Source organism: Lepeophtheirus salmonis, chromosome Z (genome assembly GCF_016086655.4).
Source record: "Lepeophtheirus salmonis chromosome Z, UVic_Lsal_1.4, whole genome shotgun sequence".
Classification (NCBI taxonomy): Eukaryota; Metazoa; Arthropoda; class Copepoda; order Siphonostomatoida; family Caligidae; genus Lepeophtheirus; species Lepeophtheirus salmonis.
Window position 1 is genome coordinate 23,739,067 of NC_092584.1, and position 72,089 is coordinate 23,811,155.

Genomic DNA, 72,089 nt, shown 5'->3' on the forward strand with positions numbered 1-72,089 from the left:
TTATAAAAACTGAAAATCCTTTATAACGATGAATGCAAAAATGAAGACATGAAATGCAGTTCGTTTGTCCTTAAAAATCAATCCTAATACTTTTATAGCACTCGTTCTTTCATTTGATTCCCTTCATAATAAAACTGCATGGTTATTACGCACATATTTATGAGTAATATAACTGTGGGCATTGTGATACAGGCATTTTAGTAATTTGTATGAAACAAGACAAACAATACACCTTTAGTATATTGATCCTCATCGCAAGTACAGCAAAGCACAGGGCTACATCAAAAGTTTCGGATGGATTTTGATCTAACTTGCTACGTAGAATATATGGTCACAGTAAGAGGTCATTAAATTTCGAGATGTCAATGTCAAGGCAGCACAAAACGTAAGAGCATGATCGACCATAGCTTTGGAACATATTCAGGTAGAGAGATCAAATTTTTCTCTTTATTAAAGATGAATAAATATGCTTCATGTAACAAAAAAATAATTGAGGAAAAATTACACTAGGTTGAGCTTTGCGCACTAACGATTCCCCATTCTAGTGTAGACATTAATTAATATTTAATTTTATCCTAAGTGTTGTGTCATTCCTTATGAAAACGAAGTCTCCAGTCCCGTCCAGTTCCCTCTGGGTCCGTTCCAGTTCAGTCCTACATATCAGTTCTAAAACTTAAGAAGTTTGGTCCTTGATGACGTCACTCATAGTACTTTTCTTTTTTGGATTAGTTCTTGTACTGATGGTCTGAAGGACCGTTAGTCTTGAGGACCATTTCCAAGGATTGATAATACTGATTTTAATACTGGGATGGAGTGGAACGAATGAATAAGGACTGATACAAGACTAGTCATGGTGGGAGTTTGATTAAAAAGAATCTGTTATTTTCTAAATCCAAATTCGATTTTCTTTCCTTTTTTTTTTTTACTATGGTTTGCAACGTTTGAGTTCTTGGTTTTTTATTTTGATAGATGACATGATTAAACTTTTTGTTGCTGGGCTCCGCAATTCTAAAAAAATAAAACAAATGGGAGAAAAAATCAGTTCCGAGGTTAATTAGAATATTAATCTAATCGAAGAAAGTTACGATGATTAATCGATTAATCTTGATTCGTCTCTTTTTTAATAAGTTAGTTCCTTTCAGAAGGGCTCAATAACCCATATAAAGAAATATTAAACACTTTTTGAAATCTTCTCTCAAAAAGACAATTGGACCTCTTATTAATTATTATTAAAAGAAGAGCGGGCACAAGTTAGAGCCCAAACCTCCGGTCAAAATCATTTTTCAGGTCGATAATGCATTTTTTTTTTTTTTTTTTTTTTTTTTTTTTTGGACCTTGACTTTTACCTCTAAAATTTTATACTTAAAAAAGAATGCTCGTAAACATTAATTTTTCTTTATCTGCCCTTCCACTGCTTCAAACCCCCATCGTCGTTACTCTTTCGTCAATAACCCCAAACTTTCTGATGAACATCTTCACTACCTCTTCCAGACCTCTAGGCATTGCGCCATATATTAAGTACCTTTGAGATTATTACATTTTTCTTAAATCTGATATTTTTGGCTCAAAACCGTACGCATTTGTTGTATTCCATACTTTAGTTATGTATTTGCAATAGTAGAAGAGATGTCTTGAGTTTTCCTCTCCTTTTTACAAAAGAAGCCCACCCCGTCTTTTCTCCGGCATTTTTCTCGATTTGTACATGAATAGGAAGACGTCGCCATTCGGTATCAGAACGACTTCTCACTCGACAGTTATTTCAACCCGAAATTAAAAAAAAGTCATAACATTATAGAACCTATATGATAATTAAGAACTTGAAAGAACTCAAATAAAATCTGAAGGAATCCATGAAAATAGTCAAAGGCTTTGGAGTATATGGAATTTTCCCCACCTTTAGTTGCCGTTGGTTTGATCTCACCAAAGTTGATCATAACCCTATAAGCTTGTTTACCTTGTTTTGTTTGATGTTCTCTAAGTTTATGGTCTGGATACAAGCATGTCCATTGTATTTAACATCCCATCTCTATATATTTTACACTAATAATGAGTCAAATTCTACTATTAATCCTTACATAAAATTAAAGAATAGTCACAAGGTAGACTTTTTTAGTGACCTTGTTATAAGAAACCTTATAAAATAGTATCAATATTATTTGGAACGATCTTTTCACTTGCTTATATATAGTAACAATGTCAAGGTCTACGGCCTTTATTTAACAATATAGAGTAGAAATAACATTCTTTTCAATTCGGCCGCCGTCAGCCACCATCATGCGCTTGATCCTGTACCTAAAGGTCGTACATGCGTTTCTAGCGTGAGCAGTATCTCGCTTATTCGCCTCAGCAAGATGCAGGCCTTCACGGAGGGTTTGTACTTGCAACTTCTCCCTAGAGGAATACGTTCAAGTGGTTTATGTTATGGGAACTGAGATGACAGGTTTCGGCGTCTAAGAAAGATGGGAGTCAATCCTTAACCACTTCAGAGTGGTGAACCGCCAGCGAGTCCTGTTGAAAAAAATAGAGGCCCGACCGGACTTTGTTCATCACAGTTGGTACTAATGAGATTTACATTTAGTGACATAAAATAATTTGGAATACACCTACTAATAATCAATTCACAGACAAATACTTCTAAACAAAGACAATCATTCGTCAGAAATTTTCCCAACAATTAGAGAATGCAAAAAAATGGCAAAAATTCAAAATATACACTCACAAGGCATGGATAAAAAGTGGGTTTATTTATTTATAATTATATAAGAACATTGGGCTTTAGATTATAATAATCACCACACTGTTATATTTTTTTTCACTATCCGCGAAAAAATTTCACATCTATGCAGTTAATTGCATGAAGTAGTTTTTATTTTGCATTTTCACAGTTAGGCATAAATATGAAAACGTGTAAAGAAAAACGATTGCATATGTGGCCCTTCAACATAAAAACAAGCTGGAATTATTATTCTCAAAATTGATTGTGGATTTTATTAGACAAATGAGTGTCAATTTCTATCCACAAATAATTCGTATTAACCCATGGGAGGCGTCGTTAATTGGCGTTAAAGTAGTCAACATTGATTGTCATAATAAAGAATAAGAAGTTGAGAGATTTTATTTGAATTAAATGAAACGAAGAAACCAATTCTTGAGTAGCTTAACTAATCCTACAAATTTGAATGCAAGGTATTAATTGATTCAAATGTCTGTGAAATACTAGACTGCTTATACTGGGTGGAAACTGGAAATTGACATAGTCTAATTGTTCAAAATTCACGGCATTATAAGTGACTGCCTTCAAAAGTTTTGAATATTAATTGATTCTAGAAAATATTAACTGCTTAAAAGTATACTTTTTTACTTTCAGTAAAGAAAAAAATGTCATCAGAAGATGAAACAAGGGTTAAGGCTTCAACATTAATTCGTGTTGGTTCACACTCCAACTGAAATTTAAAAAGTTGCAAAGAGTTGTTTAATAGGGACGGTATAATAACAACGGGACTTCAAAAGCACAAAGGATGATTGATTAGTGGCAACGGTGTCAAGTCACCTATAAAAGTTCATGATAGAAAAGTACAAACCGTCATGTACGTTGCAAAAACAAATAAAAAGACAATACCTCAAGGCATGGAGGCGGTGATGCGTTGAAATAAATATCAACGATGAATAGTTTTTATGAAAACGGAATGCGGAAACGTTAAATTTCTCATTTTAACAGAATTTTTTTTATCTACAAATATTTGTTTTTAAAAAGTATTTTGATTGGTTTTACTGTACATATGCAAAACTTGATGGAAGTCATTCCTAATAATAATGAAGAGATATATTCTTACAAATAGCATGAAAGAGACCCATCTCCAACGTTTCAAAGGACTTTTAAATTACATTAAAAATACACAAACCGAAAGTCTGATAAATAATGTTGAACCAGTTTATAACCTTAAAGACCGTTTTATAAGTTTTAAGGAGATATATGATATTGAGAGAATCATTTCTAAAGTTTTTATCTATCTCCGTTTTAAAATAAACACCCTATATTTTTTATTAGCGGACATACAAACATACAATTAAAATAGTGTAGTATAGTAGATTGTATTAACAAAGTACTTTATCTACAAAAGGAACCCTTATTTTGTTCACTCGTCTCTTGTTACTCGTAGAATATAAATTTTGTACACGCAAATGCAGAGTTCTTATTGGCATAGCGTCCAGCAAGACTAATAGCCGCCATGTGACCTCCAGGAAGCTGCGATGTGGATTGGTAGGCCAATTTGGCACCAAGAGAAAGATTGCGCGTGATTGCCTGGAGGTAGTTAGTGACAAGAACACCCGTGCCGTTACTAAGATCCGGATTTCCGAGAGTGAAGTATACAGTGTAGTTATCCCTCGTATAGTCCCCTGTAAATTGAGCAAAAACCCATTTAGATTTTTGAATCTGAGCCCTGAAGTTTTTGGAGAAGGCGTGAAGTATATTGGCATTCAGATCTCCTTTGGGATCCATGTAGCTTATAAAAAATATTAACTTTGGAAGTTAAAGAAAAATTTTAGTTATCTGATAGATTAATAATCTATACAAAATATTAGGTTGTACACCTTTCAAAATCAAAAAGTCCTTTTAGTTTTATGGTTGAATATTCTAAAAGGGGGCTACTTCCATTTTTGTACTTCTGCAAAAAACAGGCAGATCAATAAGTAGAGATGGGATTTCTGTAACAGGTTGATCCATATGGTACACCTAATTTAAGACCTTTGTTAATATGAGCTCCCTGTTATATGACTTTGCGGGGAAAAATGAATTACTTCTATAAAGGGGGAGGGGGGCTTTTTACATTAATTTAGCATCAGTGTAGAGAAACGATTATAGTTATATTTAAGCTGAAATATATTTATTTTATTCTGCATTTTTAAATCAATTTACATTCAAGAACGGGGAGAATTCTTCTTTTTTAGAACAACGATTTTTCTATTAACGAATCAACAAAAAAGAACACACAATATGTATTATCCCGATCATTATATATTCGGTCAACCCTAGTCTTAGGACTGGTCATATATGTACTTAGTACTCTCAGTACTTGTGACCAATCCTTAAGTGTCGTTGCTTATTTTGTAACCTAAAAATGATGAGGGTTTATTCTGCCAAATAAAATATATTAGATATTTATTAAGAGCGTTGCAACTTTGGCCGTTTTTTTCTCAAACTTTTTTGAATTTTTGATTAGGGGCTGTGCGAAAAAGTTGCGAAAAATAAATTTTGCATCAAATAATTTTGATAGACATTTTTAATCTAAAAAAGTGTTTTGAAAGTTGTTTTTTTGTACAAAATTTTCCTATGGAACGAAAAACAAGAACAAAATCCGGAAAATGTGATGATCCGCGTATAGTGCGCATCATTTTTTTTTTTTACATTTTTAGAAAGGAAAGATGAAAATTTGCTCATTTTATTCTCTCTATTTCTCAATGGGGTATTTTTAGAAAAATACTTTATTAATATTTTTATAGTTTTTAATAATGTTTATCATAATATAAAAATGCTAAATTAATTGTTAATGTTTTATTTTATTCTATATTGAGTAAATAAAAAACTTTTGTCTCCTGTCAAACTTTAAACAAGATGTGCTAACTAAGAATGACTTTGTAGGACAATGAAATTTTGCAAACTAGTTGTAATCAAAATTCGAAAAAAGTTGAAATAAATTGGACATATCTTGCAAAAATATTCTTGTTTTCATTATAATGCAAAATAATACGAGTATATATTTTACTTAGTTATGCAATTTATTCCATTAATTAACAGAAGAAATACACTCTATGACGTCAGGAGGGATCAATAGTACCTTGTCACAGGACTGACAAGTGGCACTGTAATAGACTGACACCCCACACATGGACTAATCACACTCTACACCCAATAACTCCTATAGTTTTTCATTTTCTAATCTCTAAACTCTATTCTTTCTCTACAAAAATCCCATCCCTACACATTTAAACATCAACCATTTTAATTTTCTGGGGTAAAGAACTTTTCTACCTCGTGTGAATCTGAATAAAAACAATACAAGATCGATTTGAAAACGTTCTCTTCTGGACTGACATATTTATTATCGAAACATGAGGTAACACTATTAATCGGCTCCAACCTGTCTCTTGAATACGTCAAATAGATCTATGTACTCATATATATTTACATACCTTCTATGTATATTACATATGTACATACTTGTACAAACATTGCCAAATAAGGTTTACAAAAGTCTATTACAACATATTGAATGGTTTTTTATAAAGTGTTTTATCATTGTTGAAGATATTATGATGGTCGTTTAAAAGGTCTATGGATCTCATGGCTGGTATCGAGGTTATGTTTAGATTGTATTATCTCTTGAAAGAACACACACCAACTTTCAGGCAGATCGATCTATTTCTTTTTGTTTGGTATTCGTTTGAATCGAGGAAGTAGAGGGGTTTTCAAAAAATGGACGAAAAAGAGTGTTGTGTGTTGATTAAACATACATTTTTTTTAAGTAAAAACGTCTCAAGAGTGTTGTGTGTTGATTAAACATACATTTTTTTAAAGTAAAAACGTCTCAGGAGACTAAAAGGAAACTTGATACACATTACGGGGATTATGTGGTCATATGGGCACATGTGACACTGAATGTTCTGGTCAATAATCCAGAAATAATTGATAAAATTCATGATATGGTGATGGATGACCGAAAACTGAAAGTGTGTGAGACTGTCAATTTGCTATAGAGTTAGAATCATATTTCCAACTATTTTGCAACCACAACTGCTGAGGTGTGAGTTTGTACATTGTCGTGATGGAAAATGACTTTTTTCAATAGAAAATTTTTCTTTCTGTAGCTTGTATATATCTTGTAAAAATGAAACAAAATTAATATTATAAAAAACAGCCAAGAATGGTGCAATTAGTTGCATTTGAATGCTTTTCTCTAGACTAATGTTTAGGCCAGATAGATCCTGAAAATCCTGAAACTGTGAAAGAAATTATGCGTGCTATATGTTGACCATCAAAAAAAAATGATCCGCCCTATACGTAGTTCATCAAATTTTCCATAATTGTTTCTCTTTTTTTTGTTCCATAGGAATATTTTAGAATAAAAAGTTTTAAAAAAAGTTTTTTTTAGTTACAAAAATGTCTATCAAAATTATTTTATGCAAAATAACTCAACATGTCTTTTTTTGTGTCTATATTTACTAAGTAAAGTGGTTTTTTTTTCTTTTTTCATAATTTGATTGAGATGTGCGATCTAAAGATGACTTTGTAGGATAATGCAAATATATATAAGTAATTTTTATAACATAGGACAACTTTTCCGAACTAGCTTACTAATTCGAAAAAAGTTAAAAATCAAACCGATCTACTTCACTTTGTGAGTATATACAACTATTTTGACATGTAATATGGACCAACATAATTTTACACCTCTACTCCACAGATATGGAATTAGACGAGAATTTATTGTATTTGAAAATGCTCTCTATCATTGTTAGAGCGTACTTAAATATATACCTTGCAAGATTGCAATAATTTGTATTTATATATAAAAGTGCATTTGAGATCCGGTGTATTTAAATGATCCAATTTTCCCTTATTTTTGAATGACGGTATGTAGTAGCTGGTGCATACATTCTATTCATTATCAAAAAGTTAGTAGAAATCAATAACTTCACTAAGAAGTAAAAGTTAATTCTTTCTTATAGGCACAAAATCCCTCTGACAACAGACAAGTTATCTATAGAATAATGTACAACTTACTTATTTTGCAAACCACTATTAAACTCTTTTATTGAAGGTGCAGAATAGCCAAACAGTTTATCAAGCTTCTTTTTAGTCTTATGAGACGTTGTTCTTTCATAAAGTAATATTTAATCAACACACGAAATTATTTTTCGTTCATTTTTTGAAAATCCCTCTCCTTCCTAGAATCAATCGAATACCAAACGGAAAGAAATTAACCAACCTGGCTGAAAGTTGGTGTGTGTACTTGCAAAAGATACTACAAACTAAACATAACCCTGATACTTGCCAGTAGTGACATCTCTCGGACTTTGTATGGACTTTTCAAACTCTTAGAACAGTTGTAACAAAAATCATAGCATTAAGTCAATAAAATATACGCGTTATTTTGTTGTTCATTCAATTTTCTTTTTAATAAGACTTCTTATACTTGTGTGGTATAATTTTCCGCCCAACAACAAACCCATCTTGATGAATACAGAGTAAGAGACGATAATTAATTAATTAACACTCAACCATTTCAAATAGGTATTGACAATAACAAAACATTCTATCTTTTAAACTGGAGTGACATAAATAGAAATCATATATAATTAGCTTGAATCATAATTAAATATTCGTATGATTTGATTCGACAAAGTGTCTGTTTGGCAAAAAGAGTTTCAACAAAGTATCCTAGAACCGTTTGTCATCATTGCAATTTGTTTTAACCAATTGATAGTGCCCTAACTAGGGAGATTCATCAAGAACTCCTCTTGAAAAATGGATCGTTCATTTAATTATTACTGTGTTTGATAGTTATGAGCCTTCTGATGAACGTTTAGTTTTTAATATTCTTTGAATTAGTTAGATTGAGTAGTACAGATTAAGTATAAGTAAACATTATAGTAATTATATATAAAACCTTTTTTTAAGAATCTTCGACACCCAAGTAAGTTTGAACAAATCGTTACGGCCGAAAACGTTCTTACTCTCCATAACTTAAAACGCAACCCAATTTTTGATACAGGTAAATTCTTCTTCCCTTTACAAAGAATCCCTGTATATCATTTCCCACTAACTCTTTGGTCCCTAAAATTAGTCAATAGAATTTCTCTTTTCAAAGAGGCTAAGGAAATACTCGTTCATTTTATATCTCTTCTCAACTTTGATCAATCCTGGGAAAAGAAAATTGTACACTCTTTGAGGAATAATGATGGGAGGAAATTTACGGCTCAATTCTTGATAACGACAAAGCTGTTAAAGATTTCAAGGCCTTGCAAAGACTCTGGACGATTTTTAATGTATAATAGTATACATTCTTTTGGTGACTGCCCAGGTTTTTTCAATAATTAAGCAGTTTGTTGTGCTTAATCAAATATATTTATTAAGAACTATCAAGAAGAGGCAATTAAAGGATATATTTATTATGTTTCATGTTTCCTCTCAAAGAACTGAAATTTCTCAAGGACAAAAAGCAATAAACGCGTCTCTTCGTAATTATAAGTCATTTATAGTATAGAACATTAGTGTATACCGGGTTGTTAATCTTAATGATATAAGATCTATAATTATAGCAAGGCATGCTACATTCTCTTTGAAGATACCAACCTCCGATGGGACTACGTGTAATTGTGCATCAGATTTAATAAAATACTTCCCATAGATTTCTGTAAAATATGAAAATACTCTTCTGTTAATTATTCGACAATATGAAAAGTACATTAGTGGATGATGTTCTCCTTCAGAGGATGTTCTATGCTATTATGTATTTTTTTATGTTTTTATGTTGTATTATTGAAGTTTTGATTGGGTTTTTTTTTTGTTTTTGTTTTTCAATGAGCATTTTACTTAATTTTTGTTATGAATAATGAGGTTATATTTATGAATATTAATATTAAGCTATAATGTTAAATTATATTTTTTTATATGAACGCAGATATTCTTGAAATAAAAACTTTAATCACGAGGGGGAAACCCCCATTACATTATATATAAATATACGGGGTTGATCCTATGTCGTGGTACAGCCAATTTAAATTTTAATAAATCGGAAATTTATTCGTCGATTGTCTTCAAACTCGGTGAAAGATAGGTTTTGTGACTCAAAATTCCATATGATAAGTTTCGACTCAATTCAAAACAAAACAAAGGAGAACGAGTCAAAACATAGAAAAACAAAGGAGGGAAATTTTAAAGCTGCTCTGCTACGGGATGTCCCCCATGGCCATATCCTAGGAGTTCGGCTGCAATTGTGAAGTCTTGGAAGTTATGGCCCGCACAAGTGAAATCTGCCCTGTCATTGAAGGAAGGAGCAGCTCAATGCAGATGCTTACATCGAACTTTTGGATAAGGAGGTGCTACCTTGGGATTGTGAAAAGTTCAGGGAGAATTTTGTTTTTACTCAAGACGGACCTCCGCGGCATCTCACAACAAAGACCCAAGCCTGCCTGAGAGACAACTTTCCGGACTTTTTGGACCTCAACATGTAGCCGCTCTTCTCTCCAACCACGAGCCCTTGGACTAATCTATCTAGAGGTGTCTAAAAGTTATTTTATTTCAAAAATCCGGAGCTGTTCACTTAAATTAAATTTTTTGGAAAAAAAATTCTAAATGATAAATTGGTAAGAAAAAAAGCTCAAAATTAAAAGTTCTATTCACACAAAAAATTAAATTTTTTGGAAAAAATTTCATAAAATAAATTTTAAATATTATATTTTGGGAAAAAAATATATATACAGTTGTTTATAAAAAATTAAACTTTCAGGAAAAAATTTCATAAATTAAATTTGAAATATTATATTTTTGGAAAAAAAATTAATAAATCCATAATTAATTACAAAAATTCAATCTTTTATATACAAATTTCAGAAATTTAATTCCAAATATTCAACAGAAAATTACATTTAAAAAAAAAAATCGGAAAAATCAAATTTAAAATATATATATATTAAATTTACTTGTAAAATGTAAACATTTCTTATTTCGGAGGTGGGAGGCTACAGCCCCCTAGGTCATTCCTTGCGGACTCCCCTGATGACTTGTATGTATATATATGAACTAAAGAATAAATTGAAATTTTCTCTTTTTCTTTATTTTTAATAAAGATTGCTTTTATCTTAATTCATGTATATTCAATGTTAATATATTAAAAGTCAGGAATAAATCAAAATAATATGTACTTATACCTCCAAACAATTACCAATAGTTTCTCTTGATTTCGACAGGAAACTTTGTATATATGTTGATCATAATTCTATAGTCCTTTAGGCCATAAAAATTTCCAGATGTTTTGGTATTGTATTTGTATTCTTTCAAAGACCCACGGTTATTTGACCCATTAAAACCTTACTGTAAATATTAACGTACTCCCTCAGCAACTGCCTTTATTAAGAACGATTGTGCATACATGCATGGTTTTGAAGATTACGTAATATCACTGAAGAGAAAAAAAGAGAGACTACATGTATTGCAATTTAATCATTCTCTTCTCTTTCGTCAAGTAATTGATTTTTTTATATTAAATGTAACAAAGATATTAAAAACATTATATGCAGTGTAACCAACTATCTATAGGTTTGCACTCATTTAAAGCAGTTTTCTTAGTGCATATGGTGATACGTAGTGGTTAAAAAAAATTAAACCTAGATCGTGTCAATAAAAGAAATAGAAAATTAACGTAGTAAACCTGACAATTTGAAGAATGTTTCGCAAAAAAGCAGTGATGACGTTTCATTACATTAGTTGGAAGAAACTATGAGATTAAGAACATAATTAGACTTATGAACTTAACGTAAAATTTACCAATGTTTCAACGGAGCGCATTTTTTTAACGCTAAACGTGCAACTGAATCACTAATATATGTATAATTCTCAACAAATTACTCCTCAGATGCCCGATTATCTCATGTATAGTAATTTAACATATATGGAGCAAAAAATAATTTGAAATTTTGAGTCTTTGATAAATGATTTGAAGTTATTCGAATGGAGTTATTAAAATTTGAATCGTTAAAATATTCTTCGACTACACAATTTTGAAAGCAAGACTATATCTGGTCTCTTGAAACTGTTATATCAGCAAAGTAGTTGAACGTTTTACTGGAATGAAGGCATTGAAATGGTGTTCAAAATTTAATTTGCTATAGTTTGGCTCAAATGTGTATTATAAATCGAAATATGTGAAATTGGCTCATGTTAAAATCTTTATAATCTATCAATCTGACCACTAGAAACATGATTCCTAATAAAAGAATTAAAGCTTATACTCTAGTTCACTTTATAAAACCCTAAAGACTAAGATTTGTTTAGATAGTTCCCAAATTTGTTTCAAATAGTCATACTATTCCTAAATTAAAAACTTATTATCAACCCTATAAATTTATTTTACTAAGTTTTTATCAGAGACTCAGCGTGTAACCCCAATTATTTTTATATGAATTGAATGCTGAATGGAACTAAAAAAACGGTTGAACGCTAAAAAAAAATTGAACAGAACGCTGAACTATACGCCAAAAAAGTGTCTTGCTTACAAACCTGGAAATAAGTACTAATCCCACTCCTTATCGAGCAAGCAGAAAAGCATAAAATTACTTGTATATAGACACTCAATTCTACTATGAGTCCAAAATGTAGTTCCATTTATAATTTCAGGACACATCTTCATTATTAATCTTTGTATTTTATGTGCACACTCACAGGTAGTTTATGTTCTTTGTCATTTTGACATCACTCCCAAAAAAAGAACAAGTCCGGTAGTAAGTATATTTAGGTAACTTTAATAGATGACATATCTGCTGATCCTTAACAAACTAGAGTGATTCTTGCTTGCATATATGTTTGAATCTTCAAATCGGGAGAAATAATTATCTTGCAGATGCAGGATACTTTTTTTAATGTATCCTCACGATGAATTTTGACAATATTTAGATCCCTAGAAGAAAAAAAAAGAGAGAGAAGAAGAAGAAAAAGATATAAACAAGGACATTGGCAAGAATTACTCCGATGTCGATCCCCAATTCTACTCTGAGTCCAACAAGGATTCTAATTATAACTCTACAATAAACCCTCAGGCTTAAGTTCCATCTTTTACACCAACGTTTTGAGTATAACTGAATCGATTTAGGTAAGGATGCTCACCGCTCAGGAATGAAATAATCATGACAACTGCTAAGTAAAAGAAAATTCCTTCTTAATACTACCAATTACAAATTAACAGGGCAGCTAAAAAGTACACCGGATTTACATCATTGGTTATTGTTGTTAGATGCGATTGTTGGGAAATGCTACTTTTGAGTTAGAATCAGTACGTAATTACTTAATTAGGAGACGTGCAATAATGATCAAAAACATATTTTCATCTATAAAATATACACTCCCGGTTTATAAAACACAAAAAAAGTAAGCAAAATGACGTTATAAATACGAATTTTATGTTACATGGTTATGACGTCAATTCGCTTCTTTATTCTAATAACAACCCGTAGCAATAATGATTTAAACCTCTTATGCATGAGAGTAATGCTAATATACTGTCAGTCTGTAGAAATAACGACCAAATTGTGTATGTTTTAGAGTGAGATCAGGGGGAAACACAGGGGCTGTAGCCCCCACCCCCAAATTAAGAATTTTTTAAATTTATTATTATTTTTTTTTTCGATAAATTTAATATGAGAAATCTCAAGTCCGCTCTAGCAAAGATAAATGCCATGAAAAACAAAAAACCCGGTTCAGGTTGCATCTATAAAAAGTCTTATCCTCTTTTAGGTCATATTTTTTTCAACTCTAGTGATATGAAACTCGGGATTGAATTGAGAGTTGTTTTTTTTTTGTATTTTTTTCAAATATATATTATATATTTCTACATGAAATTTAAGGATATATCTGACAAAAGAGGATTTGTTGTCTTAATTACAGCTAAATATGTAAATATATATTACAAGTTAAGTTATCACATGGAAATCTCTAGTAACATATGTGCGCTTACTCTAGTTATAAATTTTTTTTTTCTTAAATTAAATTATAATGACATAGAAAATGAGAGAAATTATATGTATGTATGTATGTATTATTTTGAGAAGTAAATTGATCTAATAAGTCCATCCCTAAGATTATCATTGGAGCTTCCAACTCCAAAGGTAAAGAAACATCCTTCTGAAAGGACTCTTCGTGTACAAACTCCCATGGGATACCATCCAACCTTATTCAAAACAATTCCAATCCGATATGTTCTATTTGCTTTGATAACAACGGGTTTGTTAAAGTTTATACGAGTCATGGAATGATATGAAACTTTGGCCGTGTAATGAGTATAGGAAAGTCGACTCCCTTCCGAGTCAAGGATATGAGCATAGAGAAGTTCGTTGTAATCTGGTTTATCCGAAGAGGAATCATCTAATACGACATCCTGAACTTGGCTGGGCACCTCTAGACCCCTTATACAGATGGACCGATCAACACTAAAGTTGACAGAACAATCTAGTATGGAGGAGTTAAGGCAGTTGGGTTCTTGCATCATGTTCCGATTGCAAATAAATATATCTGTCATGTCAAATGAAGTACTTAGTATATCACAAGGAGACTTCCGAGACGAGGTTTCCGAGTTCATGTGATCTATAAAAAATAATTTTTTTTAAAAAGAGGGAAAACCATTGAATAAATAAGTAAATATATCCATTTTTTTTATAAATAAATATGATGTACCTGGCATTTTCCAAGAGCCAAATGAACTTATATTCATGAGAATAGCAAAACTTTCTTGCTCTGTTAATAGTCCAGTCTTAGCAGGTCCATCTGCAAACTCAGAAGCTGTGAATATCAAGTAACGGATGTGAAAAAGCGCCTCTCCTAAACAGCGCCGCTGCATATTGACAATGTTATCCCCTTCAGGGCATCGACGTTCCACTTCCTTTATTGACCATCGGATCATGGCATTAAAGAGCTCAATTTCAGAGGCACAAATTGTTGACTGTGAAAGGATGAGACAAAGTGTGGAATGCTCTATGTCTTCAAAGGTTTCTTCACATAAAACTTCTTTGGTTTGATTTATAATGATCTGAAAATGAAGCAAGAGACTGAATATTTAAACCTTAATATAGAGCATTTTTACTGACGACATATATATTGCATTATAATTTAAGGAGACGCCATCTTTGGGGCGTATCCGTGTTGTGTCAGTTCTTATTTAGTTCCGTCCAATTCATTCCTAAAACTTATACAGCTCGGGTCTTGATTAAATCAGTCTACTTTATTTCTTTTATTTTATCAGTTCTAGTACTGACAGTCCGAAGGACTTGTTCCAAGGGATGATAAAACCGGTCCTAAGACAGCATTGAACCAATTAAATAAGGACTAACACAACAATAGGGCTCATAGGGGATTTTTTTACATCAAAAAATAAACAAATTTGCAATAAATTTTGATTTTATAAATTTTTATCTAGGATATGCAAATAAGATATAATAACGATGTAATAAGTTATTTTAAATACATTTGAGGGTTATATATACAACAAGGGTAGGCAATAAAAAGATCAATTTGTGATTGGCATAAATACTTTTATTCGTTGCTTACATTTTGACAACTAATAGATTATTAGTTTCCTTCATATTCATGAAAAAGGGTTTTGACTCTTATAAAACTTGGTTGTGTAAGCCACTAAAATGGTCAACATCAACAATGCGAACGTCTCAGGAAAACGCTTCATTCAACAAACATAGGAGGGGAATTTTAATAAATCACTTCTATTAGAATCTATAGTATACACTACTAAATATATATATATATATGTTCTTTTCATGTGTAATATGAATTCCACATCTTATTACATACATATTATCAGCCCTCCAGGATCCTCTTGGAGGAGTCCATAAATAACTAATTTGAAACCAGAGAGTCAAGAAATTAGAAAATATTCTTTTTTTCTAACTACTTTACTATAATTATATGCAGATAGTGAGTGTGGATGTATCTCTTATGTACTATGTACCTAAAATAATAGGTATGCTTGTCTATAACTATTGTCTGTGAGAAATAAATAAAAATAAAACTTCAAAAAATGCAGGAGTGTATTTTGAACAAACTAACAATGAGTCTTTGTGAGATTTTCATCTATTTTTTCCCCTAACGAGTCCTTTGATGATAATCATTATCATTTTGTGCATGTTAAAAAAAGAAAAAAAATGAACATGGTAACCCTGATAATTTGAAGAACTTTTCGGAGGAGAGCAGCTTATCTCTTTTATTCACTCTGAACTCTCAAAAGGTAAATGAAACGTTTGAAAAAACTTATGGTAGATAGTCTACCTTAATTTTCTTATTGTTAACTGTTAATATTTATTCTGAGAATAGTTTTTTAATTACTTTAAATGTTGGATTGAATTGTTCATCTTACCAATGACTGGACTATGAAGCTACTTAATTGATGTAAATGAATATAAGAGTCCAAATCCTATGTAATACTTTATTTGAGTTCATAATACGTAGAATCAGATTCTTTATATCATCCATTAAATCAAAACAACACTACATCTTTATCTATTTAAAAAAGGTATCCGTGAAGGTGGAAATAATCAAGAACATAGGTAGTAATAACTCCGATGTCGATCAAAAAGGACTTACAATTATGTACAGTGATAGGGGTAACACTGAAAATTTGAATACTCTTTGAGAGGAGAACAATTTAGCTGTCATGACGTATCATTAAATCCGCTCCGGTAGGAAGGAAAAAAACACAAGTCCCACTCCGTATTAAAGAAAATCATAGGCCATAATTACTCGTTTTCGATTCTCAATTCTACTCTGAGTCCAACATGGACTTACAATTATCACTCCGCAACAAATCCTCAGACTTACTTACTCTATGTCATTTATGAGACCACAAACTCGTGATTACACTTATTTATAAAATGTTATTGTACGTAGTAGAAAATGAAATCAACTCCTCAGGAAAAAAAAAAAATATTGATAACGGAGTAGGAAAAGAAAAAAAAAACACGTTTCATGTTGCCAAAATTAAAAAAAGGGACTAACTAAAAAAAAGCTTACGATTAGGGTCATTGTAGCTATCTATCATCTTTATCTATATAAAATACATCATAAACCTAACTCCTGTGAGGCCTGTTTGTTTTATTCGTGCAATCTACAATATATTTTAATCTTCTAATTTTAAAGACTCAAAGTAGGGTCTTGTTTAAAGGTACACTTGCCTCAGGCCTTGCCTGTACTAACAACGGCCCGTAGCCCTTTTATGAGCATTATCCTACTTAGTATTAAACAAATTTATGTGGAAAAACAATGATAAAAACTTTAAAAATGGAGAGAGATCCAGACTTTCGACATAAAATAAATGTTGTGGGGAATTTTGAGATACGTATGTACGACTATGTTTCATTCTGATCAGAGCAGATTCCTGGGCTCTGGAGGACAAGTATTTTTTTCACTATTCTAATAAGTTTATTTGACTAATTAGTTCCCTGTGTCTCAAAGTTTTTTTATAAGCTATGGTTTGTCGATTCGAAAATGTACACAAAAAATTATGAATTCAAAAAAACTATTGTATAAATGGAGAGTACGTATATTAAATTCAAATTAGGTCAATGAAGGAACAAGATGATTATTTAGTTGAAGAAGGAACATGGCAACTTAGTAATGACAATAAATAAATACAAAGGCCAAAGATTTGAAAAAATTCCTTTATATTTACTAAAATCAGTATTTTCACAAGGGTCAATTATATGTTGCATTTTCAAGAGTGTCAAAAGAGGGTGCAGATTTGATTATATTTACATCAAATGGACAAATAACTACAAAAAATGTTGTACACAAAGAGGTTTCACAATATAAATTTACGTATTTGATATTTATAGTAGATCCTTTTAGTTTAGAATTTTAATCCAAACAAAATATGACAAAAACATATATAAATAAATCCTGTTAAATTTTTATTAGCTATCTTTTAGGATTAATTTAGAAATATGATCAATGTTGCTTTTATATCATAATTTAAAACCTAATATTAAATTATAGGCCTTGTATTCAAATTTATATGATATGTTGAGAATCTCCAGAATGTACACACCTTTTTAGAAACTTTGTTTGATTCATGGGACTATATTTGGTCAAAATATTATGCCCTTTCCAATCAAATCTATAACAATTTATCATTACATCATTATGATGCTGTATTTTTACTACATTCAGTGCAATTCGCGGTACCTCCAAAGAAGTAATCAAAATAATTGGTTAATAGAAATGGATGAAAATTAATTCATCAAAAAATACAAATATTAATAGGCCTATTTGGAGAAAATCATTGATGCTGTGGTTTGTGCTTATAGGTGAGATATTACTCTACTTTAATGACAAGTTGTAAGAATTAATCAACATAAGTTAACCATCGAAATGGACAAAATTTGTCGAAGAATACAAATGTAATTCAGACTCAATTTTTTGAAAAAATCATAAAGCATTTAACCTTCCAAAGATATTACTGTTCCCCACTCTTTTTCCCGAAACTAATGTTATGATAATATTTTAAAAGTACATGAACTCAATGACAAGTAATTTTATTCAACAAGTCATTGTAAAGTGCATTTGTATTGTAGCAAAAATCATGCATTTTTCACCTTCGTGTCATTAATTATCATTTACGAAATGATGGCATGACCAATCGGTAGTTATACTTTTAATTAATCAATATTCATTTAAAGTTACATGCAATAAGGGTGATCATTGTGATTAGTGCTGTTTCGGTTCAATCGGTCCAATTCAGTTTAGTCTACTCTTAGGATCGGTGGTCCTATCACTCTTTAGGACTCTCGGTCCTTGGAACCGATCCTTAAATGTCGATGGTTTATTAAGCCAAATAAAATATGTCAAAAATGTAAACAAAACATGTTTTATAATTGATTTTATTATATAACAAAATAATTAAAAAAAAAAAAGGAAAAACACCTTAAACGACGTTATGAACAATCTATATTTGCTTCTTTAAGGATCGACAAGCTGGATTGAACAGAAACGTTTTGTTCAACGCATAAGTCAGGTAAGTGAAAAATTGGTCAAAACATTGAGAACGAAAAAATCGGTCTAGAATTTAAAAATTATCAAATTTCGGTCTACGGAATGTGATCTTAGTTTGGAGCGAAATATGGACTAATCAGTCAAAAAAGGTTAACTAGGGTTGGGCTAAGTATCTTAGACAGATTGTTGACAATTATGATTTTTAGTAGACTGAACTAATTCGGTCCCTGAAATAAGCTCCGTCTGGATCGATCTAAAAAAAATCAATCGGTTTAGGTCTCATTTAAAAAATCGGTCAATACATATTCTATAGATGAATGGTTCATGACGTCTCGTGTGTTTCAAAACGATTAAATTTCCGTATACGGTCTAAGATTGTGGCCTGGACCAAATTATTCTTCTAGAAAAAATCTGGACGAGTCTCAAATACATTGCATAAGTATTATTTCGAAGAACACTCGCAGTAATACGTTACATACACTTTAGAATGGTCACATACATATATTCAATAGATTAACTTATTGAGGTAGTTAGTAGATGGGCTCGAAAACAAATAAAAATCTGATTATGTAATGATTGAATAACAAATTATAACAATCGAGTTTGAGTAATTGAATATTGAGTAGAGTTCGAGAATTGCCATCAGGCAAAGAAAAAATATGTACCCATTGAACTGATAAATGAAACCAAATAAATTTAGGTTCCCTCCGTATTAAAGAGTTATTAACATTTCAGTAAATTCAGCACCAAATATATTTCTTCTATTTGATAGAGTATCCATACCCGAATTTATTAATTCATTCTCAAAAACATTTGACTTAAGTTTTAGACCCCAACACGATTACTTTGTAAGAAATAAAAGTAGTCAGACTTACTTGTAAGCTTTTTTCCATGAGTATCGGCTCCTCGAAAAGCTTTCCAAATTCATAAGCTCGACAGGCATTACGAGGATATAAATCCTGCCATAGATATTTTTTACATTCTTCAACTAGTGAGGGCAACATGTATTTTTTGGCTGCGTAGCACAATTCACATGCTAGCTCAAAGGAATCTAATTTGATTTCGTCTGTATACACGTATCTATTGAATAAAAAAGTAAGAATAATTAGTAGTCCTTAAAAATGATGATAATTAAGCCACAAAGGAGAAAGGACTCACAAATTGAAATAAATCATGAACACTAAGTACTGTTAGAGTATAATTTGTTGAAGGTTGTTATTTCTAAGAATTCAAATTGCATTGCATTACATAGGTACAGTAAAAGAAAAGAAAAAAAAGGTAGACAACGAAAGAAAACGGTTCTTTTCCCACTCTTTCTTTTGTTCCCTACTTGAAGAGAAGAAGACTTACTCTAAAAGGGTTTGAAAAGCCTCGGGTTGTACATCCAGGATTTTGATACAGGTATCTCTTTCAGCTAATCCTCCATAGAACATTGCCTCAAAGACAGGAGAGGCCATAGCTAATAAGAGTTTGTGGCCATTGTAAATCTGTAAAAGAATTGTATTTAGATTTTTTAGGTTTCGAGATTGAATATTGTAGATATGGAAGACTTACTTTGGAATCTGGAGGAATCCCAACAAGGAAACGGCAGTCGGACCATGTTCCTGTATCAAGAATGTATTTTCCTTTTTGACTAAGTTTGGTTTTAACTGACTGCCAACTCAGTGGGAGAAATCGAGGATTTTTCCCGTTTTCGATGTAGAGCACTTTTGTAGAAGTTGAAGAGGGCATACTATATTTAATGACCAAATAAACACATTGGCCGTCTCATGTTTCCACTATATGTGGTCATAATTATTAACTGTAATATTATTGGATGAAGAATATATCCGGGATTATTTTCTTCTTCTTGCGAGGGAACACAAGGATACAATCAGTATTAGGACTATATGTACTGAATCACACATTCATCAAAACATGAGGATATTCCTTCACTAACATTTCAAATTTCAAAAGACACTGATCGGTGCAATCGAGTCTCCTCTGATTTACTTTTTACCTGGGAAAACCGACTAAGTTTTCATTTTAATCTCTCATTACTCTGTTTTTTTTTTTATGCTTCGTCTTCCTTTTCTTGTCGCGCATTGGACTTACTTTTTTTAGGGATTGCGTGAGAGAAGATCTCTTCTTTGTGGAAACGACGTACTCCGTGGCTAACTCTCTCACAAATTGCAAGTCTTTCTTTCTTTCTTTTTTCTTTGTTAAGAGAGTTCGCATACCCGGCAAAATCATCAAGAGCGTGTGTTTTTTTCTATTCTTAAACGTTCTCTTCTTGCACATTTGTGTTGTGTACAAGTTGCGATTTTGTACAAGTTGTAACTCGTATACGCAAATTGTACAAGTTAGAACATAAAGATTAAAAAGTATGATGTATTTGCCGAACTTGGGATAAGCATCATTCCATGGATCCTTCATTAATGATGTAATGTTTGCCTAGTTTAATACAAATGACAAAAAACGTCTGTGGCATATTATAAAATTCGAATGCCCACAGCCATAATAAGCATGTAGTTTTAATAGTCCAAAATGAAATGATGATATCAATTAATATAGCATTATAATTGACGTAGCCAACCTTGTTAATGTCGGCCATTTTGGGGTGGGGGGATTGACAACAAAGTTTTATAGTAATAAAATCCCTTCATTTATATTAAGGAAACTAGTAAACTAGATTGGTTGTCAAAATGGGACAAATAAATATATTGACTGAAACCTTTTTTTGTCTTTGTTTTTGCTTAGTTTATTGATAAGTATAACTGAACCTAAAATGTATTAGAACACGTAATTACATCGTTCTAAAATGATATTTTTAAAATTGCCAACATAATCCATAATTTTTCATAAAAAAAAGAAGAAAAAAATCGAAAAATCAACAGCTTTTTACAAAAAATTAAGTAATTTAAAATAATTATTGTGAATTATTCACAAAAAATACATCAAAAATCTGCAGCTATACAAAAAAATTAAATTTTTTGAAAGAAAAAATTCAAATCTTAAATTTTCGAGTAAAAAGCAAAAATTCCGTAATTTGATACAGCCCTTCCAGTCCAGCTCCTACAGTCGCCCTTGAACCAAAATAATGAAAAAAACAAAAAATAGAATGGCCTCAAAACCTGTATATAAAATTGTAGGATTTTGATCAACATAAATTTGGTACTTTTGCCCTAATTCTGGTCACACACAAACAAAGAGAGGTTTAAAGACAACCTCTGTTCAACTTTGTTGGCAGATTTAATCAAATATTTTTATACTTTTCTTGCAAATCGAAATATGGATTTTTCGAACATATTAATCTAATTTAATTCAAATATGAATTTTTATCATTTGCATCAAGTAATATTCAATGGAAATCTTAATCTTTCTTAAAGCCATTTGTTGATGTTTCATCAAGATTTTTTGCATACGTGTACTTTTTATGTAGTACAAATATCAACTTGGAGCCCCAAGATGGCGTTTTTTTTAATTATGATACAATTTAGGAACTTAGTAAGAGCCTTCTAGGGTTCTTACATAGAATGACCAATGTTGTAATTACATATTGTTAATTAAAATCAAGAAATAACAACTTGTACAACTTGCTTATACATGTTGCAACCTGTACGTAACAAATATATAATGACAAGTACGCAGTAGTGTACTCCGTACATTCTATGTGTCTATCCACGCAGTTTTGTTTTCCTCTGGGCTTAACCTAAATGCAACGCACTCTTCGCTTTGTTCTCCTTCCCTCTCTTTTTTTTTTATTATTTGACAGTTCTCTGCGTCAGTTGACTTCAAGTTTCTATTGAAGTAGGAAGGGCCCTGCAGCGTGAAGCTACTACGTTTTTCTTTTTATTCAGACTATTTATTGATTCATTTATTAATGAGGAGTAGTGTCGTCGTCTTATTCAATATAATCCACGATGAAAAGCAGTTTCTCTTCTCATCGTAGCCTCCTTTTTTTCATTTGACTGTTCTTTCAAGTGGCCCCCCTTGTTTGTCCAGCATATTTTTTTCCCGTCAGATCTACGTAGAAACTAAAGCTACGACGTAATAAAATAACGATACGGATTTATCTTTATTATACTTCACGTATCTTAATGTCAATATACACGATAATTTATTGGTTTGTTTGTAGAGGTTAAACAGTGGATTAAAAGATAACACTTCATGAATGTTTCTAGATTTAGTCTAAACAGATTTAATAATGAGAATCCCTAATCATTACTAACGACTAGAGTGTATTCACTTCCACAAAAGATTCTTTTATCATGTGCGTTAAGCATTATATTTTTAGTTAACGGTAGTATGTGAGATCACTACAGGGGCGTCGACAAGGGGGAGGGCTGTAGCTTCCTCCACCAAATTAAGAAATTTTTTATTCTTACAAGAAAATTAAATATTTGATTTTTTTTTACAAAAAAATTAATATTTGAATTTTTTTTACAAAAAATTTAATTCCTGTTAATGACAATAGATTTTTGAAATTTTTCTTAAAAAATTTAAAAAATTTAATTTTTGAAATTTTAACTGGATTTTTGAAAAAATAATTAATATTTAAAATTAATATTAATATTAACAATTTTGAAACAAAATTTAACTATCTGTAAATAGTTATGGATTTTTGAAATTTTTCTACGAAAAATTTAATTTTTTTTTTTTTTTTTTCAAAATATTTAATGCTTGAAATTTATCTTTTGAAATTTGTTTTAAAAAAATTTTATAATTACTTCTAGAAATTTTTTACAAAAAATTTCATTTTTTGTGAACAGCTCTTGATTTTTGAAATCTTTTGAGAAAAGCAATGGATTATTGAAATTTTTCCAGATTATTTTTTATTTTTCAATTTTTTTAAAAAAAATTCCAAAATCAAAGCCCCTCCCATCCCTCCAAAAAAAAAAATATAAGTATATATATGACCTTAAACTAAGTTTTGAGACTCGTTAATTTTTTCTAGACCAATATTTAGTTACACGCTGTAGACCAAATTTTATCGTTTTGAAATCGAGCTCCGATTTTCTACCCACTCCGGATGTATGAGGTGTAAAAATATGCTTTTCCGGTGACCAGTCCTTGCAATTTTTACTAAAAATGTTCATGGTTTATTAAGCCAAATATGGGACGTTAGACCTTTCACGATTCGGTACGATACATTAAATTGAAAATTCTAGTAATGGTGACGTCATAGACTAAGAGTGATTGCGTGTTTTCTCAAAATTAGCCTTTCTTGCCCAATTGTCGGTACAATACATCAGGTTAAAAATTCTAGGAAGTCCGATTACATAATTCTCTAATCTTGCATTTCTATTAACTTTGAGCTTGTCTTCATTTTCCGTGAATAAAAAAACCGATTAGCAGTCTAAATTTTGGTTAGCTATCAACTCTTCTCTTTTTTTCCTCTTGATACAGATGCACTTCAGTTACTAAGTTTCCTAATGCTAACTTGAAAACATTGAGAGATATATCTAAATTATTCATCCAACATACATCTGGGGTTTTTGTCAACATTGATATATTGTATCCTTTGTAAGTTATAATCACTTTTTTTATTTCTTATGGATAATGTTTTAAGTCTCGTGACTCCAATTCATAGGTATCATATAAGTATCTCTGGGCATTATAGATTGATGACGCTAAATATAGGCTCTATTTTGTAAAAAAAAATAATAACCAATGTAATTGTTTCGATTTATTTGTATACGTATGTAATATTTAAAGCAAATAATAATTTAAAAAATTGTAATATGTAATTATATATATACGTACCGCAGAGAGTGTATAAATGTACCTAACTCTAAGATTGATACCAAATCGAATCACGATACAACCTTGTACAGTACCAGGGCTATGAGATATTTAGTAAGATCATTGCACAATGCACATATCTTGCTAAAAATATCCCTGTTTTCTATCTAATGCAATATTAAACGAACATATTATGTATCTATTTTTTTCTACCTATATAATTTACTATCAAAGGTTTAGCCAGCGTTGCTCAGTGCTCAGGCACAAGAGGGAACAGGAAATCACATGACAATGATAAAAAAGAAATCATACTATAAACTTTACATAACATATCAACATATATGAATCAAAATAATTGTCTAGATAAGAAGTAGTATATCTTTAATTTGTCAAAAAATTGTCAAATCAAAATTCACAAAGAAAATTGTAACTCAATTTGGTACACTAATTTTGTAAGTAAAAAAAAAAAATAGTCACTGGCATTTACTGGAATTGTAAAGAGAAACACAAATCTACTAAGATTTCTTTCGTACATGCGAGAACAAAATAGTTATGGAGAATAATGTCGTCGAAAAAATAATCCTCGAAAGTTTTGCAAATATACACAATAGAGTGTCATAAAATGGTTCAAAAATTGAAAATACTATATTGTACAGTTAGAGTGTAAAATTTCATATCCAAAATGCATCATTTAGTGGAACTTCTTGTTAAAAATTGAAAGTTGACATTTAATGAAAAAATGATCAAAAAATCAAAAAATTGTTAAGAACAGGACAGATATTTTAGTTTCAAATTTTTTTATGTGTCATATTTATGTATAAAAAATAGTTTTACTGTATTTGCTATAGAATAAGCTCTCTTATATGATCCCCCCCTCCCCAAATCGGTACCCCGCCTTAGCCTGACCATATTCAAAAGATACATCCAATATTTCGGCCTCCTAGGCTCAATGATGAGGTCAACTTATAAAGGAGACACACACAAACTCTATTTTATATATAAAAGTATATAGATTCTATTATATGACACAATAATCTAAAAAAATGAAAAATACCTTCAATGACGTCACGATTTTACTTTCTGAAGGGACGGGAAAGTGGGTCTGAAACGAACCGTGGCCCTTGCTGAAAAATATTATTCAGAAAATGACAGGTACTTCAGTTAAAAAAAAAAAATAGGTGACTTTCTTTAGGGACGCGAAAGTGGGCCTGAATAGAGCCGTGGCACTCGGTGGAAAATATTATTCAGAAAGTGACAGGTATTTCAGTTTAAAAAAATAGATTATGTGTCATATTTATGTTCAAACAAATAAGTACCGACAAAAAATTAACCTTCTGTGAATTTTTTCTACACTGATTTTGACTAATATTCAGATCGTAGACCAAAATTTAATCGTTTTCAATTTTTCTATGTCAATCTATGGAGATATTTTCTCCCTTAACCTGATTTATGAATTGTACAAATATGACATATTTCTTTTTCTTTTTTGTTGGGGGGATGAGGCCACGCCCTCTGTCTCAACTCTACTGGGTCTAATAACCCTTTGGGTGTTCCGGGGGATTATTATAAAGTACCTTTTGACCCCTACTACACCTTCAAAGATACTTTTAGGTTTTTGGTAATTTTCTTCCTGATAGGCACCATAATTTATTTGTACCTCTAACTTTTAGCAGACTACAAACTAATAAAAATCATAACGGTCTCAGACGAGTCTAGGTTTTTCAAACCGAAACCCAGCACTAGTATTTACCTAAGTTGTATTAATATAAAATATATAACATTGTCTTCACCTGATAAGGATCTTATAGACGTGATTAACTTTGTAACTAGAAGGATATTAAATCTTTTAGTATGTTTAGGTGAAGTTTTAAATAAATTCTTGAGGACTTAGTTTGATGGATTGAAACAGCGTAGGATTCATTTCCCATGTCTTCAAAATTGCGCAAAACTTGTTTCTTTTCAAGAAAATGTATATAATTGAATCACTTGTGTATGCAATGGAGAGTTATAATTTTGAAATACATATTATCTATTCAGTTGCATTTATTTGAAGGATACGTTATAACACTTGATAAGAGACAATATAATACATACATACTATATACATAGATAGCAAAACCGCTTCTAGACATCATTTAATTGAATTAGACTATCTGTTATGAAGACATTTTGAACTTAGGTTCCATTCCAAAGTTTATGAGCAAGGGATTTTAACTAACTCTCATACTAAAGAACAACAAAGATAAACTGAATATAGGAAATTATAGACTCATAACGTCGCTTCCTTCATTTATGTTGAAAACCGTCAGAAAATGTACTCAAAAACTAAAAAAAAAAAAAAAATTGCAACCCAATCATGGACTTAAAAAAAAAGCATTACAATGAGTAACCAACACTGCAGCTCAAGTTTATGGACAAGAGGGCTTAGATCAAAGCAAAATTAAAATCCTGTTTGCTTTTTGCTATGAATGAAACAATTATATACATTTATATTTTCTTGATAGGTAATCAAAAAAAAAGAAGAAGAAAAAGAAAAAAAAAGGAAATAATTATAATAAATGAAAATTGTCAAACTTTTAAAAATAAAAATCTAAATATACATCAATAAATACAAATCCAACCTAGAAATTAAATGGTCGTATTTTTTAAAGTTTAACAGACAGTTTTCATCGTTCAAAATTATAAATTGGCATAATAAGGCGTCATAAATGAAGAATGAAAGCCTATTTGATAAAAATGCATTAAACACTTGAAAGCAAAGAATGAAATTTGAGTAGTAAAAACGAAGAGAAATATCAAAATAAATACGAGTAAGTATACGCGGTACCAAAAAATAATATTTATTTGTGGCAACACGTAAGAAACTCAAATACTCATATCATGAGGGAAATTAAAGAAAAGTTATCAAAATATTATTGAAATTATATGTTTTTGTCTATAATACTTAATAAAATAAAAATCTGGTAACTTGATTCAAATAGATAATTTTAAAGAAATAACATCAAGATTTCTTTCTTGTTTTTTTTTTTGGTTAAATTCAAAACTCATTCATGACAAACTTTCTTTCCGGACGTTTGATGATGATTTTCTTGTTTGGAGGAATAAAATGCAAAATAAAAAATATCCTGCGATACCCAATTCCCGACTTTTGTCATTTCGGTACAGTCTAATTTATGTACAACACACACCAACTTTCAATAAGCCTTGCCAAGCTACCTTCTTTTTTATTTGTTTACCTGGAAAACATATCATTAAGCTCATGTTTATACTAGTGTCGTAGATTTTTAGGAAATAAAATGAGAAAATTGAATTAAAACAAACGTGTAATGAATAAAAGTGGAGTCAGAGCTCGAAAGCTCCCCGTCTGAGCCTCATTTTGTGAAGACCAAAATCCCCATTTCCATAACCTTGAACCCCAATTTTTATTTTTCATTTAAAATAATTATTTTACGACTAATCGAACACGTCATCCTCGATTTGAGGCCTTATGAATAATAAGCGGACGATGGCCTTACTAATTATTTCTAAGCGCTACACTCATTAATTTGAAGAAATTAATCTTTAGGCTGTTCTAACTCTCCTTGATCCAAGGTTTAAAACACATATTATTCACAGATGAAGTAGTGATCTAAGGAAGAGCTGAGGAAGAATTAAGTGCAGAATTTATCAAACTCTATGAAAATGAATATACAAGATTTCAAATCACAGATGAAATCCCTACCTCAAATACATTATACAAATCTTGGAGTGTATGAGCTTCTTTTGACGTTAAAATTAACTCTCTAGAGAAAAAGAGGAAATTTCTAAAGCCTCTTATTACGAAATTGATAGCAAAAATTACTTCGACATTCCAATATAACCAAAAACTTGAAATTCTTTGGAAGGACATAAAAGATTTTCTCTTATTTTTGTCAGTATCAACAACGTTTCTCCCCTTGAAAAGGGGCTTCTCAGCTACATCGCATTCGTTTTGTATCGACATACGTTCAACACCTAAAATGTCTAACCAACCAAATTTAATATTAGAAATAGAAAAAATGACCGTATTTGTAAGACTAAAAAGTCATAAACACATTGAAAAATAAGTATAGACATACGTGAAGTTTCAAACCCAATGCCTTTTTATTACATTTATCTGGATTGGATTGTGAGGTAATTGATTTCTAGCTTTGTGAATTAGTCATTCCATGCAGATATTTAGCTCTTATGAGTATATATTGGATTACATTTAGTATATATATTCTAATATTTTGGCCCAAAACCTGACAACTTGTAGCCTTACTTGACTGAAATCCCTGATATTTTCTAGTCCAACCCACCTCAAGTAATAAATGGTTCAATACATTTTTTGGTTAATATTTTATATATATCAGGAAATGAATTATTATTTGTGTCTTCATATAAGATATTGCCTTAACATTATATATGAAAACTGTCTAAGATATGACTTTTTACAGAAAGTACTTGATCTTGTTGGATCAAAGGAAAAATACCATCAATCCAAAGATGGTCAAAATTGTTTTTGTTTAGAAATCATATTTGGAAATTTTTTCCAAACGTTCATTTATAATTTTAGAAAATATCAGTCGAGGCAGTGAAGTCAAAAGTGCACTTTAGCCGTTTGTTGTTTGAAACTAGCTGATTTATAGCTAATTTTGATAAAAACACCGTGGCAACACTGATTTTTTTCATTACAAATATGTCAACTCTATGTATATCATATACCAATACAGCCTAAAGATAAAAAAGGGAGTATTCGTTTAGCTCATGAAAACCAGAGAGTAGCACTAAAGATTTGTTGGAGAGATATCTTCCATTGTTAGTGCTAGTGTGTTTGACCCTTCAAGGGGGGTTGAGATTATTCATTTTATTAGTTGTTCGGTGTTAAATCAGTCAACCTATTTATTATTTGTAGTTGTTGTTTCTTTCTCTTTTTATTAGGAGTGTTAATAAAAACCTTGTCCTTAATACACGTGTTTTTTTGTTGTTATGAAAGGAGGTTAGCCCAGCCACAAATTGGGAAGAGAGCATTGGGTTCTTAGATATGGTCCTTCAATCCGGTTATCCTTTGGATATTTTCTTTATCGTAAATTTGTAAAATGCCTCAAAAAAAATAAAAAAAATATAAAATAGCCCTCAAATTTCTCAAGGAAATTTAAAAGGGTTCAAACAGAGTTTTGAAACGTCCATTTGGGATTTGTACATTAAAATGGATGTGGAAAACATCGATTATTTAAGTTTACTTGATTGTCAAAGTGTATTTTAGAAGAATTGGATAATTTGATGGATATATATACTTGAGTTTATTCGTTTGTGGATGAAAAGGGTTATATGGAAGTTAATAAAGAATGCAATCTAGCTTAATGTAAAATTGAAAATCATAATTTCGAATTGAAGTCTTGGAATTGTGATGGGTCAATAATGAAACAGAATAGTCTACCTCATATTCCAAAGTTAGAACTCCCTAAATTTGATGGAGGTTTAATTAAGTTTTCTGTTTGGAACGACACGTTCCGTTCTTTTATAAATTACCAAGATTTAAAACCAATCCTCAAGTTGACTTACTTGAGATTTTGTTCAAAGGGCGCTGCCTTGGACAAGATATCAGCGCTTTTAATCTCTAACGAAAGTTATGAAAAAGCTATGAAAATATTAGTCGATTCGTATGGAAATGGACGCTCTGTAGTTTCAAAATTGGTCCATAAGATACTGGCTTTGCCATTTGTCGAGAAGTAGGTGAATGACCTTTTTCAATTTCATGATAATATATTATATTCAAAGCGACCCTTAAAGGTCAATGGTGTTGATTTAGGTGAATCTAACATCTGTCAGTTTGTAATTCCTGGTAATTTCCATAAAAAAGAGGGTGCAAATATTTCTGAATTTTTGGGGCACATTTTGATTTCTGCTAACATAGCCGAATTATCTAACTTTGCTCGTAGGGATAAGACTGATCACGCAATTTTTCGAATGTGGTCGCGAAGATGAAAGACGTATGTATAAATTGTAATGATATAAGACATACACTATACCTATCTCCTAATAAATAAAAGTGTTTCGAATCGAGAAGTTCAGGTAAGATCATTTGGCGTCTGTTTTAATTGTCTGAGGAGAGGGCATAACGCACAAAAATGCTTATACAACGGTTCTTACGTGGCGTTCCTCATAAAGATAATGGAAACAAAAGTGAAATCAACATGGGAAACACTTGTACTACAAGATCAACTTCCTCGATGACAGCACGCACTGAGGTCGTCTTTAAAAGAAGGAACGCACTCGTCTTTGTTTTATTAGATTCTGGGTCTCAAATTAGCTTGATAACTACTCGACTTGTTAGATCATTAGGGTTAAATGGATTGAAGACATCGATGTCAATTAGCAGAGTAGCTAATATGGAGAGGGAAATTAAAAATTATTATGTACATGAAATATTTTTAAGGGTATTGGATGGATCACTAATAGGTGAAGTTAATAAAATATATGACTATAGACTCGTGGTACCTAAAATTGTCATTGAACACCCTCATCGTAATAATCTAAACCATGCCGACCGTATAGATCATCCTGGAAAGATAAATGGGCGGATATGATGTCACGATTTGTTACTTCTGCTCCTGCGATATTGGAGAATCAAATGACCCCTTCACCAGACATACTAGATTTGGATGGGTAATATGTGGAGAAATACAATGTGATCGAACAACAAGCAGGATATTTGTTTCCCATGTCTCAGGATTTGATGAATGTTGTGATATTTGAAAATTCTGGAAGTTGGAAGAAATAGGTCTTACTTCAAAAATTACATTATCGATTGAAAAACAATGTATTCAAAGTATATTGATTCTAGTGTTAGAAGACTTGAAAATGGTGCTATAGAGGCAGCTCCTCTTCCATTAAAGAAATAGAAGATATGTGTCTTAAAATGGTTTAATTCTTTGGAATTTAAATGTAGGTAGAATCCTAGCTTAAAAGATGATTATTTGCAAGTAATGGAGAATGCGTTACGGGATGGATATACAGAATGTGTTCCTGTTGAAGAACTTAAATTGACAGATACGTCCAAATTTAATTACATGCCTCATCATGGTGTATTGAAAGAAAGCTCAACGTCTATGAAGTTTAGAATTGTATTTGATGGGTCAATACTCTCAGAGACAAAGACCCTCTGAACTCTTCCTTGATGGTAGTCTCTAAACTTCAATATGATCTTATAGATCTTTTATACTGCTGGGATTCTTTTAAGATTGCTCTTGTTACTACTGACATTTCGAAAATGTTCAATAGAGTTTGTGTTCCTGTGGATCCAAGGAAAAGTCTTGCGACTTTTTTTTTTTTTTTGAAAAGGGAAAAATGATGATTTCAAAGAATACAGACGTATACGCCAAGTCTTTGGAACATCTAATACTGCACATTCTTCTATTACAGCACTTCAGTAGAATCCCAAAAATTTGTCTGAACAATTTCCTCGTTCCTCCAGAGTCGTGGTCGATGACAAGTATGTCGACGCCCTTCTTAGTAGAGCAAATAATGAAAGGAGGTTGAGTGACTTGTTGATGAATTGATTAAATTAAATGAACTTGGCGGTTTCTCATTTGAACGAATGTTTTTTTATAGTATGGGCATAAATATTTAGCTATGAAGGAGTCATTAACTCTCGGATATGTTTGGGATCTCAAGAATGATGGGATTCAATTGAATGTTCAAATTAATGAAGAAAATATTGTGTTAACTAAACAAAATCTTTTGGCTGGGTCATCTAAATATTTTGACCCTCAAGGTCGTGACTCCCCTGTGCTATATATAATAAAGATTCTTCAGATTTTGGGATTCCCCGTTGCCCAAGAAAATGGTAAAAGAATGGAATTCATGGAGAAATCGTTACATTTACTAAATGGAGTATCATTTCCTTGAGCTGTTGTGGATGGTTTAGGAAATGATTCTTCAGTTGAATTGTGTGTATTTTGTGATGCCTCACAGAAGAGATGGGCTGCTGTGCTGTAAGAGAAGATGAGTCAGTATAAGTAAATTTCTTTACTAGTAGAACAAGGGGGAAACCTTTAAAGTTTATGTCTATACCACAAATGGAACTATGTAGAAGCTGATGTCATGCCTTTAAAATTTGTTTTTCATTTTGGGTCTATCACTCCCTCAGAAGTAAACTCTGTACGCACTTTGACGCAACTGATGATAGTTTTATATTGAGTTAAATCTGACCTTCTCGATGGAAAGCCTTTATTGTCAATAGGGTTCAAAATATTGGGGAGAACATTAATCCAAACATGTTTATAAACATGAAAATACAGCTGATATTGCTAGTCGAAGTGTACTGCCCAAAAGAATTTGTCCAATTCAAAATTTGGTTGAAGGGGTCCACGTGGTCCTCTTTGCCTTCACATAAATGGGAGATTTTTTGGGGAGGGGTAAATCAGGATAACAAGATTTAATTAGACAGAGAGGAAAAGAAGGTGGTATTAAATACTGTTTGAAATAATGAACCCCCTCGTCTCGATAAACTAATTAGTAGTTTTTCTAATTGGAATAAAATGGTAAGATGTACTTCTTGGATTAGTTTCTTTTTTATCTGGAGCATCAACAGAGTTTTGTAAATTAATAAAATGTCTGGGTGTTTATGGGTTAAGTTGATGACGACTCAGAGCACGTTTGGCTCGAAGAGAAACACTAGAGTTAGAAAAAACGGAGAGACAGTGAATCAGAAATTGAAGGAATTCATGAAATGGGTGACATCATCCATACAGTGTAAACTAAATTCTAATCCTACAACGGACGGATTTGAATGCACATATATGAATTTTAGTATTTGTGTTGTTCCATTGAGGGAGCTTTCTCTTCTCTGTCAAATTTATTTTTCAATTTTATTTACCCTGTAAAAGTGTTATGTATTTCATATTTCATTTCTTGTTCTTATTTTCTTGTATGTCCTTTAGTGTATTAAAGTACTTTGTTTTACGTATTATAAATAGTCGTGTATTTTGTAAATAAATTAGAGTATGGTTTTGTATTATAAAGAATGCATATGATCTTATAAACAGTGTAGTCTTATTCCTCCACGCCATTTCTTCTTCTCATTCGTCTCTCGGTCATCCTGGATCTCTCTTACTATAAATAAGTTTGTGTCTCTCCCTCGTCAAGGCACAACAAAAAGTGGGTAAGCTATTTGTGCCACAAAAATGTTGTTGTTATATCTTAATTTTATCTCCAACCAGTTTTCAGGTAAAAGACATAAAACCAGATTCGGAAAGCATAATGAATAATAATTAGTGTTGTGTCGATCTTTTTTTTCTTCGGTCAAGTCAAGTCCAGTCTTAGGACCGGTCTTTAGGACTGTCGCTCACTTTGACCGGTCCTTGGGGCCGTCTCTGAGATCTGGCGTATCTTTTGGACCGGTACTTAACTGTCGGTCCTTGGAGTTTTTCATAAAAAAAATATGTATGGCTTATTAAACCAAAAATGATATATGTACTAAGAGCATTGCGAATATCTTGCAAAAATGTTTATTTTTTAAATTAAAATACGAAAATATGTATACTTATTTATATAATTTATTCAATTTTATAACGGAAAAGCTAAAAAAATGAGCAACACGCAAATCGACGTCACGAGGGATCGATTTTACCTTTACCGACAAGCGGGCTGCACTGTCCTAAATAAGGACTAACACACCACTAATTTCAATTTTTTATATTCAATGAAATCCTCTCGACCTTCAATTACAAAATTATCCGAATATTCCACAATCACAAAGACCCAATTCTTTTAGAAACTCAAATCCTGATGACAATCCAATCCAGAATTATTTAGTAGAACATGATGACTTGAACACGCTTTCCAGTTTATCATTTGATTACAGGTCAATCAACACAATTTACAGACCTGCAACATTTGCACTTTATACAAATTGATGAATCAGCCCATTGGGTACACCATTGGGCACGACGAAGATGCTTATTTAACTACTTGAAATTGACCATCACTATTATGAAAGTTTTGAAATCTTTGATCCAATTCAGTGATCAAGCTTTTGAATTAATTTTTTAACTATTGCTACTAAATAGTTTTTGCCAGACAAAATTGGCCTACGACCCGCTTGTTAAGAATCCCCAATCTCGACTAACTAAAATGTAGGCGTGTCACCAAAAAAATCAAAGTCATTTTTTTCTTTTTAACCTGTTTTATCTATTTTATAATGGTAAAAAAGATATTTTGATCCTAAAATCCTGTTTCTAGTTTCAATATTAAGGAAATTATGGCAAATTTATCATGAAAATTTCACGCAGTTTGGCCTTTCTGACAGAGCACACTCACAAATCGTGTTTCCTTTTTAAATCGGTAAACTGTGTTTTTTCTCTAAATAAATTATATCTTTAAACATACTATCTAATTGCGTACCTAATACATCAGCACTATTAAACTTCTCAAGATTAGAATATTTATTATCTGTGACCCTAACTTAGACAAGCACCCAACTAAATATCCTTGTCACCTCGATATTTTTTTTTGTCCATAGTGGCTAGATGTGTAATCAATTTTATTTTTAGATGAATTAGGTACGATAAAAGTAGGATCGTAATAGAAGAATGTCTTATCTTTGCAAATATGACGGTTAGTTTATTGTCTACACTTTGTAAATATGATAGCATAATGATATTATAACATATTAGGGTCTGACATAAAATAAAAATCTAGAAAGTAAAGGGATAAGTCCAAGGTTAACCCCAGTTCACGTTCAGCGGTTCTAGTGTAACCAATCTCGGTTCTTTCATTTCAAAGGTCTCCATCTTGATTCACCTTTATCAGTCTCCCTTCCGGTCTTTGTTATTTTTTATACAGACTCAGTTTAGTATCATACACATAAAACAAGGGTGGCTAGAAAATTTGCATACAGGAAATGATATTAGATACAAATAGGGTGGCCAAAGCTACTTAATACGTAGTGCCCCAAGTTCCAGCTGCACTTGAAAACTAGGGTTGTTTTGTTGAAAGAGGGGCACAGGAAGATGGAGAATGGAGGATTTTTTTCATTCTACACATACATCGTACACATGTTTCGTATAAAGAGACCTCAGATTAAAATATATTAGTGTAGGGGGGCCTTGGCATAGTAAAGTTTGTGAAACCCTGGCTTAAGAAATGTTATAGTTATCATATTATAGGGGCCTTACAAGCTTAATAATGGACCTGGATCCATAATCTACCCCACCCATTCCCTCTTTTATTTAAACCATCTGGAACTTAAAACCACTTGTACAGATCCTTAAGAAGTCATTAGCTATTTGGAACTCAGATACAACTGTATCTCTCTGGCGACGTAAAAAAAATCATTGGAAAACGCTGTAATTGCACAAAAAAAAAAAAAAAAAAAAAAACTCAGCAAATTGAGTTATTGATTAAAGCTAATTTATGTTTTAATTTTTTTAAATGAGGGAACCACTGACTTACAGGAAACTCTTCTCTCCCCTCTTATGCTAAATCATGCACATATTATATTATTTGCATATAAACGAATAGTATGAACGAACTCAACAGTAGGTAAAAAAAAATATTGTCCACCTCAATATATAGTTTTTTATTATTTATTATCCGTTCACTGAGAGATTAATATAAGATTTAGGGTACATTTTATCCAAACAGATGACTCAAACGGTATATCAATCCCATTAAATTAAACCCAGAGACCAATAATATGTATAAGTTATTTGAATATATATTGATCAAAAATTTTAATTGCAAAAATGTATGAAAAAGTAAAAAATAGAACAACAAAATAATTGAATATATTGTAAATATAAAATCAGAGAAATATTTACTACTTTGAATCATTTTTGTACTTTCAATTCTCTCTTTGTTCTAAATAAAGTCAAAATTGAGACTCACAATCAAATAATATTACAGTTTTTGTAAATGTGCAAATAAATTTAAAAATGAATCAAGATATTAATTTGACTGATCTACATACATTGATACATATATTGAGCAAATCAGGTCTATCCTCGGTTTAATTTTGAACACAGCAACCAGAATAACTCTATGTCAAGCTGCGATATGTGTATATTTTTTATATAAGTTAATACGGAAAAAGTCTTCTCAAATAAATAAGTTTATCCAAATGCTATCAGTAAATCTAAAGCTTTGATGCCCTTTCATCACAGAAATTAAAAATTGGTCAAGTGTTTTGAATCAAAATATATTTTTAGTGTTTGTCTATATAAGAAAATGGATGATTAGCTGTTGTGGTAAAGGCCCCTTTAAGGACCTGGTAGAGAACAACCCCTGATTGAGTGTTGTAGATGTATCGGATGAACTTTCCCTACCAACACCACCTGGGGTTTTTATAATCCTGACTGATGATATCCCCTTCAAACCTCCTCAGCATGTGTTTACCCCCTTCTCTCTCTCAGGCCAACAAGGATGCGTCCAGTTTTTAACGCGGAGAAAGGAGGAAACGATCAAACAAAGTCCCTACAGCTCGGATCTCAATTTCTGTGACGTATTTCTGTTCCGGGATTACGAGTTGACAGGCATGAAGATCTCATATGCTGCATTCAGTGGGTGATGTAATTATTAAACGAAAAGGAGTTCTCTAGGTGGTTGTGGAGTTCGATAATCATTATGACGACGTTATCCAAGCCATAAGAGACTTTGTAACATGATTATGCACTTTTGTTAATATTTTCAAAGTAATTTCTTGTCTTACTAGGTCAACCTCAACCCTTACGGACACTTAATATTAAGTGTTATGAATAGTGCTGTTTCGGCGCTCATTAAGTCCGATAACTTTTAGAATAATTAGTTTGCAGATAAATTAAACCAATTTTAATTTTTATTGTTTGGTCATTTATTAGTCAAATCTAATGAAAATTTGTTAAGTTATCGTCAGTGATCTGGTGTTTTGATTCATTTGATGTGACCTCCTCCAGCTTCAATAACCTTTTTGATTGATGACCTGAATCGTACAGCAGCTTGGATTACATGATCAACGTGGGCAAGCCTTCTACCTACGTCATGGCTTACATTATTCAAAGTTTTAATTCAACTATAACTAGCTGTAATACACGGCAATTAGAGTTTGACTAAATAACAAATTTTGCTTTAATAATATCGAAGATAACTCCCCAGTAAATCATTTTTTTATGATCACTCTCAATCGAAGTTACTCAATCCCTAAGACGTGATTGAATATTCGTTTTTGCTCATAATTGACGGACAGTAATACAGAGGATTTGTTACGGAGTTATAATTATAAGTCAGTAGAAATTACGATCGACATCAAGTAGTTTTTACCAATGGCAATATAAATTATTTTCTACTCCCTTGTCACAGCATATTGTAGTTAATTTAATTAAACATCATGACAGCTAAGCTCCTTTCCTCCAAAACATTCTTCAAATTTACAGGTTTACCATCTTGATTTTCGTTTTTTTTTTTTTACTCGCCCAAAATCAGGAAGTATGATATACAAGTAGTGCACCCTGTGTATATGCTCGATGCTTCACACAAAAGCGCCAGCAAGATTTCATTAATATGACTACATTGTTATTTTTAAGATCAAAAATGACTATCTTTTAATCCAACATACATCTATACATTCATACACATAAACTTTGTTTTATTAATAAGGATTATATGGGATAAATAAAATTTTACTTAAGACATGAAATTTGTTGAGAAGATATATGAATACAGTGACGGGATAAAAATGAAGAGCCACAGTACTTAGTACTAGAAATGTACATAGAGTTCATAGATAGGGTCGTTGAGCGGGAGGACATTTTTGGGCATCTAAGGCCATTAAAAGTCTTTCTTGACCGGAATGACACCCGGTCAGAAATATTTACTACAGTCAGAACAAAATGCATCCCAAATAATTGTTGAAAATCGTTCTATCCTTACTTTTAAGAAATAAATATAAATATTACTGCCTACAAAACCCCGTCATTAAACTAAATAGCCACACAGTCTAGGAAATCGTATCCAAGAAGGTCATTAAAAGAAGTTATATGATTAAAAATGAATGAAATTATTCATCAAAAGGCCCCTTCATTATCTTAGGAAAAATTGCAAGAGCCCAATCATAATTCCAAACTCCACTTAAAAAAGTTATAGCACGGGCTCTGTTCATGGATGCAATACAATTTACGAGAGAGTGTCTTTAGTAATAAATCAAAACCATATAAAAATGATTAAAAAAATCGTGTTTTCTTACGAATCCACAAATCAATGAGAAACTTTCTTTCGTCATAATAATCAAAATCATTGCAAAAATTATATATATATATATTTTTTCTTCATGTCGACACACTCCAATTATGTATTGATATATATATATATATATTTATATTCTAACCACTTAAAAACTAAACATATTTGAAATAGTATTTCCTAGAAGCAGGTCAATGCATTTTTATCCTGTGCATTTTGAGCTCTTCTGTTCATTGTTTGGGCTCACAAAAAAAGAAGTATTTATTCATTGCAAACCTTACTAATAAGCTAAACTACAAATAACACCTTGGAATGAAATACAAATGACTGTGGCTCGTCAAGACAAAAGTAAGCTAGAAGGATTTATCTTTCAACTGAGTGCGTGCTCTATTTGCATTTTTATACAAATTATGGACAATTTCAACGTACCCAAAGTTCTTACTATCCCTTTGGGTAAGTGGATAATTACACTTAACCCTTTTTTAATATTTTGCAGTATTATGCACCCCAAGAAACCCTTTATAGTTCAACTTTCCCATTTTAGTAGCACGATTTTCTATGGCTATAGATTTTTTCCTTTGGTAATAAAATAAAAAAAATCTTATATGAAATCACTTTATTAATACTTAGAAAATACATCAATATTAATAAATAATTTAAAAATATATATTATACTGCTGCGATGTTTGCATGAAAATGACAGTAAATTTAATATTTTATGTGCTATTTTTGATTTATTTTTTGAGCAGTAAAGAGTAATAAATATCAAATCTACTTATCATTTTTAAAAATAAGTATATTCAATTGCATTTCCCAAAATATTGGTTAATTTGGAACTTGTTAAAAATAACTTTTGAATCTTTTGTTCCCAAAATGGGAACTTTGGACAATTATAGTACTGAAAGATATGAGTTCTAACATACAAAATTCCGATAAAAGGAAATATTTTCCGACAAATATTTAATCATTCTTTTTAATTAGATTAAAATAAACTAATTTCCAAATTTTGAACAGAAAAAATCCAACATTTATATGAGCCGACAGTAATGGGATGAAATTAGATCTTTTTCCTCTGCATTTACATTTTATCTCTAATACTTTTCAATATGTTCCGGAAACATTAAATCTGATTAAGTGTTTTTTATTTACCTTGATAACGCCATGCTTAGGATTTATTCTTATATTAAGCAAAAATTAATCGAGGTTTATTAAATTTAATTAACTGTATTGCTAAAAAGTTGTTTCTTTGTTTTTCTTTTGATTTATTGGATTATTTTTTTTCTATGTGAGAACTGAGGCTTACAAGCTATTGTTATGTATGATACACGGAATTTCATTAAGACTCATGGGTACTTAATTGATTCCCCAAAGTTTGAATAAAATAATGAATATTGAAAATAATAATGTTTTTTATTAAAAATTAAAATTAAATATATTTACTATAAGAATAACAGATTGTTTCTAAGTGAGACCCCAAACATATGTTGTATCAATTGTGTCAGGAAAAAATGGCAAAGAAAAGAAGTATAAGGGAAGAAATATCAAGGAAAAAATGGCAGTGAAAATAAGTACCAAGGAAAAAAAAATGAAAAGTGACTAAATAGAAAAATGCCAAAATTATTTTGAACTGATTTAGTTGCTATCACCAATACATACCTATTAATTTCGAAAACGGAGACAGATAGAAACTTTACACGTTTTACGAATTCCAATCGTTGGACCCAATTTTCGACTACTTTTCCGCATAAATTGGTTGAAACTGCAGCAATTTCGAGTTGAATATTTGTTCTGAGCTCTTCTAACGTCGACAGATTATTGGTGTGAACCAGGCTTTCACGTGACCCAAAAGAAAATAGTCTAGAGTCGTTAAATTGCACGAGTGAGGCGGCCAATTGACTGGCCCATTTGTGGAGATAAGACGCTCACCAAACTTACTCTTCAACAAATCGATTCTAACATTTGCTGTGTGTGAAGTGGCACCGTGTTGTTGAAACCACATATTGTCCAAGTCCCTATCTTCCAATTTAGGCCAAATAAAATAGGTTGTCATGGCGCGGTAACAATTTCCATTGACAGTAACGTGGCGATTGTCATCGTAGACGAAAAAGTACGGCCCAATGACACCGCCAGCATGCAATCCACACCAAACAGTAATTTTTTGGGGATGTAATGGCGCTTCATTAATCACGTGTGGGGGTTTTCCGGCCCAATATTTTGCTTGTTAACAAAGCCATTGAGCCAAAAATATGCCTCACCGCTTAAGATGATTTTACGTTGAAAATCAGGATCATTTTCAAATTTTCTTTCAGCCCATTTGACGAATTCCCGACGTTTGAAGTGGTCAAGCGGCTTCAGTTCTTGAGTCAACTTGATCTTATACGGGTGTAGGGCAAGATCTTTTCGCAAAATTCGCCACAACGATGTCACAGAGATGCCCAACGCTTGAGAACTGCGCGTAAGAGACAAATTTGGGTCATTTTGAATTGATGCGCTTGCGGCAGCAATTTTTTTACACTTCTTGCATTTCTTTGTCTCACTGGCACAGGAACATTATGTAGCGGGTATGTTGACTCAATTTTTTTGACCAACTGTTGAATTGTTGATTTTGCAGGTCGATTACGTTGACCATAAATTGGCGTTAACGCTCTTAAAGTTTGGATCAAAGACTCACCACTTTTGTAATAAATTTTAATAATTTTCAAGCGTTGCTCGAGTGTGTACTGATTCATGATAAAACTACAATTATTTCTGAGCACAACTGTCAAAGAAACAATAATCAATATGACGTCATTTTCGAAACCTATTAACGTAAAATCTGAGCGTCCCTATTGAAAAACCCTTTATAACTTCGAGGATGCAAGTCCTTTGAGTAACTACGTAATGCAGCTAGTTTTGTTCTCTTTGGACAAGAAAGAAGGTTTATGAAGAGACGAAGACCATCCTTATATTGTAATTCCAGATTATTCCTCATTTTTCCTCGTGCTCTCGAACAATCCAAATCATCTCTGTAGTTTGTCACTCCACAGCCAACCGCCACTTCTTTTGACACATCCTGGATCATAACAAAGTGGAAACCACTGCTCTTGCCTAATATTATGCTAATGATCGTTCGTCAATCCACGAGTATTGTCCAATATGAATAATTAATCACGTCTGATGATAATATAAGTTATAATGCAGAATTAACTTATAAACACTTTTTCCATTCGAAACGCTGTCGTGTATATTCATTTCCTTAATACGTCCTATAATGATGATCTATATCATATCAGTTTATACTAATTTGAACATTTTTTCCTAAAGTATGTATGAATATAATAAATCGAGAAAAAATAATTTTTATTTAAACAAGTATTTTTAGCATTTTAATTGATAATTACGTGTGTAAAATAGATGGAATAGTTAGAAATTTGATACAAAATTTAAATGGCATAATTATTATAAACATTCAACTGTGTAACATGTAATTAGATATGTTTTAGTTCACTAATTGAGGATTACAGCGGCCTAAATTGATCCTAACAAAAAAAAAGTATGAAAAATCGACAGATTTTATCTGAAAGATCCTATCGATAACAATTTCCAGTCTCTTAAATCAAATAAACGTTTTAAACTAAAGCTAAAACTCATGGGTATATTAACTCATCCTCTAAGTTTCAATAAATTGCTATTGAAATTGAAATGGGTCCATGAAATCTGAAGGTTTTATATATATATATATGTTATTTTTTGGTGGTTAGGGGGGATGCTGGGACTTAGGTTTTAGGGAATTTTCATAGACAAAAAACCATAGTTATTCACAAAAAATTGATTTTTTGAATTTTTTTGTAAAGACTAAAAATTTATAGCCATTTACAAAAAACAAATTTTTGGAAAAGAAAAAAATCAAAAATCAATAGGTATTCAAAGAACATTAAATTTTTTTGCAAAAAATTTCAAAAATCTATAGCAATTTAAAGAAAATTTTATTTTTTTAGAAAAAAATTCTTTTTTTAAATTTTTTGCTCTGCTGCATAATTTCCCCGAATGACGAAAAAAAATTCAAGTAAGGAGGTAAAATTCCTTAATTGGGGGGAGGTCAGCCACTCTAGCCCAGCCCCCTGTAGACGCACCTGGAAATATTGGGCAGTACGTATAACTATATTAATTAAAAAAATTTCATTGGGATTTTTTCCTTTTCTTGATTTAATGTTTAAAATTGTCTTATGTTGACGCACTAGTAAATATAATATATTGACGGCATGCTCATAGAAAAAAGGTAATCACCAGCACTCACAACGATTTATCACCCATTGTTAGTTGATGGAGGAAAATAAATGATCTTTGAGTTTTGTTGTATGCTGTAATTTATTTGATATATGGGGAAATTATCATCACGACGTTGTCTCAATTGCAAAGACATTTAGACTGTATTTTGTAATCTGCTTCGATGTTTCTTCTTCCCCCCCACCCCAATCTTATCAGTAATCTTCAGGTTGATTGGTCGAATTGAAATTAGGTCCGGTATTCTATAAACAATTTCAACAATTATTGAATAATAAAGCGTATTTGGGTTTCTTTTCTTCTTTTTCTTTTCGGAGGAAAGGTTGCAATATACATTACACAGATTGACAGCTCTTGACGATGATGAAAGACATGTCCATGACGCACCATGCTGTCATGATGTCAGCTTTGGACCAAATCTAAATTTTGATGAGAGGCGCGACCGACACTTTTCTCCAAGACACCTTAATTGCAGAGTCCATGGGGTAGCGGTCAGAGCTGGAAAATAGTAGGTCAAAACGTCGTCAGACAAAACTTTGAGCGACAAAATGTCGAATGGACAATCTATTCCACGAAAGTTAATACTTATAACGTTAACACATATTAAATATTTCTATTTATTCTATTATTTTTGTATACATACATATAAAATAGGAAATGTAAAATTTAAGAGTCAGTCCCCCTACATAAAAAATAGCAGTGTTCCTCAACCCCTCCCCATTTATAATGTATCACCGTGTCCAAAAAAGGGATTAACCCATCAACGTCAGAAGATGAGTTACCTTCAAAGGCCACTCCCAACACCTCAATTTATATCTAGGAAGTTGATGCTGCTTTCAGGTACTGCTCATTTCCAAAACGAGAGTAAACCGAAACAGCTTCAAATTTTGGGGGCCCTTCGGAGTATAAATGGGGGGTATATGTACATAAGTAGTGGTGTTGAATTTGTTACTCTGTTTGAGTATGGAGGGATCCCAAAACAGCTTCAACATTTGGAGTGTATTACTGGTTGCTTAAGTAGTCGCCGTGGGTTTATTCCATTTCACTAACATTTGGGTTGTATAAGGAGGTTTGGAAGGATCCTTACTGGTAGTATATATAGGAGTGGTGTTGGTGGGGTCTGAATGGGTTTATTACGATTCCATTTGAAGGAGCCCCTTATTTTGTATTCTACGGTTCACGTTCTGTTGGTCGATGGTTTGTCTGGTCAATGTTATGGCTGGTCGACGTTTTGTCTATTCGACACTGTGTCGGTCGATGTTTTCTCCAAATACCGGACGGAAGAGGGTCACAAAGATGCAGGAAGGAAGTCAGACATATTGTTACTACAGAAGTTTGGATTCTTATTGGCTGTATAGAACTGTTATTGGACTTTATTTATGTTGAAAGGAGTCCGGATGGAGATGCCAACGTTCTTTACAACCTTCTTAGCACTGACACCAGAACAGAGGAGATCGCCGAGGGTTTGCTTGTTCTTCTTTTTTTTTTTCTCCGACCTTTTTACATTTAGAGACATGGGAAAAAAATACAAAACGTATTTTATTTTTATTCAGATCTCTTGCGTTTCCATAATGAAACCTCGTAAAAAAAAAACACGGATAAACTCGTAATTAAATTCTACTACAATTTTAGTCTCCTACTCTCTATATCTTTGAAACTTTTCTTAAAAAAAGAAAGACAAAATGATCAAAGTTCACCTCAAGTATTGCATAAATTGAATGTAGAATCCTTTTTTTTTTTTTTTTTCCTTGAGTTATTTTTAGATTATAGAAACTACTGTCGTGGATTATGCTCGTAGTTTAAAGTATGACTATATTTAAATGTAAAATTATAGCATATAATACACATATTTCGACATTTACCTCTTTTAATTATCATGTATGTACATGCAATAAATATTTAGTCTTTGTGGCTTTGAAACTTTACAACATACACAGTTTCAACTTTCATTAATAGAAAAGGCTTAGAATCTGATCAAATATATGAACAAAGCTTCATTCATGCAACTTGTTATAGTTTCAAAAATTATTTACGATAAGAAATTCCTGTCGGCCAACTCATTTTAACATTGTACAATTACATAATATTTGTCGTAGGACGATTATGGACATCCACGTAGTATTTTAAGTAACTCTTTCTTTTTGTATAATATTTGAAATCCCGAAAAATGATGGATCTACTGAAGATTTAAAATTCAAAATCAAAGAATAATAAGGAATGACTATAAAATTTATTAAACAGTGGTTCATAAATGATAAAATAAGGTAGTCATATGAATGTTATTTTCTATTTTTCTTCTTCTCCTTAATCTAATCGAGATACAACTGTAAATTTTGAATGACTGCATCAATTATGTCGGATTGAAATGGACAAGGCTTTAAGGGGAGCTATTGGTAATAATCCACCTTTTGGACCAGTGGTTCACTTGCACAATCCTTGGGCCGGGGTGTATCATAGGATTTTATAAGAAGTCTTTGATATTCAGGATAGCGAAGGTGATAGATTTTGATCCCTCTTGTTGACAAGCAGTTCACTAGTGTAACCCATGGGCGGGGTGTATTATAATATATTAAAAGGGGTTTTTACTCAAAATAGCGGTGGGGATAGTTTTGATCTCCCTTAGTGACCATCTGTATAACTGCCCAACCTGTTGGCCAAGATATAATTTGAAAATAAAATGGGATCATTCGTGCCAATTTTTTGTCATTTAATAGTTTAATTGTCCGAATATAATATAATTTTCAAACAAAATTATCAAATGGCTTGCAACAAAGTTGTATCTTAATCTAATCCTTATTGATTAAAATGGCTTGCAATGAATTGTTGAACAATCAAATTACCCATAATAATTTTACCTGACAATGTAAATCAACATAAAATGACAACTATATTGGAAATTTTATAAATTGTTCAGGCATTTTGCACATTGACCGTAAAATATGTATAGCTTAAATTTTTCGCTAATAAATTGTTGAAACTATTTGTCTTATTTTGTTTATATAACTTCTATTTCGTATTATTTATTATACTAAATTTGTCTGATTCTCTGCATATAACTTCTATTAAAATTTATAATTAATACTTTCAATAATAGTTTTTTTTAAATTGTATTTTTGTTAATTTATCCATAATTATGTAACTTTCTATCACAAATATACGTATTAATACTTTTAGTTATCAATATAGTAGTTATTTATTATCATGGGTAAAGTGATAATCATTAGTTTTTGATTTCTTATCGTATCTCGTCCACAAATTTAAGGGAAGAAAAATAGCTGGCCCGACGTATTCTTTCTGAGATACATTATTTAATGGAAAGGTTGAGCCTTGGCATAGACAATATAGGAAAATGCTATGTGTGCCGTTCATTCAGGGCTACCATAATTTGTGCGAAGAAAGAAAAGGTGACCCCTGAACCTAACGCCAACTTGTGGGTCGAGCTTAATTTTTCCGACATTATAGTTGGACCAAGTTCCGGCCATAAAACTAGGATCTGTTTGGTATTTAATTGTCAGGCATAGTTGGATTTCATTTTTTTTTACTTTTTGAAGAGGCTTCTGATTGGTTTTGAATTGTTTTTCTGATTTTTTTCAAAAGATTCTAAATTCCTCCTATGAGTTCATCCCTGATATACCCTATTGATCCTGGTTTTCCCCTAGTGTTAACATCTCCAAACAGGTGGGTTCTGTTTTTATTATTATTATTTCTTGTTAGAGACATTAATGCAAGACTTTGGGGTAGAGGGGAGTTGCTTGCCACGTGAGAGGATTAAATTAGTTTCGAATTACTTGTCTATATTTTTAGCTTCAAACCGACCTGAATGCACTGCTCTGACGAGTTAATGAACAGTTGTAACATTATATTTTTGTAACACTTGTCTATATTTTTCTTTTTGTATATACAGCTTTGTGTAAAAGTATAATATTGAATATACCAATTACTGGCTAATATTTTCCATAGGGCGCCAAATTTATTCGGATTAGCCTTGTTCGATTGCATAGTTGATCACAATACCATATAAATGAAATTTAAATACAAAAAACAAGAGTAGGGAGAAGTGTCAAAAGTCTTCCAATCCCTTTTTTTTCAACTGCCTTTGCCTGAGGCCCACAAATGAGTAACTAAATCTAACTAACTTGAAAATAAAGCTTTAAAATCGACTAGAATTATGTACTCAAAGACTCGCAACTACGAATTATAGTTTAAGACAAATGATTTGAGTTTAATATAGTAATAATAAATCCTCCACGGCTTACTAGGCCCATTCCTCAAGCTATGTACGTTACCGGGCGTTAAAAATATATGACTCTCTCAAAGTTTATTAAATAATTATTAATGGGCAACTTGCTGAATATATGACGGTTTGACTTCATACTGTTTTGGATCCCTTCTAATTAATTACCTTGGATTGGGGTTCACGATGAAAATCTAAATGTAAGTGTCAATTATATATAAAACCTTTCCCCAAAATATAGCAAATAAAGTAGGTATGTTACAAATTGCCGATTTACGGAGAGAAAAAAACTTGCAAGAGGCATGCACGGAAGTATAGAAGTGTTTTGGGGATTCTCATTCATTATTTAAATGATATATATCAGATTCATGTCATTTACATTAAATGTAGATAAATCCTTAATATTTCACACAGTTTAATTTTTTTTCTCAATCCATTGCATTGTTAAATTGCACAATTTGCTGGAAAAGAAGTTATCTAATGATAGCCTTCAAAATAAAAAATAATGGATTAAAAGTAAATTATAATGGATTTAAGAACATATATTTTTATAGCATCTTGTAAAGTTTCCATTCCATTTGTGAACGAGACGTACATCAATTATAACGCGACATTAGCACGTTTAATCTTTATTTCTGTACAATATGAATATGCTTTGTTTTAATTTTTTACCTCTCTTTTTTGTCAATAATTCTCGTTTATTGTCTGAAGAGCGTGGAAGACATTCACATACTCGAGTTTCCTAAACCAAAATCTGTGATCTAATAAATACGATATTTCAATAAAACAACACAACTTTTTTATACATCAAAATAACTAAATTCTCAGGAGTTACAGAATACAGTAATTTGTATTTATTGCAGAAAATAAAAGTTGATATTTTAAATACTAGCAATTGAATTGTATAGTATGAAATTCAATTATATGAATATTTTTCCACACTTTCCAGACAATTAATGATGGATATTGAAAAAAGGAGATGTTAAAAATTAAGAAAATGTATTTTCATATACCTAGTGCAGTAAAAAGATTGAAGGTGGAAAGATCGGGTTAAAATTTATGTACATTGAATAACCAGATTGTATAAATACTTTACAAGATACTAGATAAATAATTTTTTTTTAAATCCATTATACGTTTTATTTAATCCATTACATTATGTTAGGGATTTTGAAGGCTATCTTTAGATGACTTATTTTCCAGTGAATGGTGCAATTAAACGAAGCAACGGATTGAAAAAAACAACAACTCAATAAACTATATTTTAACCACTATCAAAGATAAATAGTTATAATTAAAACCATAATCCAAGAAACAAAGATGTAGTTATCTTTGGAAAAAATAGTCTTACGAACAATAAGAAAATTAACGTCAAAATTAATGCCGTTCATATTTTTTCGGTTCATCCTTCATCATTTTTTTTTTCGTTCGTGGTTCATTCGTTTAAAAAATAAACGTTTTTGCGTTCAATGTCCCAGCCTACAAATACTAAGGTATGGCTACTCTATTAATAAGATATTACTAAGCAATATTATTAAACTGCTCAGGGAATAGAATATTATTATAATATTACTAAATGTGCATTTAAAAAATGGTAGAGACATAATATGGTAGTGGTAGCCTTGGAGTACATTATAGATAATTGACAGTTGGTATGATTAACTTATTTGGCTAACTATCAGATGGTTTCTGTCTCTTTCCTGGTTTTTTGTTTTGTTTGTTTTTAAAGAAAGTTTGGGTTATATAATAAAGGTAACGACGTGCATATGTCCCACTGACTCCCTCTCCTCTCGCTCGCTCATATGCCCATCCCCACTTAAACATTATTAAAACCGTCGACGTTACCCTGCTAATTTTCGACAACTTTTTTTACACGAAAATGAATATGATGAACAACTTATCAATCATTTACTTGCAGTAGGTTAACGTGTATTTTCCACTTACTTTACGACTTAAAATACACTATAATTTATTATACCAGATATAATTATCTAAACTCATTTAAATGTGTATAAAAATATATTTTATAGCCCTATTTATGAATCTAACTCATAAATGTGCAAAAAAAAAAGTTTGTGAAGGAATTATATTTCTTTTAATATTACTGCTCATTTTTCTGAAGGCTATGCAACATTACATTCAATTGCAGTTTTTTTCTTTTGTAGCTAAAAACCCTCTGAGGTTCTTATTATTTTAGATAACATTGATTTTTATAAATTAGAGTCTAGTTATACATTTTTCTATATCCATGGTGAGTTTGAAACTGTTTTGTCTTGACGAAGGTGGCCGAGGTACAAATTATTTATTCAAAGGAGGGATCCAAAACGAACGGAAGAAATGAGGAGAAGGAAAGGCGTGGAGGAATAAGACCAGGCTTGTTTATAGGAACATCTATATTCTTATGAACACAAAAACCTACTCTGGTATATACATAGATTACAAAACTATTTATACTAAGAAAAAAGGTAAAAACAGTACTTAAAAAATATATGTACCTGCAAGAAAATACAATAAATAAGAGAATCAGAGAGAAGGAGATACGAATACATTACAGAAACAATTTTTGAGACACAAATATATGTAAAGGGCGATTTAAGATCAAATCCGTGCATGGATGCACCGGCAATTTTGTTGATATGCAGCCGTTTTCTTGCGTCTCCTTTTCTTTTCTTTTTTTTTTGCAAGAAAAAACGTAGCTATAGCAACAAACGTTAGTTATGTTTTGGGCATAATGGCGAAATCCATTCCAGATATGTAGAAGATATAATTTATAAAGGAAAAAGGACATTTTACCGGTACGATTATTTTTTTTTTAATTATATGAAGGTGATGGAGAAAATTGTGCTACCTAGGATGTCACAAATCGCTATAGATCGGCTTTGTGTCTGGAAACAAGACTCAGCACATCTCAAACAGGTCGCTGAAGGGGCGGATTGAGTACAGCTATGACTTAATTGGGCGGGAAATAGGGCCTCACAGCAGTTTAGATCTTAATACATTGGATTATTTTGTCTGAGTCTACGTTGAATCGAAAACAAAACGAACATCTCATGACTTTATACCAACGACTTTATAATTTCTTTCATCAAGATGACAATTACCTATTAGCATGCTAAGTAACTACTGCGTCATCATCCCTTGCTCCTTTTTCGCGTACGGATCCATGTCGTGCGTAATATATTTTGGAGGCGTATACATCAAATGGAGCTTTTTTTCAACACTCACATGTTCTATTCATCCCAATTTTTTGAAAAATGCGCGGATTGGATCTTAACACCCTATATTGTTGATATAGCTGTGGACTACATAATATTTTTGTACTTATAATGTCCACGTGGGGAAAAGGTAATTTTTGAGTAACTTCATTTCGATACGAAAAAAATCTTCTAGCTTTGGAAACTTTGTGATTTAATGTATTGAATGAGCCTAAATATAAAGTCCCAGCCATTTTTTTTTTTTTAATTTGCAGAGTTTTAATTTCATTTATTTTTTAAAGCATATATTGGCCCAAAAAATATATGCTCAATTATGTAAATTAGATCAAATCTATAAAGTTTGATAGCCTAAAGTATGGGCTATCTTTAATTATTTTTTTAATGTTCTTTTCGTTGGTTGGATGGGGTTTCAGTGATTAAGTATAAGTAGAGGTGGTATTTTTGTAATAGTGCGAGTAGAGGTATGGTATTACTCAATTACGAACAATGTTAATATCTGCTGCCTATTAATTTTAGAAGGAGAATATGAACTACTGATCTGAAGAGGAGATCTCTCTACATTTTAAATGGAACAAGTTCAGGGGAAATGTTATAATTATACTTAAATTAATATGTAGGAGATGTTGGGGCAAGTCACTACCCCGAAGGGGTAGTTGATACGCCACTGAATATGAAAGAACTATCGAAAATTCAGAGTTGTTTACTTTTAACATATTGACTATTAACTATCTTAACTTCTAAATTTTATAAGAAGATTCATAAAATGGACAAGATTTAAGGTTCAAAATTTATATATTTGTCAAATTTGCATATTTCGTGTCACTAAAGATTTTGGTTCATATCTAAGTCATAAATGGTTATCCTATTAATTTTCACCTGTTAAAATTGTTCATTAGACATTAGTGAATGATTTGAATAATTAAATTCGAGCATATTTTTTTCGTTTACTTACTGATGACTTTTGAGTTGAATGGGATAGGGTTGGGGCAAGTTGATACACTTTGTATTGGGCAAGTTGATACACTTTGTAAGGGGCAAGTTGATACATGTATTAACAACTAACTCTGAGCTCTTTGTGAACGGATATATACCTCATTTTATCAAGTATGCTGGATGCTCAAATGCAGATCCTATCATTTTTCATTCTGGATAATCACTGTTCCCATATTTACATTGAAGCTATGACTCTCTCTAAGGGATCTGGAATTGTTATTTTGACCTTGACTCCTCATACTTCAGATAGACTACACCCACTGGATGTTAGCTGCTATGTTCCACTAAAACATTACTTCAATTGTAGCATGGATGCCTACCAACGATCTAATCTATGAGTTGGCTCAGCTTTCCAGCCAACCATTGCTTTAACCCCTACTAATATTGTATCAGGCTTTAGAAACACGGGTAACTTCCCCTTAAACTATGATATTTTCGAAGAATCGGGTTACGTAACTTTGGAAATTACTGAATGTGAAATGCCAAACAAGAGTAAAGCATCATTGCAGCCCATCTCTTCAGAAAATTAAACAAAAAAATACAAAATAGCAAATCATCAACAATATCTAAAGTGTCTCCTAAAGTATTATGCCCACTACCTATAGCCATACAAAGACCATCCAAAAACAGAGGTTGCCAAGTACCATGTTATATTTTCACAAAAACACCGCTCATATGTGAATAAAAAGAATTATGTATCATTTAATTTATGATTATTATCTATGAGCTTAGTGAAATATTTGTGTATTTGGGAAGTAATGTGAATAAAATTATTATTGTGTTCATAAAACCATCACAGTGAATTTATTGACCAGGGTGTGATGTATACATAGTTATGGAATAAATTTGAATAGACTTGATCATTTTCATATCATCAATATGTCGATTTTTCTTAATTATTTCTTATCTTAATCATTCATTCATTACATGTATCAACTTTCCCTCATGCCATGTATCAACTTGCCCCTACCCTGAGGTAAGTTGATACATTAGCGATTTTTATATTATTCAAAAAATAAGAAAGAATATCATGAAAGTGCATACTGGCATGTTGTTAGGTAACCCTTTTGGGTACCTAGTTGCAAAATATTAGCCAAAAGAGATGGTTCTGAACTTTTCGAGGACGTAAAACCAAAACGTGTATCAACTTACTTCACCTTCCCCTATCTATTTTAAAATAACTTACTGCAAAGATAGGCAAGAATTCTTATTTCAGAGGGAGAAGTTTACACCACGATGACCCATGACATAATTAGGAAAAAGAGGACACGCAACAACTGTTTTTTCTTTTATAATTGCTAAACTTAGTTTTTTATTTGTACACAGATCCCTTCTTTAAGTGTAAGTAAATGTCATAGTGTTACCATTATTCCAGTTGGCCTATGATTTCATAACTTTGAAAACTGAAGGATTGTGACCCGTGTACTTGAATACAACAATATGACCACAATTTGCAACTGACCTCACTCTACCCTATTACTATTGGTATAAGAATCTGAGAAATCCTGGAAAAGAAACCTTAGATCATTTATATATTTCTTTTTATTTGGATTTCCACAAAGACTCATTTTTTTATCTCATTGGGGATTTAATTTACTCATCCAAGTATGAATAATTCTCCTACCTATGAACACGACACCTTGACATATTTATATTTTATTATACATGAACAATGTGGGTGTAAATAGGGACTTATAATTAAAGATATGACGGATCTAATTTTTTCTCGGATCGGACCAGTTTGCGTCTTAGAACGTAAATATTCGAGTAAATTTGAAGTAGGAGAAACTTGTATAAAATGAGGGGATGAGTAGTATGAGACACCCTTATTTACATTGTACTTTTCATTATAGAACTACTATTTTTTCACATGTGACAGTTAATGACGTCATCTTTCAGTCATATTAAATTTAGTCTAATGGTTCAACCCATTTGAAGAAGATATGTATTTATTTTTGTACCATTTTTCCCACGGTAAAGAATTTTGTGGTGATAAGCTTAGTTTAATTGGGTAATCTTGCCCATGGCTTTGTGAATGTTTCTGATATAGTCAATAGGCATCCAAATCCTCAATTCCCGTAGGAAGTGCATCCAGAGTTGGCAAGACTTTGAATTTGGGTATATTTTGTCAAACATTGCAAAATAGTATGTAACAAACACTGCTTATATGTACTATCTAAGTCAGGGGTAGGCAACCTTTGATGCATGGAGTGCAAACTTCAACATTTCTAACCAATGGGTGTGCCACTATCAACAAAAATGGCAAAAACCTACACCATCTACGGGAATATTTTCTAATTTGCGCGTACCAGTTAATTTGCCTCTGCGTGCCGGTAGTGAAACGCGTGCCATAGGTTGCCGAACTCTGGTCTAGCTCATTTTATAAACAATATATTAATGTTTATACATAATGACTTTATTAGTGGCTAAATAAAAACAATTTAGTTTCCTATATACGAATGCAACTTTGGTGGTCCATATTACCCAGAGTATATAATAATATGGGCTAATTGCAGGCTTTCAAAGAAAAAACAACAACATAACTTCAAATATGTATATGTGTGAGAGATATGTATTTATAAGGCACAATATGAAGGTACGTACGTCCACTGTGGAAATTTCAGCTACTTGATTTTAATCGATTAAAAAATATAGGAGATTTTGAAAAAGTGTATTACATTCCCCCAGATATTTCGGATCTAGATCTGAAACCAAAATTAGACGAGTACCTACATCCAATTTTATGTAGATTTTACTCAAAGTTCGGACCTAAGTCGAACAGGATCTGGATTCAAGTTACTTTTTGTCTGATTACTGATGCTGAAACAATAAATAACCCAATTAAATTACTATTAAAACATAAGTATCAGTAATCATTAGAATTATAATATTGGAATAATCATGCGATGCAGTTTCTTATATAAATGTTGATCCAAGAACTAATCAAGTTAAATATAGATACTTCGTTAGATATTATCTTGGATTAAGTATTAAACAGTATAATAACATTTCAAAAACAGTAAAATTTCGAGTAACTGAAGCCTTTTCGGATAATACAAATTCACTTATGCTCTACACAAGTACTTCGTATTCGGATCCAAGACTCGTTCTGTCTTTATTAAGTAATACAATAAGCTTTTTACTAAACGTTAAAGTTCGGGTTTGAGTTAAAGTTCTAGTAAAGATCCGAATCGGCTTCGGGAATGGGATCTTTTCGTAAAAACATGTTTACTTACACCATACCCGGATACTTCGAATCCGAGTTTAAGAGCCGTCCTATCTCTACTTATAATGAGTAACAACTCTCACATTACCTGCAGAGGACTACATTTACCTAAGTACTTTTGTTCACATCATCTAATAATAATACACTTTGTCTGCCCACAAACAACAGAGGAAAACATATTTTCCACACAAGTCTTTTTGTATGCGTCTTAAAAAGTAACACATTATTTGCAATGATGAAAATAAGAAAATCATAATGTTTATTTTCTTATGAACAAAGGACATTGAGAAACGGAAGAAATTTGATAAATGTATGAATCTATTGCTTTTTGTAGTTCAAAAATGAATCAAATTAAAATCAAGAGCAGAGCTTTTAATCACTCCAGAAAAACTAAATTTTTATTTCCAGCCAATATCTTTTTATCTTACTTAATATGAATTAAAGTAAACCCCTTCGAGATTTAATTTATTTGATACAATGCTTCTTTTTTTTATATATACTTTATTGGTATATGAATCAGGGAGTACTATATTAAGTGTACTTAGTGACGTCTTTTAATCCTATATTTTTTACTCGCTAGATGGTTCTTAAGTTGAATCAATGTTACTTTTTAAATAAGTTTTCACGACAATTAGAAGATTTTTTGTAAAAGAACAGATATTCACTCAAATTTTATCAACTCACTGATTAGTTAAATTCTATATATGAAATGCCCTAATTTCCTTAATGTAATGTCGAAGTACCCTTGAAGAAAATGATTTGATAAAAAATATTTTAAGGCAATAGTACGGGGCACCATATCAATGTAATAACATTTTTTAAATAGATATTATGGTTATATATAAAACCAGCCATTAGAGGGATATATTTTTGATGAAAATAAGGGTTAGATACATATATTTGTTGGTCACATTTTTACAGATCCAATAGTTTACCAATGTGAATTTAAATAGGGTTGTTTTTGCCATAAAAATTGGTTGTTTAGGTACCCAAAATGTTCACATGAAAGCGCTCCTATTAATAACAAGAACGTAGAAATAAGTGAAACAGTCCCGCCTATTTGACAGCTCTAATCCGAAAAGAACAATTCTTTAAATATTTTGTATGTTGCGATCAAAGGGCCTGTATTTATTTAGAAAGTATGGATGCTCTTTAATTATGCTGCAACTGACCTTTGACAGGTTCGCACATAAGTGATTATTTGTATAACTACGAATATATACTGGGTGGGGATTTGAATTCCGAAACAAGTTTAAAACTCAATATCTTGGCAACTCTAAGATCCATGTTCATGAAAGTATGTTCATCTGACAAAACTGTTTAAATAAAAGTGTAAACACTTTAAGATGTCCTCCGAATAGGAACATCATGTTGTCCTTATTACGTGCTTATAACTCCTTGGGGGCTTCAATTCTCGAAGCTGTTGATGGACAAAGGGTCAGGCTGGAGCCTGTGGTTGAAGCTGGAGGTGGTTGGTTTGAGTGATTGACTTTACTGTGGATTGCTGGATTCATTTTGGGAAAATAATTGTAATATAACTTGTTTATAAATTTTCCGGATTTAAAATCCCCACCCTGTATATATTTTCATTATTGCTTGAATAAAAATAAATGACCGTATGATTTATGAGTAGATAGGGAAGAGAGGAAATTTTTTTATTTGATATTTTCAGTTGTCAAAATACCATAAGAACATTTTTTTAATGACTTAAATATAAATGATGTATTTGTTGACAATATGAGTCTATTTTTTTAAAGTTATGGAAATCAAAATATGTACAATGTTGTTCTAATATGTTTTTTGTTTTTTTCTTAAGTCATTGAATGCCAAGAGACGAGAAACTGCATTTGGCAAAGGTGGATTTTAGTAATTCAAAACACGTATTTTAATCTTTTGTATTATTATTTTTTTTTTTTTTTTTTTTGGCAAAGTAATTGAAAAATGATTTAATTGGATAAAACTTTGTTCTCCTAGAAACACGAAAAATGTTTTGAAAGAATATTAGATTAATAAGTTAGAAGATATGGGCCAAAAACCCCAAGGCACAACTACTTTAGTAGAATTTCAATTTATCACAAAAAAATAAAATTGTTATTTGTTGAAAAAAAAATTAGTCTCTTCGGAAAAATTTTGACACTCAAATTTAAAGAAAAAATATTTTCTTTCTTCAAAACAATATTTCTATTACAATTTTGCATTTAAAAAAAAGACAAAAAAAACTTTGCAGTCAAAATTGTAAAAAAAGCCAAAAATCCCAGCTCTAATCCTTTGGCAGCCTTTGATGACGTTACCATTTTATAAATTTTCTCCCCACAACCCCTTGAAAAAGAATAATTATGGGTCTTGTGTATTGATTAATTGCTGTAGAACCTATTAGTTAATGAGGCCTCGACAAACAGACTACTTGTTATATATACATGAGCACAATCACACTCAGTTACTCAATGCAAGGATGTTCTCTCCACAAGAATGAAAGAACAATGATAACATCTTAAAAACTCTTAACAATGTTCAGGTTGCCAACATCAACGCAAAAACTTATAATACTGCCCCTAAATTCAATATCGATTATGTGCTTGTGATTAAACGGAATTTTCTGATCTTATTGTTTGTTTGAAAGCTGAAACTTTTGTTTATATTTTATAATTTTTAAGTGAATTCTCAAGATTTTGTAAGCTTCTGAATATATATATATATTATCATTTTTTCCAAATTTGAAAAAAAAAAAAAAAATTTTTAAACCTATTTATTTTTCTAGGAAATTAAATGTTAATCAAATATATTGTAGACTTGTATATATTCCGGTACTACAAGTTCCTACAAAAGAGTAAAGGGAATAATTTGAAATATCGAATATGTGAAATATAGTGTAATTTTTGTTTATTTTAATAGAAATCACTAAAAATATGGATTATGTTGCACATAATCAAGATCAAATGCCCACATTTACCTATATTACTAATAAATATAGAATAACTATGAAATTTCAATATATCAAATTAATAGTTTAGAAATATTTTGAATGACCAAAGTTGAAATTAAATGATGCATTTTAAAGTGAAAATATCGTCACTTTTACTAACGTTCCAACACAAAATAAACAGGGTGTGCAAGTTATTTTTTTTTAATAGCAATTTTCCCTCCAACCAGTTGTCAAATTAAAAAAAATTAAATTAAATTCTGTAAGATTGATGGATTTCGAATTATTTTATTCAATAAAATCACATTCAGCCTCTATAAGAGGCCAAAAACAGCTCGGGGCACTTTGCAAATTCTGGAGTTCATTCTTGACCCGACTTATAAGTTCGTCTTTGGTGTTACATGAGGCTCAATTTGTCTTTCGTTCGATTGCACATCCGACGAAATTAAGGTATCAAACTTGTCTAAGAGTCAATTGATACTTTTTTTCGAGGTGTACCAGTTTTTTGTATCCTTCTGCAACATATAAGGTACCTTATTAGTAAACATGTGGTTAAAGCAATTACTAGCAATTGCTTTATTGTCGTTCCCGGTACATTTTCCAAGGAGGGCTTCGTGCTTTTTCCAAATATTTGGGACAATGAATTCGTCAATTGATTTTATCTTTTTCCAATTGGTACAGGTTTCAACAAGCTACTAAAAAAAAGATCAACTGCCTATGTGCCTGCATTTTCCCCCAAGAGAGAGTGCAAAAGGGGAGGGGCATGGATAGCATGAACAACCTGTGTATTGATAAATTTATATAAAAATATTTTTGGATGGTACAAGTTTACTTATACTGTACCCGAGTACTTTGGATCCCGTCTTACCTCTAATTTGTGACCCCGGAGTACAATTTTTATAATCATTGAGTTGATACAATTTGAGTGTTCTCTTTTATTGCCTCAACTTAAAAGACATCTAGGAAGTAATAAATAATTTATTCATGACTGTCTGAATGTGAGTAACGTCATTTTTATATAAGAAATAACAATGTTGTTTTACATGTAGCATCGAAAAAATGCTTCAATATAAAAAAAATTTAAAAACCATTTTGTTAAATAATGAATGTCCATTTAGATGATGACAAGTGTTTTTGCTAACACTTAGCCAGGTAGCGCTCTAGAGAACAAAGAAATTCCCTTGTTCATCACATCATATTAACTTGTTTTACTCAAGCTTTTACTAATATACATTTTTTTTTCTTGAGGAGGTAACATTTATGTATTGAGTTTTCTACGTGTTAGTCTTCTCATGAAAAACAGAGAGTAACACTGATAATAGTTTCAGAAGTTATCTTTTATATTATTAAAGCGATGTAAGTCTGTTCGTCGATGCCTAATAACTCCGGGCAATGCCGGTTACGACTACTGCTAGTATATATTTAATATGAAAAAATGAATAATTAAACTGAGATTTTTTAAGGATATGAAACACCATTACCCCATAGCTTTCTTGGATGATCAGGATGATTCTGATTTTTGTATTCTTTGGAACATTGCTGCTAGTATGATTCTAGAGCCTCTCAGGATCACAAATGGTTCTTCAATTGTTCAACAAATGAAATTCAATGGGAGAAGAATGAGCATCTTCAAACAATGAGATAAATTGGACCATGAACATATGTTCAGAATGATTTCTGGGTAGCTGCAGTGGGAGTTAATGCCAATCCTGTGAATTTTTTACCTGGCCCAGTTTTTTAGAATTGGTAATCTGAAAACTGATTTCTCTTTTCCTTGGCAGTTGCCATTATTGCTTAATTCCTTAAATAGATTGAGTTGTATTTAAAAACATCATTGACCATTCTTATGTATTCATAAAAGACGGAAATTAACCTTGAAGATTTGATTCAAAACTATAATTGTAAGTTGTTTTTTTTAACTCTTGGAAGTATAATGGGGGATCGACGTAGGTGTAATTCTTGACAATGTCCTTATTAATTTTCTTCTCCCCTCCTCCCTTGTCACCCCTGATTGCAGTTGATCTCCTCCAAGCTATTCCTCCCATTATCAGGGTTACCATGCGGATTTTCCGTTTATTTTTTCAACATACCCATTATACAATCGATTTTCATACCTGGTGATGTCTCTCACATGTTCAAAACAAAGTTCCAAGACTCCATTATCACCGTGGCTGTCATTAGGAGCAATGCCAGTGACAATGAACACCATTGCTCCAGTCAATGTGATGGATGCTTGTGAGACTCTTTGACCTCTTCTTGAATGAATAAATTATTTATTACGAAGATATTAAGTAAATGTATAATTTTATATCTTTATACCGTAAAAAATTTATTTTTACTAAATACGTACACTTAAATACACGATTCAGTAAATGGACTCTGTAGATCCCGATGATACAAGTAATGGTTTTAAGACTTGAAATGTATTCACTTTTTGTCATTTGAAGGCATAAATGCTCCTAATCTCAAATAAATATCTATTCAAACCAAAATTCAATGTGACTGGTTTTGATGTCGATTATTATGCAAAAAGAAGATTATGTTTGTGAAGAGAGAAAATATAAAGGATTGTGGTTTAAGAGATATTGGAAGGCATTAAAATGCATTTATCAAGCCTCTAGAAGTATTACTATGTTGACACATATACATGGAAGTGACAATTATGTTATTTTATTCGAAAAATTAAAGGTAATTTCTCATAAAAAGTTCATAAAAACATACTCAAATATATTACCGTGTATTTATTTTTATCCAATAAAAAAATATATGTAATTACATATTTGCAGATAAACAGTCAAATCGTTTGACTGTGATGAGTAAAGAAGGTATCCTTTTAAAGAAAAAGTTAAGCTAAGGAATTAAAAAAGAGAAAATGGTTGTTGTATATGTTATTTTTCTCATTTTTTCCATTATTTAATCGGTCGTCGTGGTTTTAATATCTTCCTCTAAAACAGAGGTCGGCAGCCCCGGAACTGCGAGTGAATTATGACCGGCCCCCCATCTTATCATGGACAATGATCTAAATATAGACAAAAACAAATCCTAAATGACATTTCAGAGCCTTCATAAATGTCCTGGAGATTGTTGAGATATAACTTTACAAAGAAATCTTTCTTTTTTTACTTTAAAAAACAAAAAAAACAACAACTTAGCAAGTGACCAAAACAATCGTTCTAGCTAAGAGCTATCAAAATGAATAGCAGAAAGGATGAAACCTTTCACAGATGTATAGTTTTTTAAAGAATTAATGTGAAAGGTAGAAGAGATAGTTTTTCCAGCAAAAAAGAATTATTGTCTACTATCAGTTCGTCAGCAAGAACAGTGTAAAGGCGAATTGAAGATCTACCAGCAAAATTTCAAAAGTGGTTTAGGTAGTATTGTAAATAATCTCGTGTATTTTTCCATATCCATGGATGAATCAATAGATTTGAAGGTGTTATTTGTCAGCCTGCAGTTTTATTAAGAGGTGTAAAATCAACATTTGATATTTTGGAAGAATTTGTTCAATTGATTCCTATGAAAGACACTTATCATTGCATTATTTATTGAGAAGGGTAGTGTCCAAAATCATTGATTTTAAAAGACTGGCTGGAGTAATAAAAGTAGGGAGTTTTATATTTTCAAGAGGGATAAATGCTAAATCACCCCCCCCCAGTTTCAAGAATTTCTAAAACAAACCTTAGTAGAGTATAGTGCAAGGAAACATATTTTACAAATGTTCAATGGCTGTCTCGGGGGAAATGCTAGAACTAGCATATGCATTGAGAGAAGGGATATCTATGTTGTTAGCGAGCAAGTAACAAAACATTTATCACTTTCAAGATTCCTAGTGGGTTGGTAAATTAGCTTTTTTAGTGGACATCACGACCCTCATGACGACTTTGAATCTTGAACTTCCAGGAAATTAAAAGATTGTATTTGAGATATTTGGGTCAAATTACTACTTTTTGGGAGAAAACTTCAACTTTGGGAATCAGAGCTCCAAAAAGGAAACTACTCCCATTTCCCAAGCCTGTAAAATCACAAGAGTCATATAATAACAGACATCTTTGTGAGCTCTATTAATGGTTTGACAAAAGAGTTTCCCTCTCGTTTAGCTGATTTCTAGAAATATAAAATTATATTTCAATTATGGGGTACTCCTTACGAAACAGATGTGGAGTAAGCGCCAGTCGAATATCAGTTGGAATTAATGGCCTTGGAATCTAATGAATCGTTGAGATCGAAAGGGGCATTGTTTAAGTAAAACTATATTGTATCCTTGTTTTCTCTAAACAGACAGAAATTCTATTATTTATTCAATAACATGGTATTCCACCATGACTCTGTAGCGATACGTATTTTGGGCCTCTGCCATGGCACTATATTGCTGTTTGGTCACTACTCTCCAGGAGGATGCCAACCCCTGCTTGGAGATTTTTTTTTTTTTTTGTAAGTAATTGTTGGTGTGTCGGCTTTCCTTTAGGACTAAAGACTGCAGTCCCGTCCAGTTCCATCTCGGTACAGTCCAGATCAGTCCTAAAAACTTATAAAGCTTGATCCTTCATGACGTCACTCAACTATATAGCTTCCTTTTTTTTTTTAGTGCGTTCTAGAAATTTCCTTTAGGATTAAGACGTATCTTATATTTTCCTAAGGATGGAAGAAAAAAATTAAAATACTTTGTAAAATGTAATGGTTGTAGAATGTAGTGTAATGAAATATAACGAAGTTGATCCGAGGAATGTGGGGCAGTAAATCTAAGTATTTTGAGGCTATACATTTTTATTATCTCCCGCCAAAAAAAAAAGAAAACTTAATTTAGAAGGAATTCATCATTATTATTGAATCAAAATTTAAAAACAACAGGATATGATTTTAATCAGGAACATTTAAAAGGCTGACTGTACAGTTTTTCCCATTATACGAATCCAGTTCTAAAATGCACTGTGTTACAAAGTGTTATTTTATGTTTCCAGCTGTTTTTCTTTCTTAATCTTTCATTATTATGTAAAATGGTTGATGGAATGTTTTGAGAAGTGTGTGGATAAACAAACTATTGAGGATTAAGGAAGATCTCGTATCCATTATGTTGCATCGATTTCTATGGTTCGATCTCCGGTATTAGGTATTTATTCGGGGAGGGACTTGGGGGGAGGGGTGTGTGTGTGTGAAAAAGCCTCATAGATAGAGGAGACCTGGAACTGTCACTCATTTTTCATTGAACAAAAAAAAAAAAAAAATACAAATGGTTCTTACCAGAACTTTTGTCCTTTTGTCATAAGAAAACTTATAAGATGTTAGTAACTTAATTTATGAGTCATCTTCTTCACTAAGATTTAAAAATAAATAAATAATAATGATCGTCAAAGTTGTATTATTAATTATATATTTTAAATAGATAATAACTTTGAAGGATAATGTATTTATTAATAATTAACGTATTAGGTTGGCGATACTTTATCAGCTATTCCATCATGTTCTAATTCTACAAATATAAACACATCAATTCCGGGAGAGGTTTCAAAACCTGAAGGATCATCATTTTGAGGGAATTTAAAATATGTAGGAGTTGAAAAGTCTGTATACACTGTGGCACCAGCCTCAGTGAAAAAAGTTGTACGTCTACTAAATTAAAGCATTTGCAAAGGAAACATGGCATCAAAAAACCAATATCCAAAAGTAACAAGCAACTTCTAACTGATGTTAGACTAAGTCCTTATTCAGCAGACTCATTAAGACAGATTAAATTAACGCAATTGCTAATGAAAATGTTAATAAAAGAGTTAATGCCATGAAGAAGAGTGGAAAGACCTTAATTTATTACTTGCATAAAAGAATTGGATCCGAGATATACGTTGCTGTCCCGAAAACCTATTTCTGAAAAATGGTTGCCAGTTTTATGTGATAAGAAATATAAAGAGGTAAAGTTATACACTATGATTTGATTTTTTTTGTTGCTTTGATTCTTTTCCAAATTTTAGAATCAATCAAGGCTATGTTTAGTAAATGTATTATTATTATTTTTTTAATATAGTTTAATTATTGAAGAACTTAATTGTCCAGAAACCGTATGGAATAACATACGGTTGGATGGACAAGTCTGCTGTTCCATTTGTTTCTGTTACGGCTCATTTTTTTTCACAATGATTCTCTGTCTTAGCCTATACTGCCTTGTCAAGAATCCAAAGATGGGCGTACTGGAGAAGCAATTAGTATTTTTTTATTAAAAGCATTTGTTTAAATATATTGATTAAACATAGCGTTGATAAATTAATATATTTTTAAAGGTAAATTGAAATCATAAAAGTTTATTACATTTTTTTATATTTTTGATAAGTAAATAAGCATTCAAATTATATTTTTAAACATAATTTACTTAATTATTAAGTAAATTACTTTTATTTTCTATTATAGTCGGACGTAATATAATTATATGTAAATGATACATTTTACTGTTTTCAGAATGTCCTTGATAAATATCTAATTTTTGATAAAGTTATTGCCATCACTTCGGATAATGCACTCCATTTTAAATTTGTCATTAAATTAATTGGTAAACTGCACATTCCACGCATTTCCCATTTAATTCATTTGGTGGTGAGTCTGGCTTGAAGCAAAGCAATTTCAATTTAGCATACAATGGAGAAACTAAAGAAAATAGTCATTGCCATTAAAAATAGTACTTCAAAATCTATTAAATTAAAAAAAATATTGGAAGAAGAAAAGTTGGATAACTATAAATTAGTTTCGTGGGTAGAGACACGATGTAACTCTGTGTTCCTCATGCACAACGTGCATTAAAATTGAAAAGTTTGTTTTGAAGAGAGGATAGAGTTAATGACGTCAAGTGAATGACAAATGGTGGATGAATCACAAGAACTACTAAGACCATTTTATGAAGCAACAAAAACAACAAATGGATCGAAATATTCCTCTTCTAGCTTGAATATGCCACTTTACAAAATGATTACTGCCTCTTTGAATAAAATTGTACAAAAGTTTCCTTCTCTAGGTGAAGAAAGATCTATGGCATACGATGAGTTAATGACAAATTTTAGTGAGTAGTAACATAGTTATAAATAGTTATATTACCAATATTTATATTTAAGGACGATTCTCCATATTTTTTTTTTCTTTGCATATATCAACATAATTGTATCCAAGATTCAAGAAACATGGGTTTAACTCTTTAGAATTAATTTCGGATACAGTATTATAAATTGAAGAGGAAGGGAAAAGTGTTGAAGTAGTTACCACAGAAGATAATTATGATGAGAAAGAAGAGGATTCGTGTCTCCGGAGCGCCATCTCCAACGAAACGAGAAAGTTAATATATATATATATCGTATTTGTCCTCTGAGAATGACAATATCAGTGGTGAATTAGATAAATTCTGCTAGGTATGGCTGTATCGCCATGTCTTAATCCAGAAGTATGGTAGATGGCTAAAGGCCAAAGGCCGGCACTCCTTCCCTAAACTCTACAAATTTAAAAAAAAGTACTCCTCTATTCCTGGATCCTCTATTCCTTCTGAAAGATTATTTTCTTCTGCAAGGCGAATCACCACTCAATCTAAAAATAGATTGAGGTGTCATATAGCCGGAGTTTGAATAGTATTAAATGGAAGCTTAAAAGATTAATATGTTGCCTATAAAATTTAAATTACCTAAATATATTTTTTTAAAGATATTAATTATAGTTTTATTTATTATGGAGTAACATTGAATGATAATTATTATTTTATTAAATAATTCAATAATTACATATTATTCTATTTATGGAGGGAGCTAGAAATTTCAGAGTTTTTTAAATGTAATTTTGCAAATGAAGCAGATACTTGAGTCATTTTTTCTGCTTGGCAAAGCTGTGGTATAATGTAAAAAAAGTTATTGAGTTATTTATATTTGCGTTTATACAAATAGTCTGGTAAATAATAAATCAAATTCAAATTGTTTAATTATATAATAAAAATTGCCATTATTTTTGTATAAAGATTTTTTTTTTTTGTAAAACAAATATTATTCCTTTAAATGATAAATTAATTAAAAGTTTATCTAATGAAGTAGGAAATAAATTTACAGGTTTAATCATAGGATGCTCTTCATTTGCCAATTCATTATTATATGCTTTGTCAAGATACTGATTTTCTTTTTCGAAATGTTGCTTTTCTTCTGTTTATTTTCCATTTAATTGTTTTTTTCGGAGGCCTTATCTTTTGCTCCCAGATGTACATTTTCTCCTACTCTGATTATTTAAAAAAAAATCTATAGCTTCTTGAACATCATCTATTTCTAGTTTTGAATGCAGTATTTTTTCTGTCTTGGGATTAGAGATATCAAAAAGCATATCCATGTTTTCAAACATTTCTCAACATTTTGTAAATGAACTTCTGATGTCCTTTCTTTGTTTATATAAACTTTACCCATTATATACTTTAAAGAGGGTATAAATAGCTTAAACTAGTATATTTATACTGAAAAAAGACTAAAATAAACAAAAAATAATCTAAAATATAAAGGAAAAATTAGTTTAAAACACTATACAGTATAATATTGATTTTTAGTTGTATGAGAAAATAAAATTTTGGTCATAGCAAATAATATAATGCATAGGATCAGTCATATTTACTGAAATATACAGTTTTCATGTGCTACAACCATAAAATTTACAGGGATTTTTCTCTTCAAAATCTTTTAAGTCTATAAATCTCTGAATTATTGAAATCTCTTCTTAATTTTTTGGGTGACCTTAACCAACAGTCTTAAGGACCAGTCCTAAGAATGGACTGAACCAAATAAATAAAACTAACACAATACTACTCTTGATAGCAATTCTCTTCCAATTTATTAGCAAATTTCATTAAAATGTTGTTATGTGTATGTAGTATATAAATAATATTTCAAAATGTTTATAAAAATGGTTCAAACTTTGTTAATATCTTTTTTTTTATTTATTCAAAGGGAACATTTTTAATTCTTCATATTTACTATAAAATAATTGAGACCCTAATATACCCCTTATCAAAAGTATAATTACATAATTATGTCTAGGGTGTGTGGTTGTTTTGGTTACTAATGAATGAGATACATTGTTAGTCTAGAAATCGTCATGATACATTAACCTCATACTGACATTGAAATCATGCAGTTTAAAAATATAATAGTCATTCATAATTTTTATGCTTTTTCTTAGGTATAGATAGAGATCAATTTAAAATGATTTGACGATCCATTTCTAGGAATTACAGTAGCTTATTTGACAATTTGATAAAATATATAAAAACCTCAAACACTAACAATTGAAAAAAATAAATATATATATATATTTAAACGTAGAGTTATAAATTAATTATTGATTATGAAATTTTAAATTGCAGCATCCTAAAAAGGTAACAGCGAAAGAATCAATATATATATAATTGATTCATTTAATGAATAAACCTGACTAATAATTGTAGTTCCAAACCCGGTAATTTGATTATAACTACTTAGTATCACTATTGCCTAATACCAATTAATGGTAATAGTTACTGTTGTATAATTCCTTAATATAGAACTTAAAATGGATTATTGTCTTTGTGATTGAAATTTGTACAGATCCCTCTACAAAATTGGCAGAAGGTAATAATAATTTTAATTTAGTTTGTACAATTAGGAATAGGTTATGTCATGGAGTGCAAGGAAAAGGTGGTAACAATACTTATGGTACTGCACCATGAATTAGTTAACACCAGGTGCCTGTTATATGATTTTTGAGACAAAAAAGGTGTTATTGCTATAGAGATTCAACATTTATGGTTGCATTAGTGTAGAGAAAATATTATTTCAACATGTACACAACGTGTAGGTAAGACGTTACTTGTTGTTTAGGCTGCTAGCCAGAAGTATTTGGCGTTAGTTTAAAAAATGGCAAAAGAATGCAAACTTCTTAAGCCTGAACAGGGCAACCCCTGGATTAAGGAAGTTGCCATTGGGAGACCATTCGCATGGCAATAGGACTCTGCTCCTTGCCACACTGCAAATAAAATGTTGACCTGGTTGCCGGAACTTTTTTTTTTTTTTTGTCTTTGTTTTTTATTTGCCCTTCAATTTTACCGGAGCCCAACTCCATGGACTTCCTTATATAGGGGTTAATTGAGCGGCACACCAGCATGATCTCTTGCAACACAAAGTCCGAGCAGATGCTTAGGGGAACCGGGAGGAATTCTGGAATCGGCCAAAGGAGACTCTTATCTTGACAACCTACCCCTTTTCCAAGGTTGAGTCGAGGTCAATTTTGGCGGCAAAGGCGATTATACTCAAAAATAGTTTATTTATTTATTATTCAGCTTTCATTTAGTATTAGTTTGATTAAAATTGGATGATTAGTCGAGGAAAAAATCCATATAAAAAATCGTGCTGGTTGTTACTTTAAAGTATTATATTATTATTTGATTATGTATTTGAAAAATAATACAACAATAGTAGACAGGAATTCATCATTCAGAGAGAGATGTTAATACCACGATGGGTCATTAAAGAATAAAAGAGACGATTGTAGCAACGTTTTTTTTTTTATCTTAAAACTATTTTTTCTTCTATAAATTTTGCCTAATAGTATAGGGGGGACTTGGAGCTTATAATCAAAGACTCACGACTAAAGTTGGACTCAAAAGCCAAGGGTTGAAACTTAACTTTGATTCGAATTCTTAGACGTTCGTGCTCACCTACTAATTATTTTTTTTAGAGATAAGAAATTTAGATGTTATTTACTTCTTATTTAAACCAATAGATTTCCGACCATTTTTCTAACAAATTTTATGACAATCATTTCCATTTTTTTGATGAAGAGATATATTCAAAATACTCTTTACAGAACTCCATATATTTAAACTCTAAATATTCAAAAACATCTTTCACACTCAATAAAATTTTCAAAAGAACGATCTAAAGTATGTCTTACTTTAGGAGAACTCGAAGAATACATATATTCAAAGACTTTGACTTACAAGCAAAGACTTGAGACTTGACTAGTATTTGCACTATAAATATGGTTTCCCCACGTATATCAATTCGGATCTACAGGGTGGACAAGGTAAACCCGGAACAACCTTAGCGGCTAATTATGAAACTTGTATAGGTTAAGTGATAAAAATGTTAATACTTGGGACAATCTAAATGCTTTAGAATTTAATAACAAGGTTGTGTTTTTTTTAGTATCTCGTCGTTTAAGCATGAAAAAGTCAGGAAACTTTCCATCATCGAAGCTCGCCGCGCGGGACACTCTGCTCAGGAGATAAATTCCTTCTTCAAATATCCCAAAACTACAGTTTATGACGTGATTTAGGCCTTTGATGTGTTGGGAAAGACTGAGAGAGCAAGGGTCTATACCCCCTTTCTTCCCAGTTAGTGTGACATTCTACCACAGTTTCGACGACTTTAAGGCCACCATAGTGTCATCAATGGACCATCCGTATAGTGTGTAAAGCAGTTCCATTGCGCCTGAGAGCTGTAGTTACTGCAAATGGCGTGCATGTGGAATGAACTAGTTCTCATTTTGAAGGAAATTTTACGATAATTGAAATAGTGTAGCACAATGATTTGGAGAAATAAATATTCGGTTACTTTCATTATTGTTTAAGTTGTCTTAAAACTTATGGGCCACCCTACAAGCAAGTAGAGTTGTATAAAATATGACATTTCGGTTCATAAAAATATAAGAAACCGAAAAAGGACATGTTAACCCTGACGATTTGAATCATGTTTTGAAGGAGATCAGCTTAGTTGTAACCTAGTTTTTATTATAATAACTGCAATTAGGAATTAGACTAAGAAAATATACACAACCCCCAACTCATTATTAAGCAATGACAAAGGCAGGGATTACTCCGTTTTTGATGCTCAATTCTACTCTCATTCCTACAGATATTTACCCTGTATAACTTCTTAACAGCTCCTAAGAGTTATTTGTCTGTCATTCAAGAGCAGTAAGCTGAGATGTATAAAACATGTCCTAAAAAGTAGGAGCGGTTTTTGTAGTAGGTAATCTGACAGGTGTTTTTGTTTTTTTTCAAAGCTGATAGCATTATTATTTAATTCTTGAAGACAGAACATCTAAGTATAAAGTAATAACTACTGCGTGTGCTCCTGAAAGACAAAGAGTAACAATGAGGGTTTCTTAGGGCAGTTATAACTGCAAGTCCTTGTTGAACTGGGAGTAGAATTGAGGGTCCTTATCTGAATAATTCCAGTTAATATGTCTTTGCGTCCTTATCTGAATAATTCCAGTTTACATGTCTTTGCTTTATACGGGTTGGGATTTCTGTTTATTTCCTTTCACTCAAAACTGCTTGCAGCGGATCTAATAAAATGGTATGACAGCTAAGCTACTTTCCTCATAAACATTCTTCAAACTAATAGCTTAGTTTAGCTTAGTAACTAATAGCATTAGGAAATTTAAAAAAAAACACTCTTAAGATTGTCAAAAGAAAAAAAATATCATTTACATTAAGGTCATATTTTAAACAATTGTATAAATGTGAGTAAAATATCCTTTTTTGAATTTGCATGTAAATGCTTATGCAACCAAATACTACAATATATGCAACAGATATCCGACATCAAAGTCATGACACTGTGCGTATCCTTTAAATTATTTATGATGGAGATAAAAGACCCATGCCGCGAAAAAAAAGCCATTAATTACTTAATAGATAAAATGAGTTATCCGATATCATTAGTATTTTTTTTTTCCTATCCCACATATTTACAAATGATTGGATGTATCCATATTCCTGAAAACATTTATTTTGTTGCGTCTTTCAATCCCAATTAGTTTGTTTCGTTTGCCAACAACTTCATATCCTAAGACTACAATATAAAACCCTGTGTTGGTGTTCTGGGATTTTCTCCACTGTAAATTATATGAAACTGCTTAAAATCTATTTAAAATATATCTCAATACTGGATACAGCATTCATATAAGATAATAAATGCTAATTTTTGTTCGTGCAAATATGTATTTCCTTGGAACTATTTTATTCACAATTTTTAATCAAGATTTGATGCATTTGATTTATTTTTTCACTTTTAAGTTGATCTTCGCTTATCCCAAATATCATATTTAATCTCCTCAAAGTACATTTTTAGTAACAAAAGGTCGTTAAAAGTAATTAATATTTCGTTGAAGTTTTTATTAAAAGTAAAATTATAATATTTCAACTGTAATAATGAAAAATTAAATTTTTGTGATGCCTGAATCTAATGTTCTTATGACGCTATTAAGAAACAGGAAAAATGATGGCTTCTTGCTGAATCAAGAGTTCAGGTAGAATTAACTTTCAGGACCAAACATCCAGCTAATGTCCTAGGCGTCGTGGGGTCTGAAGGTAGCGAGAGGCCTCTCTACTTCTTCAAAACTAACGAGAAAGTCGACACGGACGGCTACTACAAGGCCCACAGGTACCATTTTTTTGGTATGGTTGAAGAGCATATTCCCCAGACACAGCATTTTTGCAGGGAGAAAATGTCCACCTTCTGGCTGCAGACTTCTTGCCTTCGTCCTTACCCGACATAAATCCCTGCACTTCCCTATTCAGTGTGTATTGGAGGAGAAGACGAACAAGCCTTCTCACTTGAATATCAATACCCTGAAGGTCGTTATCAGGAAGGAGTGGACCAACTTGTCCTCGGACTTCATTAAGGCCAGTTGTGCTTCTGTTTGTTCCGTATGGAAGTCATTATTCAGAATGAAGGGGAACATATTATATGAAAATGGTAGAAAATTGTTAACTTACCAACTTTTGCTTCAAAAGTTTGCCATAAAAACGGAACAAAATAAAAAGACGTAGAACGGATAACAGCTTTTAAAAAAATTCTAATTTTTGATTCTTCGCCCTGTATATGTGAGAACACTTTGTAAGCCGCGTTCCCTGACTACAAAAATTGAACAACAATTTATTTTCCATTCCCTTCTCTTTTCTGATTGTATCATATCAAATATCAAAATTCATAAGAATTGGCTCCGATAACAATACGATGTAGCTATTGGAGATTTACAAACTTATTGTTACAAACTAAAGGGATCATGTTTGGCTAAGAGATAAGCAGAAAAACATTGAAAGAAAGATTATACCCCTCATCCAAGAAACATATCAAAATTGAATTGTACTGGTAGTTGCATAAATACGTGGACTAATATTTAAACGCTTATATCTCGAGGTTCCGTTACCAGAAATAAAAAATCCCAGCACAAGTAACTCCGTAAATCTTTTGGCTTTGTTTTTGTTTTTCTTACTCGCATCAAACAAAGTCGTTTACGATTAATGATGAGGCCAAACGTCATATGGTTGCCACTCTCCTCCGCGCCGGTAGGTCTGTCAAGGAGATAATCAAGGAGACTGGACTATCCAGGACTACTGTGTTCAAGGTCCAGAAGCTTGTCAGGGAAGGAAAAGATCTGAAGGAGGGCCAAAAATATTTGGCCACCTCAATCACCTGATTTGAATCCTCTTGACTACAGTGTGTGGTGGCAAATTGAGAAGAAGGGCTGTGCGACCCACCATCCGAATT

The 72,089-nt window shown here is 31.5% G+C and overlaps 2 protein-coding genes and 1 long non-coding RNA gene across 3 annotated transcripts; all 3 read right to left on the reverse strand.

Moving 5' to 3' along the window:
* Positions 1-4,150: 4,150 nt before the first annotated feature.
* On the reverse strand, positions 4,151-4,501 carry LOC139907379 (mitochondrial import receptor subunit TOM40 homolog 2-like). Its single transcript, XM_071893804.1, has one exon. The coding sequence runs from the start codon at positions 4,499-4,501 to the stop codon at positions 4,151-4,153; it is 351 nt and encodes a 116-aa protein (XP_071749905.1).
* Positions 4,502-13,024: 8,523 nt separating this feature from the next.
* LOC121130227 (BTB/POZ domain-containing protein 2) lies at positions 13,025-21,185 on the reverse strand. The gene is made up of 5 exons (XM_040725980.2): positions 20,321-21,185; positions 20,117-20,253; positions 19,642-19,846; positions 14,447-14,798; positions 13,025-14,356 (listed from the first exon to the last, which is right to left on the reverse strand). Exons 1-5 carry the CDS (start codon positions 20,495-20,497, stop codon positions 13,812-13,814), a joined length of 1,416 nt encoding a protein of 471 aa, XP_040581914.1. The 5' UTR covers positions 20,498-21,185; the 3' UTR covers positions 13,025-13,811.
* Positions 21,186-24,184: 2,999 nt separating this feature from the next.
* LOC139907357 (uncharacterized) lies at positions 24,185-24,672 on the reverse strand. Its single transcript, XR_011783907.1, has 2 exons — positions 24,512-24,672; positions 24,185-24,391 (listed from the first exon to the last, which is right to left on the reverse strand). It is a non-coding gene; the product is annotated as an uncharacterized lncRNA (long non-coding RNA).
* Positions 24,673-72,089: the final 47,417 nt, after the last annotated feature.

What these genes read in the sequence shown, in the direction of transcription:
- LOC139907379 (XM_071893804.1), bottom strand. Translation starts at nt 4,501, where the DNA reads ATGGATCCCAAAGGAGATCTGAATGCCAATATACTTCACGCCTTCTCC.
- LOC121130227 (XM_040725980.2), bottom strand. Translation starts at nt 20,497, where the DNA reads ATGCCCTCTTCAACTTCTACAAAAGTGCTCTACATCGAAAACGGGAAA. An exon ending in GGATTCCTCCAGATTCCAAA is followed by an intron (nt 20,254 to 20,320) that starts GTAAGTCTTCCA and finishes ATTCTTTTACAG; the next exon opens with ATTTACAATGGCCACAAACT. An exon ending in GCTTTTCAAACCCTTTTAGA is followed by an intron (nt 19,847 to 20,116) that starts GTAAGTCTTCTT and finishes TTTATTCAATAG; the next exon opens with ATACGTGTATACAGACGAAA.